The sequence below is a fragment of the Schistocerca gregaria genome, chromosome 5 (assembly GCF_023897955.1).
Source record: "Schistocerca gregaria isolate iqSchGreg1 chromosome 5, iqSchGreg1.2, whole genome shotgun sequence".
NCBI lineage: Eukaryota > Metazoa > Arthropoda > Insecta > Orthoptera > Acrididae > Schistocerca > Schistocerca gregaria.
The window spans coordinates 422,308,815-422,380,903 of record NC_064924.1 but is presented as its reverse complement, the minus strand read 5'-3'; positions in this window follow the sequence as shown (position 1 = coordinate 422,380,903).

Here is a 72,089-nt window from a genome sequence, read left to right as displayed (position 1 = left end):
CATTAATTGTATATAACCACAAGTGCGAATAGGTGTATTCGTTTATAACTGTGACGTGTTATAGATAATCTCTTAGCATTCGGTAGTAACAGCTGAAGTCTTAGACAAAAGTCAAACGAAACGTTAACTAGAAATGGATGTAAGCACCTGAGCTTGAAGACTTGATCCTCAAAACGCGTATTGCAATCCCATTAACTCCAAATTTGTTTCTCAATGCAGGTTTGTGTTGCTGTTTTTACATAAATAGAGTAACTGCCGAATTTTATGTCATTTTGGATTTAGTACGCCGAAACTTTGTTTAAACAGGCAATATGTTTCGGCAGCTGTATGAGATGTTTTTGCTGCGCTTCTACGACAGAGGAAACATTATGTCCGCTATCACCACTCGTCAATGTGACAGATAATTTTGAATCGAATACAAGCATTAATTGCAAGGCAAATAGTTTTAGCAGAACTTGCTTAAATAAGAACGAGGCTCTTGGAACAGCAGTTGCACGATAGCTTTCCACGAATAGCAGTAGTACACCTCAAATCTTTCCCAGTAAGTGTGTGTGTGTGTGTGTGTATTAGTCATGGTTACTTCTTCATGTATCTGATTGCTTGATAAGAAATGGCGTTACTAAGGTGGTGCTGTGTACGACAGTTATCTGGAAAGTTAACACTCAAGCCTTAAGATGATACAGGACGATATTTTTCAGGCTGTACAAACTCTAGGGATTAATTGATGAGAGGATACGGAACAAAAAATGTCAAATCAACTTACGTCCGGAAATGCAAGGTTTCCACGCTAGAGACTGTTCATTCAGTCACACATTGTTAGAGGCTGCGGTCTAACAAGCCCAGTACCATTCAGCCACAGTTACAGTCTGTGTGAAAATGCTTTTCATATGCCTCAACGCATGCGTGTACGCATCGTAGGTGTTCAGTCTCACACGGTCTCACCTGCCAGGCTGCATCCGAGCAGTGTCATAGGCAGCATGAAAATGCTGCTTCAGTGTCTTCATATCTGAATGAGCTCTGTATACACGATACTCTTGAGATAGCCCTATCACCAGAAATAGCACATGTTTGGAGCCGGTGAACGAGCAGGCCATGCAACTGGACACCCTCGTCCGATCCATCGACGAGGGAAGAGACGACTGAGATGCGTCCGGACGTTGTCAGCGAAGTGGACTGAAGTACCATCATATAGAAGCCACATAAACCTTCGAATCATCAGTGGTACTTCTTACAGCAGGGAAGGCAAAGTCACACGCAAGAAACTCGGATAGTTCCGGCCTGTTAGGCGACGTGGAGGGAAGACTGGTCCCAAAATTCGGTCGTCAATTATCCTGGCCTACAAATTTCGGCGGTACCGACGCTGATGATTCGCTGTCGCCATACGATGGGGCTTCTGCATACTATTCCACTCTGCTCAAAAGTGATCTCATCTGTAAACAGGATGGGTGATGCACATCCCGGAATCGTGGTTGCCTGGTGAAGAAATAGTGAGTGACCAAACTGCTCCCGATGTGGAAGGTCTGTCGCTTGTAAGCCCTGCACACGCTGTACGTAATATGGGTAGTAACAGTTATCCCGGAAAATGTTCAACACGGTCGTCTGGCTTACGGTGTACTGGTGAGCCAACTGTCTAGTACTGACACGGCCGTCGCCTTCCACAGTGTTAATCACACCTTGCTCCAAGTCTGGTGTCCGAACATTTCGGGTGCGTCAATCATGATTTCCTACTCCCTGAAACGACGCTGTTTCAGTCAAATGGGGAAACGTTGTTGCCGACTTAGATTGTTGTGGTTGTTGTCGACTGGGATAGGTCATGATACAACCTCGCTGCCAGCCCTCCGTTGCCGTTTGATTTTCCGTAAGTATAATCAACGAAAGGATAATGTTCTACGAGTCAGGGTGTGGAATGTCAGAAGCTTGAACGTGGTAGGGAAGCTATAAAATCTGAAAAGGGAAATGCAAAGGCTCAATCTCGATATAGTAGGGGTCAGTGAAGTGAAGTGGAAGGAAGACAAGGATTTCTGGTCAGATGAGTATCGGGTAATATCAACAGCAGCAGAAAATGGTATAACAGGTGTAGGATTCGTTATAAATAGGAAGGTAGGGCAGAGGGTGTGTTACTGTGAACAGTTCAGTGACCGGGTTGTTCTAATCAGAATCGACACCAGACCAACACCGACAACGATAGTTCAGGTATACATGCCGACGTCGCAAGCTGAAGATGAAGAGATAGAGGAAGTGTATGAGGATATTGAAAGGGTAATGCAGTATGTAAAGGGGGACGAAAATCTAATAGTCATGGGCGACTGGACTGCAGTTGTAGGGGAAGGAGTAGAACAAAAGGTTACAGGAGAAAATGGGCTTGGGACAAGGAATGAAAGAGGAGAAAGACTAATTGAGTTCTGTAACAAGTTTCAGCTAGTAATAGGGAATACCCTGTTGAAGAATCACAAGAGGAGGAGGTATACTTGGGAAAGGCCGGGAGATACGGGAAGATTTCAATTAGATTACACCATGGTCAGACAGAGATTCCGAAATCAGATATTTGGTTGTAAGGCGTACCCAGGAGCAGAGGAGAGAGCAGATAGGTGGAAAGAATACATTGAAAGCCTCTGAGGGTGAAGATTTGTCTGATGTGATAGAAGAAGAAACAGGAGTCGATTTAGAAGAGGTAGGGGATCCAGTATTAGAATCGGAATTTAAGAGCTTTGGAGGACTTACGATCAAATAAGGCAGAAGGGATAGATAACACTTCATCAGAATTTCTAAAATCATTAGGGTAAGTGGCAACAAATGACTCTTCACGTTGGTGTGTAGAATATATGAGTCTGGCGACATACCATCTGACTTTCGGAAAAGCATCATCCACACAATACCGAAGACGGCAAGAGGTGACAAGTGCGAGAATTATCGCACAATCAGGTTAACAGCTCATGCATCGAAGCTGCTTACAAGAATAATATACAGAAGAATGGAAAAGAAAATTGAGAATGCGCTAGGTGACGCTCAGTTTGGCTTTAGGAAAAGTAAAGGCACGAGAGAGGCAATTCTGACGTTACGGCTAATAATGGAAGCAAGGCTAAAGAAAAATCAAGACACGTTCATAGGATTTGTCGACCTGGAAAAAGCGTTCGACAATATAAAATGGTGCAAGCTGTTCGAGATACTAAAAAAATTGGGGTAAGCTATAGGGAGAGACGGGTCATATACAATATGTACAACAACCAAGAGGGAATAAGAGTGGACGATCAAGAACGAAGTTCTCGTATTAAGAAGGGTGTAAGAGAAGGCTGTAGCCTTTCGCCCCTACTCTTTAATCTGTACATCGAGGAAGCAATGATGGAAATAAAAGAAAGGTTCAGGTGTGGAATTAAAATACAAGGTGAAGTGATATCAATGATACGATTCGCTGATGACACTGCTATCCTGAGTGAAAGTGAAGAATTATATGATCTGCTGAACGGAATTAACAGTCTAATGAGTACACAGTATGGTTTGAGAGTAAATCGGAGAAAGACGAAGGTAATGAGATGAAGAGGTTAGCACAGGAAAGGAATTCGTGGAGGGCCGCATCAAACCAGTCAGTAGACTGATTTCACACCAAAAAAAAGTGTAAACACAAGGTCGAATACGGAACCGTTGAGTATGATGATGCACCATATCCACTACATGGTGAGTCAGCAAGAGAAGTTAATCGGACACAACATGTGAAACAGACGCATTACCAATTACTATAGGACGACAGGGAGCTATGGCATGAAATTTGAGGAACACTAACACCCTCTACGAGGAAACCAAGCATACTGTAACTGTGGCTGCACGGTACAGCGCGTATTAGTTCCCAGTCTCTGTACCGAAGTATGATTGAATAAATGATGTCTAACATGGAAACCATGCATTCCGGACATAAGTTCATTAGACCTCTTGTTCCGCGTCCTCTCATCGATCAATCCCTAGAGCTTATTATTTTAAAAACTTTATTTATTCATAAGAATGTTGATTATACATCAATAACCCACTACCTAAGTTATCAGGGTGTCCTACGGATTTACAATAGTATTAACATGCAGCTAATCTATGGTAATATTTTAGTTAATTCTAAATGGGAAAACTGTTATTTATTCCACCGTGAACCACAAACTTAACAACTATCCAACTACACTGCACTACACTACACCACACTACCTGACGCGTTATAGGTGTGCCAATAAACTATAATGCCAATAAACTATAAACCTACTAGTTTGGCCTACCGAGCTAACCCCATTGGGCGTTCCCCCACTTGGCTGGTCCTAAGAACTTGACTATCGCTGCAGGATACTACCTGCTGGTTTCAGAATCTATTTCAACTAAACTACTGTTACTACCTCAGAAACTAGTGCGATTTCCTACGTCGGTGAGAGACGCACTTACTTTCTAGTCTGTGACTGGCCGATTCAAATCGTATCGGTGAGCCTCCAGTACATACATCGGCGGTGCAGGGCAAGTGTGTAGTTAGTTCTTTTGGCAGTTCTTTACCCTCATTGATTGTTGTTGTTGTGGCCTTCAGTCCTGAGACTGGTTTGATGCAGCTCTCCATGCTACTCTACCCCGTGTAAGTTTCTTCATCTCCCAGTACCTACTGCAGCCTACATCCTTCTGAATCTGCTTAATGTATTCATCTCTTGGTCTCCCTCTACGATTTTTACCCTCCACGCTGCCCTCCAATGCTAAATTTGTAATCTCTTGATGCCTCAGAACATGTCCTACCAACCGGTCCTTTCTTCTCGTCAAGTTGTGCCACAAACTCCTCTTCTGCCCAGTTCTATTCAATACCTCTTTATTAGTTATGTGATCTACCCATCTAATCTTCAGCATTCTTCTAAAGCACCACATTTCGAAAGCATCAATTCTCTTCCTGTCCAAACTATTTATCGTCCATGTTTCAATTCCATACATGGCTACACTCCATACAAATACTTTCAGAAACGACATCCTGACGAATCTATACTCAATGTTGACAAATTTCTCTTCAGAAACGCTTTCCTTGCCATTGCCAGTCTACATTTTATATCTTCTCTACTTCGACCAGTCCTCTTGAGTAGTCCCCGCCCGGAGATCCGAATGGGGGACTATTTTACCTACGGAATATTTTACCCAAAAGGACGCCATCGTCATTTAACCTCACAGTAAAGCTGCATGCCCTCGGGAAAAAGTACGGCTGTAGTTTCCCCCTTGCTTTCAGCCGTTCGTAGTACCGGCACAGCAAGGCCGTTTTGGTTAGTGTTACAAGGCCAGATCAGTCAATCATCCAGACTGTTGCCCTTGCAACTACTGAAAAGGCTGCTGCCTCTCTTCAGGAACCATACGTTTGTCTGGCCTGTCAACAGATACCCCTCCGTTGTGGTTGCACCTACTGTACGGCCATCTGTATCGCTGAGGCACGCAAGCCTCCCCACCAACGGCAAGGTCCATGGTTCATGGGGGGAAGCTTCATTGATTATCCATCGAATATTCCCTTAAGAATTTAGTAGATAACTCGTTAGCATAGCAGTTGAGGATCTCTAAGGTATTCTGATGTCTTAGTGGATGATAAGTGTCGTGATTTGGTAGTTGTCGTTTCAAGTCGCCTACCACATCATCGTCTATGGGGCAACATTCACACAATGGCGTTGTCCGCTTTCCAAACCGGCATAGGTATGTCGGATAGGGTCCATGTCCCGTGACAAAGTGCAACAGACCTCTGCCAAGTTGAAAATATTTACGTTTCATCCGTTCCGTTATGCTTGGCAAAAATTGATATCTCCTGCGCCCAGTCTCGTCCGTCCTCCAGGTTTCTTTCCACAGTCGCCCCCCAACCCCCACCCCCCCCCTTCACCCCCACCTCCCCACTCGTAACGTGTGGTCGAAATTTTGTTCCCTACTTGAAACCCCACGATCTCAGCTGTCTTCTCAATTTTTCCCCTCTTCACCCATTACCAGGCTGCCTGCTGCCGTACTTAATGTCAAGTGGGCAAAGCCCCATTAAGAGTAGCAAGGCACGTCCTGGACTTCGTCTACATGCCCCGATGGACCGTGGCAGCATATTCCGTTGTACTCTTCACACAGCCGTGGCAGGCATGACCCTTGTGTGCCTGTGTGCCCAAACTCCGGAGCTGCAATCCACGATCGAAGTAAGGATACTACGACGACTGGCCTGGAAGTGGCATTTTTTATCCCAGTTCTGAGACTGTTGAGTACTTCCAGCGATCTCTGGGTCATGGTCTAGAGTTATTACATGGTGGAAAAAATCGCTCTGTAGAATAGTTATTCGTTCTAACATATTTTGCACTATCGAGACATTCCACCAGGCAATTGCTATTGAGAAGTGAAAGTGTATTGTGACGATTACAAATTAAAGTGAGTTTGATGGGATGGGACAAGCAGCTAGTTCGTACTTACCCATGAAGAATAAAAATCTCACCTGACTCTGACAATAACCAACAAAGTGTTAGTGGCGCACACACATTTAAAATCAAAGAAAAACATTTGGAACTTTCATTTCACCAGAAAACTCACGCTAATTTTTGCTCAGCTTTAACAGCGATCTTAGATATCCAGAATGAGATTTTCACTCTGCAGCGGAGTGTGCGCTGATATGAAACTTCCTGGCAGATTAAAACTGTGTGCCCGACCGAGACTCGAACTCGGGACCTTTGCCTTTCGCGGGCAAGTGCTCTACCAACTGAGCTACCGAAGCACGATCTTAGATACCCTTTCATCATAAACCCTTTCCTTCAACTGGATAGTTCATCCAGAACCCTCGCCTGTTTGTGTGGCTTAATGCTGAGAGACGTAGTAGGGATACAGTGTTAGAGAACACAGCAAATGGTCACGGAAGCTCAACATCAGTGAGACGGAATACTTAACCACGGGAACGCAGTCAGCACATCTTGAAATACCAGTCAGTGTAAGCGTCAGTAATTGTGAAAGATACAAATACCTAGGGACTATAATTAAAGATGGAACGTTTGAAGAAAGCGCGAATTCGGATAGGAACCATGAAAATAAATGCCTTTCTCTTTGAAACAAAATCTGTTCACGAACTTTCAATCACCAACATTCTCTTCCCAACGCGAAAAATTTTTTGGCACCCAACTATATGGAGAGAAATGATCATTGCAATAAAATAAGAGAAATCGCATTTCAAACGGGAAGATGTAATTGTTCATGTTTCCTGTGTGTTTTTCCATTGTGGAACAGTAGAGAAATAGCTTCAAGGTGGTTCACTTAATTGTGAAATGCAGAGCATTCACGTAGATGTAGATGACTTGAGAAACAGAGGAGGTCAGGAGGAAGAGCAATATCGAAACTCAACTCCCTTTTACGGCCCCCAAAAGTCGCAATGAAGACAAAACTTAATCTATGTAGAGCGATTACTCAGTCGGTTACCATTTGCGATCCAGTGCTGGATGATCTCGGAGAGGAACAGCAAGGAGATCGGAGGTGTAGGAAAGTGTGTTTCTAACACGAGTTTCAGTGATCGTGCGTTTGAAATAGAGAAAAAATGAGACTGTCAGAAATAAAATACAAGAAAGATATCGTAATGGATGAAAGAGAACGCAGGTAACTGTTCTGGCGCCGGCCAGAGTGGCCGAGCGGTTCTAGGCGCTACAGTCTGGAACCGCGCGACCGCTACGGCCGCAGGTTCGAATCCTGCCTCGGGCATAGATGTATGTGATGTCCTTAAGTTAGTTAGGGTTAAGTAGTCAGAAGTTAAGTCCCATAGTGCTTAGAGCCATTTGAACAATTTTTAACTGTTCTGGTTTGGTCACTTAATGAGGGTGGGACAAGCAAAAATATTCAAGAATATATCTAAATGTGCAGGGTGGTCACAAACACTCTGGAAAGCTTGTAAGGGTGTTTCAGGGTAGCTTGTGTTGACAAATAATTGTTGCGGCGTGCCGTTACCGACTTAATTAGCTTTGAAGTTAGCCAATGAGGCCACTGTGCATTCAAATTCAAGGAACCCTGCAGAGGTGATATCGTCAAAGATATTCTTTATTTGGTTTCCTAAAACAGAACAAGAGAGCGGTATAAAAATTGGACGTGGAAAGATAGTACGTGGTATCGAACTTGAGCTAAAGGGTGCGTAGTCTCGTACCTATTACCTACAAAACGAGAACAACTGACCGTAATTGTATGTGGCGGCACGCTTGAATTTGTATGTGTTAAATGCTAATTACCTCGTAAATGGCGCACCATGTCGAGATTCTTTACTTAACTATCTCCCAGCGCATCCTACCCTGCAACACTCACAAGCTTTTGAGACAGTTCCTGACAACCATGCAGATGGACAAACAGAAGGTGCGGAGGAAGACCACTTCTGGATTCAAGGGATAGAAGTAGTATGACCAATAGTAACTTGAAATGAAGGAGTAATATCTTTGATTCGTAATCAGAACGTTCTCGGGCTCAGAATCGAACCTCGCACTGATTAAAATTTGAATAAAAATCATCATCAATGGCGGCTGAAGATTTCCGAAGAGACATCCTCATTCCGCCAACGGCGTTGTCAAAGCGGCCTCGGATCAATTGTTAGGCGTTAAGGTCCAGACCACGAACATCGTCATGGAAATGATGAAGGAATTCAGGGAGGCCCAGAAGCAGAACACTCAGATCCTCGTTGCCGTTCAAGCAACAGTCCATCAGTCGCTCCCCTCTTCGACTTTCTCAGTAGTCACAAACCCCATCATGGATAGACCACCAAACATCCAAGGCCTGACAATGTGCGTCTTTAATGCAGACGGCATTGGTAATTAAGAGGTCGAGTTCAGAGGACTCGTGAAGGACAACATTTTAAAAATTCCGATGGAATGTTATCAATTCCTTTTGCCTTATTTGATTTTAAGTCCTCAAAACCTCTTTTAAATCCTGATTCTAATACTGAATCCCCTGTCTCTTTCCTATCGACTACTGTTTCTTATTTTGTAAAGTAGTCAGGTAAGTTTAAATGGTTCAAATGGCTCTGAGCACTATGGGATTCAACTTCTAAGGTCATCAGTCCTCTCGAACTTACAACTACTTAAACCTAACTAACCTCAGGACGTTACACACATCCATGCCCGAGGTCGGATTCGAACCTGCGACCGTAGCGGTCGCGCGATTCCACAATGAAGCGCCGAGAACCGCTCGGCCACAGCGGCCGGCGCAGAAATACAAGTAATATATGCAAATAAATATGGTGTGTAGGGAATCTAATGAGAAATTGCTATACGACAAATTGAATAAATAGAGAAAGTGAAGGTCAGCTGGCCGTTGTGGGCTAGCGGTGCTAGGCGCTTCAGTTTGGAACCGCGCGACCGCTACGGTCGCAGGCTACAATCCTGCCTCGGTCATGGGTGTGAGTGATGTCCTAATCTTAGTTGGGTTTAAATAGTTCTATGATCTAGGGGACTGATGACCTTAGAAGTTGAGTCCCTTAGCGCTCAAAGCCATTTTAACCATTTGAAGTTATCCTGACTACGTAACAAAAGAAGAAACAGTAGTCGATAGGAACGAGACAGGGCATTCAGTATAAGAATCAGAATTTAAAAAAGGTTTGGAGAACTTAAAATCAAATAAGGCAAAAGGGATTGATAACATTCCATCGGAATATTTAAAATGTTGGGAGAAGTGAAAAAACGTTGGTGTGTAGAATGTATGAGACTGATAATATGCACTACTGGACATTAAAATTGCTACACCACGAGGATGGCGTGCCACAGACGCGAAATTTAACCGTCAGGAAAAAGATGCTGTGATATGCAAATGATTAGATTCTCAGAGCATTAACACAAGGTTGGCGCCGGTAGCGACACCTACAACGTGCTGACATCAGGAAAGTTTCCAACCGATTTCTCATATACAAACAGCAGTTGACCGGCGTTGCCTGGTGAAACGTTCTTGTGATGCCTGGTGTAAGGAGGAGAAATGCGTACCATCACGTTTTTATGACTTTGATAAAGATCGGATTGTAGCCTATCGCGATTGCGGTTTATCGTATTGCGACATTGCTGCTCGCGTTGGTCGAGATCCAATGATTGTTAGCAGAATATGGAATCGGTGGCTTTAGGAGGGTAATACAGAACGCCGTGCTGGATCCCAACGGCCTGGTATCACTGGCAGTCGTGATGACAGGCATCTTTTCCGCATGGCTGTAACGGATCGTGCAGCCACGTCTCGATCCCTGAGTCAACAGATGGGGAGGTTAGCAAGACAACAACCATCTGCACGAACAATTAAACGACGGTTTCAGCAGTATGGACTATCAGCTTGGAGACCGTGGCTGCGGTTACCCTTGACGCTGCATCACATACAGGAGCGATTGCGATGGGGTACTCAACGACGAACCTGGGTGCAAGAATGGCAAAACGTCATTTTTTCGGATGAATCCAGATTCTGTTTACATCATCATGATGGTCGCATCCGTGTTTGGCGACATCGCGGTGAACGCACATTGGAAGTGTGTATTCGTCATCGCCATACTGGCGTATCACTCGGCGTGATGGTATGGGGTGCCATTGGTTACACGTCTTGGTCACCTCTTGTTCTCATGGACGGAACTTTGAACAGTGGACATCAGATGTGTTACGACCTGTGGCTGTACCGTTCATTCGATCCCTGCGAAACATTACATTTCAGCAGGATAATGCACGACCATATGTTGCAGGTCCTGTACCGGCCTTTCTGGATACAGAAAATGTTGGACTGCTGCCCTTGCCTGCACATTCTCCAGATCTCTCACCAATTGAAATGTCTGGACAACGGTGACCGAGTAAATGGCTTGTCACAATACCCCAGTCACTACTCTTGATGAACTGTGGTATCGTGTTGAAGCTGCACGGGCAGCTGTACCTTTACACACCATCCAAGCTCTGTTTGACAATGCGTTTCAAGGCCGTCATTACGGCCATAGGTGGTTGTTTTGGGTTCTCATTTCTCAGGATCTATGCACCCAAATGTAAACACATGTCAGTTCTAGTACAATACATTTGTCCAATGGATACCCGTTTATCATCTGCATTTCTTCATGGTGTAGCAATTTTGATGACCAGTAGTGTACCATCACACTTCCGAAAAAACAACATCCACGTAATTCCCACGATTGCAAGATCCAACAACTGCAAGAATTATCGCACAATCAGTCTATAAACTCATCCATCCAAGTTCCTAACATGAATTTATTTATAAAAGAAAGAAAAAGTTTAGGATCTAGTTGAAGACGATAAATTTGTCTCTATGAAAGGGAAAGACAACAGGGAGGCGCTTCTGACGTTGCGGTTGATAATGGAAGCAAGACTAAGGAAAGATCAAAACACCGTCATAGGATTTGTTGACCTGGAAAGAGCATTCTAAAATTAAAATGGTGCTACGTGTTCTGAATTCCGAGAAAAATAGGGATTGGCTTTAGGGAAAGACAGGTTGTATACAATTGGACAAGAACCAAGATTGAGTAGTAATGGTTAGATACTAAGTACGTATTACGCGGATCAAAAAAGGGTCTAGAAGGGGAACGTTGCCTTTCCCGCTCCTATTCAGTGTATACGTCGAACAACGATGACGGAAATAAAAGAAAGGTTCAAGAGAGGGATCGAAATTCAAGGTTGAAGGATATCAGTGTTAGACCCGCTGTTGACATTGCTGTCCACAGTTAAAGTAGAGAATTACGGCATCTGCTGAATGGAATGAATAGTGTAAAGAGTACAGAATACGGGTTAAGAGTAAATCGAAGGAAGACAAAAGTAATGAGAAGTAGCAGAAATGAGAACAGCGCTAAACTGAATATCATAATCGGTGATCACAAAGTAGATGAAGTTAAGAAAATGTGTTACCTAGGCAGCAAAGTAGCCCATGACGGACGGAGTAAGGAGGACATACAAAGCAGACTAGCACTGGCAAAGGAGCATTCAATGGTAAGAGAAGCCTACAAGTATCAAACATAGGTCTCAATTTGAAGATGAAATTTATGAACTGAACGTTTTCAATACAGCACTGTATTTCAGTGAGATATGAACTGTGCGAAAACTGGAAGCATTTGGGATGTGGTGCTACACAAGAATATTGAAAATTAGGTAGACTGCTACGGAATGAGGTGGTTTTCCGCAGAACAGGAGAAGCCAGGAACGTATTGTAAACACGGAAAGACGAAGGAACAGGATGATAGAAAACATGTTGAGATATCAGGGAATAAATTGTAGAGGCTGTCTAGAGTAACAAATTGGGGTTTGCAACCCGTCCGTATCCAGAAATGCCATCCAACGACGCTACAGAGTGTCAAAGTTACAGGCACCGGCGCCTGCCACTAGGTCATCCCTTCGGCAGCAATCGTGGCTTTGTGAACCAACGGACCATAGGTGGAATATCTCGCAATGACTGTTATTCATTGCTGGCGACTGATGGCACTATCGCCAATACAATAACCCTGAGTTCGGTGTGGGGCGGCGGAGGGGTGAAGTGGACTGCGGTAGTCGTCGTGGGGTTGTGGACCACTGCGGATGCGGCGGGGACATAGCCTCTCCATCGTTTCTAGGTCCCCGGTTACTATACAACATACATTGCCAGTACAGAAGATGTGGCTAGCTACGGCTTAGACAGGCTTGTTTCGTATGAATGCGATGCCTTGTTGCCTTAGTGGATGACCGTTTCGAACATGGGTTTCCATTTGCAGTTTTCTTCCTGTGTACCAAAAAGCATTGGAGATTTTAGAGGGCTCTAGGAAAAAAAATACTGTGGATGGAAACCCTTGTTTTGAAACATCTACCATCGCAACAAACCATTGTATTCATAGGAGTAATATTTTCTACGCAGTAGCTAGTTTCACATTCTCTACCGGCGATTGAGGCAATCCGTCTCGATGTGTGAACAATACAAAATATTGCGACATTCTCCGCCTATGGTCCGTCAACGTCAAAGACATGTTGTTGAAGGCGTGACCTAGTGGCAGGCGCTGGCGCCTATAGAATCGACCCTCTGTAGCGTCGTTGTATAACGTTTCTGGACACAGTTTCTTATACCCAATTTGTTCCTCTAGATCCCCTCTACAACCATTAGATGTTTGTCACAGCATTTCTGGGACACAGTGTGTGTGTATTCTTTCCACCCGAATTTTAATCCAATTCCTGAAATTTTATTTCCGCTTGTTGCTGTACGGACAAAATACCAAGACGCTAATGAATTCTGAGACAAAGTGATTGGCTTAGGAGCACGGCTGGCAACACAGTCGACCTACAAGCTGCAACCCTCCTTCCCCCTTCTCCACCAACCTACAGCAGCCTGTGGCAAGACTCCAATAACGACTCGTCGACGCAGTATTGCGCCAATCGGCAGTGCGTGCCAACGCTGTTACACAGCAAAACAACAAGGTGTGAGAACGCAACATACTCTTGTGTCCGATACCCTGCTGACGGATGATTTCGGCGTTGCGATTTGAGAAGAGTTGGGACCTGTGTGTATGGCCAAGCAGTTTTCTGCAGCCAGGTGGTCGCAACGCTCCTTGGGATCCAATGTTTGACCCCGCCGTACTGGCCATGGAAACCAGTGAAGCCTTCAACTAGCCACAGCCAGCAGTGCTAAGCGCAAGCCCTCCGGCCTGCAACCATGCTGCGCTATCCCCAGTTCGCCGCCGCCGGCGCAACACATTGCTGTATCCCTCGGCATGCCTGACCTTCACGGACTACCGCCACCGCTACGCCGATACAAAGACTCCGTGGATCGACGCCAGTCTGCGGACACCGAACAAGGCAGTGCAACATCTCTGCTTCAGCTAGATTACAGTTACGTGTCCCATTGACCAATATCACGGTGGCTGTAATGATGTGGAACGTGTCAAGTGCAAAAGAAATGCACACATGACTCAAGTTAAAAAAAAAACCTCAAAATATTACCTACCCCATTCCTTCAATGGCACAAAATGCATGTATTATGCCTACAGATTTACTTATTGTGATTCAAGAATTCATCTGTGGTGTCGAAGGCGTTGTCATGTAGATATTATTTCGGTTTATTTCCGAAACTATTACTGCTATCTGTCAGTCATTTTATTGCATCTGGCAATTTATCGAAAAATCGTACAGTAGCATATTTTACCCCCTTCTGTGCCAAAGGTAGGTTAAGTAGAGGATAATGTAAGGCTTTCTTTTATTATTATAGTCATGAATGTCACAGCTGTTTTTAAATTAGTCCACGTTATTGACAACAAATTTCATTACTGAGTACTTCATTACTAAATTGTAATGTGCTTCTATACCACTTATCATGAAGGGTAATAATGATATTAACCATTCATTAAATAGCCAATGATAGCTTTTCCAAGTTAATATGTCTACAGTTCAGTCACACATGTAATCTTTGTAAGGTAATGTCTCGCAACATTCATGTCGCTTACCAGAAAAAGTATGTCAAAGACTTGATTTTGGGTATGGAACACATCATAATTCTGTGATTTGGTTTTTAATTTTTGTATACCGAAAGCCAACTGCGGTGGTTGGACTTAGACAGCATGGTTTCTCAGAGTCAGTGTATGCACAATACATATTAGTTCCTACAGAGGGTTCGTTCAGCCTAAAAAAGTCTTCTGTCTTCTGATATTACTTAATGTAACGGTGGAAAATTTCAGTCAGTACTGCATGGAGGAGGAGCAAATGGCGTAGTTCTCCTCCATACCAAACCTGTTTCAAATTTTGAAACTGCGAGATAAAATCTGCTGGATTTGTAATAACAAAGCGTCGGCCTTCCACACGGCTCCCTCTTGAAGAGACTCGGTGTGGTCTCGAGAGATTATCACAAAGCGCTGCGAGTAAAACTGCTAATTGCTACACGTCGTGAGTTGCAGCATAATCACATTGCGGTGTGGCGAACGTATTACCGTTAACGCTGTACGGTGTAGAAGCAGAGCAGATCGCTGAAAAGACAAGAGCTGAAAAAAAGAGCCCCACGTTAATCCTGCACTAATTGCTTCAGAATCCCTGTCGTTGCACACACACTGGGAGCTGGGAGATTTCGCCACTTTCCAGCGCACTACCCGGACCTGAATTCTAAATCGCGGCTATCGAGGGAGCTTTTGCGAAGGGTAATGCTACATCCCGGTCGATATCAGACCTGAGAATCACAAAGAATCCAACATCGACACACTCAGTGATAATGTTCAGAACAGATACACACAGCGCATTGAGGTTGGTGATGTGATGCCAAACACTGGGTAACCACTGAAAATTTTTGGGAACATTACCATTTCAGGTAAAATATTCTGAACTGTCTAGCTATGTAGTTTTCCATTTAAAAATAATATTTGATCTGTGTCTCCACGCGTATTTTTAATATTTTCCTCTAGACTACTCTAGTTAATATGATGGCATGAGACTCCATGAAATATATCGGTAAATAATTATCTCTGAGTGAGTACCACTTTATATCAATAACAAGGATAATAAACTTTTCAAATGCCCTCGAATGCTAAATGTGCAGGGTGTCCTATTACCTTGACCATCTTGACCATCCTAATTAACTGTTTGACCAAATGTAAATTACAAAATGTTTCAAACAAATATTCCTTAGCCGTCAGGGAAATCTGCATGATTTCTTTCGTTGTATATTTGATTTTTGAAAAGATATGAACAGCGGGATGAATTTTTTAAATGGCTCCCTGTATTTTTTGTTCCGTAATTCATTTCCTCTCCTAAAGACCTATTCAAAACTATATCGCAGTAAACCATTCACTGAAACCCAACGTTATTAGTTTCATAACACAACATTCACGTTGACGCTCCCAGCGCTTAGAGCAGGTACTCGGATAATGGAACACATTCACATACTGACGTTGACATAGGACAAGTGTAATCGTAAGTAAAATGCACACCCGCCATTACGTCAACCATCGTCAGTTGAAAAGTTGTGAGAGCATAATGTACACCAACGAAGAGAAGGTAGAAATGCTATTCATCTACGGGGAATTCAAGATAGTACAGCAGTAATTGCTATACTGTTTTCTTCTGAATGGGTACATTTAGTACAGTAATTTAGTCGTTTTAAATACTGTTGTGTCGAGTAGGCATACAGTAAAGGCTGTACTTCCTTCAATGTGCATCGAAATAACGTTTCTTTTATTGTTGTTGTTGTTGTTGTTGAAGGTAGGCGAAATACTACGCAGGCAGCAGAACTGTACAAAGAGAGATATAGTGACAAGAACCCACCTTCCGGACGGATGTTTTCTCGTCTTGTTGCGACGCTCAGTAAATGGAAAGTTTCAACCCACTACAATGTAATAGTCGTAGCACGCGCACAGACGGAGCTCCTGAAGTTACTGTTTTCGCTTCCGTTGCTATGATTCCACATGCGAGCACACGACAGCTTGAACACGAGATTGGCATTCCTAAAACCAGTGTACATCGCATTCTTACTCGTCACCGGTTCCATCCTTACCATGTACACCTACATCAGGAATTGCACCGGAATGATTCCTAGAATCGTGTACAGTCCTCTCGGTGGGCACAGCAGCAAATCCTCGCCAACCCGAACTTCTACTCCAATGTTCTATTTACCAATGAATGCTCCGTCTTAAACAAAGGACGTGTAAATACAAGGAACAAGTATTATTGGTTCAGCGACAACCCACGATGGCTTAGACAGGTGGAACATCAGCGTCAATGGAAAGGTCTGGTGTGGGATGCTTGGTACTACAATTATTGGCCCTTCTTTCATCAATGGTAGTCTAAATGACACAGCGTATGCCACCTTCCTCAGACGAATTGTTCCTCTTCTGTATGAAGTACCGCTAAGAATCAGAATGCTTAAGTTGTATCAACACGATCGATGTCCAGCACATAATGCCTTGCGTGCACGTCGTGTTCTGAACGGTAGGTATTCTTCCAGATGCGTTGGTCGAGGAGGAACAGTTCCTTGGCCTGATAGGTCTTCTTATTTAAATCCTCTGGACTTTTTTCTGTGGGGATGCATTAAAGATGTTGTCTTTCGCGATATTCCAACAACTCCAGATGACATGCAGGAACGTATAGTGCTTGCTTGTAATTCTTTTCAGCTGGCAACAATGGAAGTTGTAAATAATTTTTCATTCAATGAATGCACTAGTGTATCGGAGTCCAGGGTCATCACTATGTGCACCTTTGAATGTTTTACTCCTGGACAGTGGTACAGGAGAGTCAAAAGCCCATTTTGTGTTATGTTTTTACTTGGTTTTCGTTTGTTTTCTGACAACTCCAACAAGTGGACGAGTTTGTGATGCCGGGCTCAGTGTTGTGTTGCGTAGTTTATAACGTTGTGCTTCATCGAATGGTACACTGTGATACATTTTTGAATAGGTCTTCAAAAAAATGGTTCAAATGGCTCTGAGCACTATGGGACTTAACATCTATGGTCATCAGTCCCCTAGAACTTAGAACTACTTAAACCTAACTAACCTAAGGACATGGCACAACACCCAGCTATCACGAGGCAGAAAAATCCCTGACCCCGCCGGGAATCGATCCCGGGAACTCGGGCGTGGGAAGCGAGAAGGTCTTCAGGAGAGAAAATGAATTACCGAAATAAATACAGGGTGCCATTTAAAAAAGTGATACCGCTGTTCGTATCTTCGTATAAAAGAAAGCTACAACGAAGGCAATCATGCTGATTGATGTCTCCCTGACGGCTAAAGAATATTTACTTGAAACATTTTGTAATTCGCATCTGGACAAACAGTTAATTAACGTGGTCAAGATAAATGGGACACCCTTAATAGTCATAATGTTACTAAAAGAAGTTGTCTGCAGGCAAGAAGAATCGAGTTTAACTTCCTGACGCCGACACGGTCATTAGAGACGGAACACAGGCCCGAGTTACTGAAAGATACCAGCTGTGGACTTTCAGAGATGTCATCCCTGGTAATAGCCTTACATAAATTATGAAAATCACAGAAATCTTTTATCTGGTTTGCCGTACGGGTATCTGGATCGCTGTGTCTCCCGAATTCGAGTCCAATATGTTATCAATGCACCACGTTGCTCGATAAAATAAAAATATGTATGTATCAGAAGTAAAAGAAACTCAGAGCTCTCAGAATGGTTGTTACACTCTGCAGTCATTCAGACCGATGACCTTTATGATCAGCACACCCATACAACAATAAAAGATTATCCTAGCCGACATAGTTTTAAGTATTTGAGGTACGTTTTAAGTGCAGTCGTACTTAGGAAGAGAAGGGCAGTGAGTACGCTTATACAGTTTTCCTGAAACGATGTGAAAAGAGAAAAAGCGAAGCTATTGAATTTTATGACTGAATATTCCATTCATCATCGGTAACCGCTCCCAAATTACAGGAGGATTAACTTCATCTGAAGACTGGGAAACTAATTATCGTTTTATGTCGCTAATTACGACCGCATTTAATCTGTGTGTTTAGACACGGAAATAGATGGCGTTAATTCATGACAGGTAGTTAAATCAGCGCATTACGTTGATTAACACAACTCATTATAACTAATCTAATCACGTTTCCAGCCATGCAGGGATATAAGCCACTTTCGTTTGGAATACATTTATGAAGACAAAGGAAACGTTTTGTTACAGAACCGGGTATTTTCCAAGCTTCGGTGTAGCTTTTATGTGGCGTATTCCTTTCCGTCTTACCAAGGTTACGTTTCTGGTAGTTTAGTACAGCAATCGACTAGAGGCGGATATTTAACGCGTAAACAATTGCATGAATGAATGTACTGAAGATAAATTAGCATTAGTGGACATTACAATAAACGCCAGAAGAATCTCAACGAAGAAAAAGGAAATTGCAGACATAAGGAATAAAGAAATGAAAAAAAATTGTATGGTTGCAGTTTTAAGAGTGATCAGTATTTGACACTTCGACTATTGAATAGACTAGTACTGTCCAGGAAAGGTAACTTCAGCAGACACATGTAGTTTAACATTACTAGTATCACTCAAGATCTGTGTGCTATCTTGTCCTTTTATTTTTCTGTCGTCAATCTTTCGATGAAGTCGAACAAATTTTATTTCCTGGAGTCCTTCATTTAGAATGGTACGTCGAATACACTGTTACGTGAGAGTTACATAAATTTTGTTCTTGGTATGTACAGCTCCACTATGGGCATCTCGTACTTCCAAGGAAGACATGCCAGAATTCCCCAAATGAATCTCTGAAACCGGCTGACATCCACATCTAGTGTAGGTGATCCACAAGTAACAAATCTAGTAGCCCGCCTCGGAATTGCTTCCATGTCTTCCTTCATCCGACTTGGTACGGATCCCAAGCACTTCAGCATCATTCAAGAACAGTTCGAACCAGTCTCCTATATGCGGTCTCCTTTACAGGTGACCTACTCTTTCCTAAAATTCTCCCAATAAACTGAAGCCGACCATTTCTTCCCTACGCCAGTTCTCACAAGCTCTTTCCATCCCAGCTCGTTCCAGCTCATACCGGTTTGTAACCTTATGCCCGAATGTTTAAACAATTTCACTGTCAAGCAGGACGCTAGTAATATTGTTTCCGAACGTTACATGGTTGATCCTCATCCGCATTAACTTACATTTCCATACTTAGGGCTAGCTGCCATTCACCACAAGAACTGGAAATTTCGTTTCAGTCGTCTTGTATTTTCCTACAGTCTCTCAATTTCGAGTCCTTAGCGTACATCATGGCATGATTAGCAAACAATCGAAATTGCTGCCTACCCCGTCTACCAAATGATTTATCTGTGTAGAGAACAACACTGGTTCTGTCGCATTCCCTGGGGCAATAGCTTGTTAAGCTGAAGTTTTGCAATGACGCTATTGAATTGACTGTGTCTTTGGACAACCCAATGTCACTTTTCACGTTACTTCGTAATCATTACCGATTGCATTACCAACTTCTCTAGTATGGGGTCATGTATTGTGATTATAAATTAGTTTGGTTATACCGACACTCGAAAGGAACTATTTGGAATCGTGTCCATTAGAGTTTGCCTTCTGATAACAAAAGCATTGTTAAATCTGGTAGGTGATGTCAGTGAGGTGTGTCTAGGAATACGTTTTACTGTTAATTAACTGACTTCAGTTAAGCTAATTATTAATGGGCTCAATTTACCTATGTTCTAGGTGCAAAGTGGTGTGAATTTTACTGTCAACAATGGAACCTCTACAAAAACACAGTTCTACATTCTTGAATTGGACGAGGGGGCCTTAATATTATCGTGATTAATTTAGTTAAGTGTTCCATTTGATAGTAATATATGATAAGGCAATCATAAATGCTGCAGCAGTAGATACGCCAAATTTGTTTCAGTCTGCAATTAACTGGAGTAAACAGTAATTGAGTCATCAGCCTTATTAGGCGTAAGCATCCCACGGTTCAGAATAGTGGGAAAGGGTCACCTCGTTACTGTGTATCTTATGTTAATGGGTTTAGATATGAGCAATGTTTAAACTGCTTTGTACATTCCAAAATAATCACTTCCATAGAAGGAAGATAGGTGTCAATGTCGACAGCGGGATCAGCAGACAGATCAAAAGTGAATGGGGAACTATCAGCAGTTACAGTTTTATGCAACTATGTATGTTCGTTGGTATCTTTAGATTTTGTGGTACCATAGGTGTACTGGGAAAATTTACATGAGAGTTTATTGCACCGTGTTTTTCTGTACTGAAATTATAAAGTTCAATGGTAATACTTGTGACATGTCTACATAAATCTACGTGAACGAAAGTGAAGGCTACTAAAATGTTCAAATTGAAACGTCCCCTTAGAAAAATTGTACACGACTGGTCTATGTGAAACACCATTATTTGCAACCCGCTCCATTTCCTTACACACAATTACCAAATTACTACTTTGAACATTAGTTAATTCATTACATGGTGGCGCTAACACACTGCTTTCGTCTTCACTGTCATTTCTCAGTTTACTTTGGAGCCTAGTATTACGTTTTTCACACGCCATTATTGTCACAATTTTTCACACAACAACACAGAGAAACACAATTTGAAGAACAAAAATAAGAGAACACATTAACATAGCACTGAAAATAATATCTAGTTAATTGCAAGCGCAGCTGCGAAATACTTCGTGCAAAACTACATGCATGCCACAACTATTTTACTGTACAACAATGAAAGACTGCAACTACAAAGGAAATTCTCTCTGATTACGCGCTAGCAATAAACAAAAGCTACACTAATTACACAAACTACAAGGAAAAAATCAGAAGATTCCAGTGAGGTATCCTCGGCTAAGGGTCGACATATGAAACGTCCCCTTAGAAAAATTGTACACGACTGGTCTATGTGAAACGTCCTCTTTGAACAATTATACACGAATGTGTTTAAACTGACACACAATATTTTTGGCGCAACGCAATCTGACTTTCAGTAATCCCCACAAGAGAATGGCCCTGACTAACATTAACCTATACATTTCACAAATCACTTACCTCACAAAAATCTTCGTTACTCGAACTACTGCAATACAGCGAGCGCCACTACTGCCAGCTAACTAAAAGATTCAAACTACGGAAGTCACTAACTACTGATAGGCATAGTTAGCAAATGAAAGATTTTAATAGAGAACAAACAATGTATTTACCTCACTAGTCATAATATATATAGCAGTTCATGACACCAATTCTTACAAATTTCAAAACTCCGCCATATCTGTCCCCACGTCCACCACTGCTGGCGGCTCACCTCCAACTGCCCAACGCTACGCGCTATTAGCATCTAGGTGCCGCTGCCCAACACTACAATGGCAGACAACAATGCAAACTAAACACAGACTGCGCACAGCACAGCCAGTGATTTTTCATACCGAGCGCTAAGCGGCGTTACCAATAAGAAAACCTAAACAGCCTACTTACAAAACGTGTGTGAATTCCTAAGGGTCCAAACTTCTGAGGTCATTGGTCCCTAGAATTACACACTACTTAGACTAACTTATGCTAAGAACAACACACACACACTAATGCCCGAGAGCATTTACCTACTGGGCAAGGAAGGAGGCCATTAGAAACGGCATTCTCTTAGTGTCGTTTAAGATTCTTCTCCTGCATATGCAGTTTGTTGACTCTAGAAAACTTGTGTACATTAAGTATGAAAGAATGTTGTTCCTAGAACCTAGAACTCACGTTTCCTAGTCAGTATTTCAAGGCAGTGGTTGATTTTAGAATGACAAAGGAATGCATACCAGACACCCACAAAAGCATTTTCCTTCACTTTCTGCTGGTTTTGTTCTAGTGCAAAACAGAGGCGCACAGCCGCGTATAAATAGGCACCAGTTCACTAACAAGGCATTAAAATGTGACAGCTCTCCTGGACGGTGGGGCGTGTTACACTACCGGCTACTCGTAGCAGCAGACGGGGCGCCAGCGTTCCAGACCACGGCGCGTCACTGCTTCGACCCTCTGAGACCAACGCGGGGTCTGTAGCCAGCCAGCGGCGGGCACGCCATGGCTCGCTACTGCAGGCAGTCTTGTTGGCTCCCAACAATCGCCAGGGCATCTCAAGGCGAGAGCCACAAATTAGGACACCGGATCTTGGGCGCTTGTTGTCGCCACGATCTTAGCCGTCCCGGCGAGGAAGCACGCCACAACCGTTCCCGCGAGCGGCGCTGAGAAAAACAGGGGCGGTGATCTCTGAGTAGACTGCAGAGGCATCCTGACGCCGCCACAACTCCGAGGCCAAATAAGGCCGACACACCACAGGGCGTTGCACGGGTCGATGAGGCAGTCATTCCGCTACAAGCCGTTTCGCGGACAGTAAAGTGGTGTCCTCAGCATTTCGGGACCCAGTGACGCACACCAAAAGGAATGGGGGCACTGCAGCTGGAAATAATAAATCACTTCGGGAAACTCGGCAGAGTTTTAATACGGTGCATCCTGACAGTTTCCATCCTCGTCCAACATGCCCTCTACAATATGTAAGCGCTACACATCATATTAAAGCTATTTAGGGTATTCTGTTAATTCGTCAGTTATAGCTTTATGGAAGGTGAAATTCAATATATTTATAAAGCTACTTGTATAATGTGTACCTTGAAATGGAAGGTCGTCTTCCACTGTTTCTATAATGTCTTAACCATTTGTCCTGCATTGAAAATGGAAATTTGAGTTGTTGCCAATAGCTTTTGTTTCGAAGTACTTGACCTCGCAATGGGTTATTGATAGTAATACTTCCTAATTTGGTTTCACTTGCTAGTAATTAGCGTGTGAAACACAGGTTGCTGACATGATTTACTCGACTGCAAGACTTTTAAATCAGAACAGAATATTTGTGCCTAGATACGTGACCACATTGTAACTTGCGACAGTTTTTCACATTTGGAACTGCCTTACCTTTCTGGAATAATTTTTCTAATTGCTGTCCGCAGCTCGTGGTCGTGCGTTAACGTTCTCGCTTCCCGGGTTCCCGGGTTATATTCCCGGCGGGGTCAGGGGTTTTCTCTGCCTCGTGATGACTGGGTGTTGTGTGATGTCCTTAGGTTAATTAGGTTTAAGCAGTTCTAAGTTCTAGGGGGCTGATGACCATAGATGTTAAGTCCCATAGTGATCAGAGCCATTTGAACCATCTTTTCTAATTGCAGAAAAAACAGCAGCGCACATAAACTGAATGCTATCACTTCAAAATGAAACCAGGAAATATATTAAACTTCTGTTACAGGGGTGGCTAGAGGCGAAAGCCTACACAGTGTCACAGGGAAAAACCCACTCCACTTGTTATGTGAAGAAGCATGGCAGTTTAATTTACACACCTGTTCAACGAAGACAATGGGAGTGAGTTTCTTTCAAGCAGATAACTTCGAACAGAGCGACAGCAAAACATCTTTCTTTTTTAATAATTTTTTGCCAAGGCCTGTATTGAGTCTGTTCTTACATTTTTAGCATTTGACTACTGTGGGCTACATTCAGTGGCAGCCGTATCGTTCTAGAAAATGATCGATATAGAGAAAGTACCAAATGCGTCAGCTACAGACGAAAACATGGAGAAACTGCTCTGTATAGTATTTGATGAATGGAGATTAAAGTAGAATGAACTTCTACATGGAATCATGACACAAGAAATGCTGAGTACAAATTAACAACAAAGAAGAATTATGTAGAAGCTTTGAGGCAGATAAAGACTGTATTTACTGTATGTTTATCAGAATAATTTTTTGAGTAATGAGTCTTCTGTTTTTTTAGAGAAATTCGATACGTCAATATCTCAACGTTCGAGCCAGTAACAAAAAATGTGATTTTCTGTGTCAGTTTAACTTCACACAGCAAAAAAAAAAAAAAAAAAAAAAAAAACAATGAAGACTGCATCACTATAAACGTAAAATATATTACGCAGGCAGCTGAGTTACTTGTGGCGAGTGTTGTCTTTGCGAAAGTGATTCATTTTTACTCAGTTCTTTGCAAAGGATAAAGGAATATCTGGTTAGTACTATATGGTTATTCCGAAAATGTACTTTGTGATTGGAAAATACGCAGCCAGGTCCAGTTCAAAACAACCATCCTCGTATTGGCGTTAAGCGTTTTGTATAAACTAAGAAAAACGTTACTCCGGGCGGGCAGACGGGTATTTGACCCGACTTCCTCCTGAGATAGTCAATTGTCTTTACCGATTCAACACTACCCTTCGAATCGAAATTATAGTATGTGATTTTTCAACTATTAAAACAAAAAGCCAATTACGGGTTGGGGGGGGGGGGGTAGTCTTGAAGTTTTAATTAGCACGTCGAAAGCAAGGGTTACTTGTCTGTTGTTAGGAGGTACGTTAAAATCGCCGCGGCATAGTACCGCAGCACGCCAGGAGGCAAAACAAAATGGCACACACGACTTATGGAGAGAAAAATCGTGCGATATTTCATTTTTAGCATTTGAAGGATCACCATTTTAAACAAATCCATGCTGAGTAACTTAAAAGACAACCGAATCAATGAATAATGATATGACACAATGGTTAAATGGTCACTCGACTCTGAAAGACGAAGAACTAAGTGGCATAAAATTATACTGTAAAGAAACTGTGATCACAAGAGAAGGGGAGGCCCTGGATCTCGCTGATAGGCGTAGCATAATGAAATAAGTGCAAACTGTCGACAGAACGCTATAAAGGGGAAGCATTGTAGGAAGCTGTCAAAGACGTTTTTGCTCCACTACGACGTCCGAGCTGATTATGCACTGGACATACTGTTGTTATTTGGGCTACGAAGTACAACCTCGCCTTCCGCATTCCCCTGGCATGACATCAACTTCTTTCCTCAGATCCAAAATTTACTGAATGACGACGACGTATTTTGCGACTCGGAATATGTCCTGATCAGAAAAAAGCTGAGCTCTCGCTCAGGTCATCTACATAAATAATCCGTAAGGAACCTTATATTGCATGGAGTAAAGTACATTATGCATTGGTAATCATTCATTCATTTCAGCTTGCAAATCAAGCTAGGAAAAACAACGATTTATATGCATCAGTAAGAGAACTGATTTCTCTTGTGTCCATGGTTTTTGCAAAGGATGTATGTTGGTGGCAGTAGCCTCATTCTGCAGTCTGTTGCAAACTATTCTCTGAACTATTTCAATATTATTTCACTAAAAGAACGTCTTCCCTCCAGGGTTCCCATTTGAGTTCATGGAGTATACTCGCATGCTGGTCGAACTAATTGGTAGTAATTCTATCGAGTCGTCTTTGAATTCTCTCGACGTACTCATGTAATCCGACCTGGTGGAGACGCCAAATACCTGTGTTTGTACACTATTGCATAATGCTTTACACAAATGTTCGCATGTCATATCTTCTACACTAAAGCGACAAAGAAACTATTATAGGCACGCGTATTTAAATACAGATGTAAACAGGCAGAATGCGACGCTGCGGTCGGCAACGCCTACATAAGACAAGAAGTGTCTGGCGCAATTGTTATATCGGTTACTGCTGCTACAATGCAGGTTTTCAAGATTTAAGTTAGTTTCAACGTGGTGTTGTAATCGGCGCACGAGCGATGGGACACAGCATCATCGAGGTTGCGATGAATTGGAGATTTTCTAGTAGAACCATTCCACGAGTGTACCGTGAATATCAGGAATCCGGTAAAACATCAGATATCCCACATCGTTGAAGACGAACGACAACTGCAGAGAATCGTAAATGTGACACAAGTGCAATCGTTCCGAAAATTGCTGCATATGTCAATGCTCGGCCATCAACAAGTGTCAGCGTAGGAATCATTCAACGAAACGTCATCGATATGGGCTTTCAGAGCCGAAGGCCCACTCGCGTACCATTGATGACTGCACGACGCAAAGCTTTACCCCTCTCCTGGGCCCTCCAACATTGACAATGGATTGTTGTTGACTGGAAACATGTTTTCTGTCGGACGAGTCTCGTTTCAAATTGTATCCTCATTAATCCATGGACCCTGCATGTCAGCTGTGGACTGTTCAAGCTGGTGGAGACTCTAATAGTATGTGGCGTGTCCAGTTGGAATGATACAGGACCCTTGATACGTCTAGATACGACTGTGACAGGTGACATGCACGTAATGATCCTGTCTGATCACCTGCACCCATTCGTGTCCATTGTGCATTCCGAAGGACTTGAGCAATTCAAGCAGGACAATACGACATCCCACACGTCCAGAATTGCTACAGAGTGCCTCCAAGAGCCCTCTTCTGAGTTAAAACGTTTCTGCTGGGCACCAGACTCCCCAGACATGATCGTTATTTAGCATATATGGGATGCCTTGCAACGTGATGTTCAGAAGAGACCTTCACCCCTTCTTACTCTCACGGATTCATGATGTCAGTCACCTCCGGCACTACTTCAGTCATTAGTCGAGTCCAAGCCACGTTGTGTTGCGGCAGTTCTGCGTTCTCGCGGGGACCCACACGATATTAGGCAGGTGTACCAGTTTCTTTGGCTCTTCGGTTTATATAAGAGCTACACATTCCCGAGATTCTCCAAAATAACAGAAGTTGACCATTAGCATTCTCTAAAGTCGACCTTACATGGTCGTTCCCTTCCTAGTAGCTTAGAAACGCCACTTCCGAATATTACACGAGACTGTGTATTCGAACATACTTTGCTACACGATTTAACTTAGGTTTCCTCACATTCAGGGCGAGCTGCAGTTACAGACCGAACATAAATTGTTTCGGAGTCATCCTTTATCGTCCTAAATTCCCTCAAAGACTTGCCTGTACACTACAATGTCATCTGTGCGGAGTCACAGATCGCTGCTCTTCTTACCCGTTAGTTTTTATGTTCACTATCAAACGTCTCTTCACTAAAAACGTATCTAGACACGTATTATTGGACATAAATATGTGGTATGTCCACATTTCCCCTTTATGACGGCTTGAACTCTGTAGGAGCCACTTTCTATGAGGCATCTGAATGTCTGTGGAGTGCCTTTGCTCCCCAGGAGCTGAAAACGTAGCAAGTATCCATATTGAACGCTGACGTATGGAGCGACGTCAACATTCTACTTCATCCCAGTGGTGTGCCATCGTTTTCAGTAGTGGATTCTGGCAAGGGTAGTCTTTCAGGAATGACAGTGTCCGTAATGTATTGCCTCGTTGATGCTGCTGTATGACATAGGGGATTATCATGCTGATACAGTTACCGAATCCGAACTGTTCCTTTACTGTATGGAGTACGCAATGCTGTAAAATACACTCATCTTCCACATATAGCGTTTCATTAAAAGCAAAGAGTGAACCACACCCTAACAATAAAACCTACCATCACATCGTAACAAAACAATCTTCTCCATACTTCACTGTTGGCCTTGCGCGGGATGCCAGGCAGAGGTTTTCCAAGCATTCGCCATACCCAAACACTTCCATCGGATAAGCACAGCGTACAGAGCGACGAATCGCTCTCCACAACTCAATTTTAGTCATCTACTGTCCACCACCTCAAGCTTCGCTTAGTACTGACTACAGAAATACCTGCCTTATGACAAGTTTATTGCTATTTAATCCACACATACAGCCATTGTGCTAGTTGGACTACTGGTAACACTCTGGAAGTCACAAGTGATTCCTCCCTTTGATTTCGTGTGATTTCTTGCAATCACCTTCCGCAGTGCTCGGCGCTCGCTGTCCGTTGTTCATCATCAGGTCTGTCTCGTCTTATTTAGCTGTGGTCGTTCCTTCGCTTTTCCGCTTCATTCACATCACCAGCAGTCAAGTTGAGCAGCTCTAGAAGGGTTTGTTACTCTGCTGTTACCAAATGACAAGTCCAGGTCCGAAGTCACTGAGCACTCCATTCTGCTGCTGGTTTTCTCCTAGAAATAATTCCAAGCAAAGATCACTTGAACACTGTTTATTGGATGACCGGTTTCAACACACTAAATGTGCCATCATCGGATCTGTGAAGATAAAACATAAGAGGTTTGAGGGAGGTTTTACATGAGTTACACTATATACATAGTTATTAGTACAGTACCACATACCTGAATGTAGCTTAACATGTATAAATCATTTGGATATAACGAATCATACATGTTAAGCAACATGAAGGTATGTGGTAGTGTACTAATAGTAATGTATATGGTGTAACTCATGTAATCCTCCCTCAAACCTCTCATGTTATATCTTCACAGATCCGATGATGGCACCTTTAGTGTGCTGAAACTGGTCATCTAGTAAACAGTGTTTAAGCGATCTTGGCTTTTGACTAATTCCTACAACATAGTGATCGCCCCCACAACACACTGTGAGTTCACTACTGCTTTTCTCCTGACGACACAGTTCTTCAAGACTTCTTTTATACACTACAAGTCATTAAAATTGCTACACCAACACGAATTGCAGATGATAAACGGGTATACATTGGACAAACATATTATACTAAAACTGACATGATTACATTTTCACGCAATTTGAGTGCATAGATCCTGAGAAACCAGTACTCTGAACAACAACCTCTGGCCGTAATAACGGTCACCGTTGTCCAGACATTTCAATTGGTGAGAGATCTGGAGAATGTGCTGGCTAAAGCAGCAGTCACACATTTTCTGTATCCAGAAAGGCCCGTACAGGACCTGCAACATATGGTCGTGCGTTATCCTGCTGAAATGTAATGTTTCGCAGCGATCGAATGAAGGGTACAGCCACGGGTCGTAACACATCTGAAATGTGGCGCCCACTGTTCAAAGTGCCGTCCATGAGAACAAGAGGTGACCGAGACGTGTAACCAATAGCACCCCATACCATCACGCCCGGTGATATGCCAGTATGGCGATGACGAATACACGCTTCCAATGTGAGTTCACCGCGTCGTCGCAAACACGGATGCGACGATCATGAGGCTGTAAACAGAAACTGGATTCATCCGAAGATATGACGCTTTGCCATTCGTGCAGCCAGGTTCGTCGTTGAGTACACCATCGCAGGCGCTCCTGTCTGTGATGCAACAACAAGGGTAACCATATCCATGGTCTCAGAGCTGATAGTCCACGCGGCTGCAAACGTCGTCGAACTGTTCGTGCAGATCGTTGTTGTCTTGCAAACGGCCCCATCCGTTCACTCAGGGTTCGAGGCTAGGCTAAACGATCCGTTATAGCCATGCGGATAAGATGCCTGTCATCTCGACTGCTAGTGAGACGAGGCCGTTAGGATCCAGCACGGCGTTCCGTATTACCCTCCTGAACCCACCGATTCCATATTCTGCTAACAGTCATTGGAGCTCGATCAACGCGATCAGCAATGTCGCGATACGATAAACCGCAATCACGATAGGCTACAATCCGACCTTTATCAACGTCGGAAACGTTATGGTACGCATTTCTCCTCCTTACACGAGGCATCACAACAACGTTTCACCAGGCAACGCCCGTCAATTGCTGTATGTATATGAGAAATCGGTTGGAAACTTTCCTGATGTCAGCACGTTGTAGGTGTCGCCACCGGCGCCAACCTTGTGTTAATGCCCTGAGAATCTAATCATTTGCATATCACAGCATCTTCTTCCTGTAGCTTAAATTTCGCGTCTGTAGCACATCACCTTCGTGGTGCAGCAATTTTAATGGGCAGTAGTGTACTAACGGGTCAGCCTCTCATGTCATCAAATGCTTAGAGCTGTCCGGATACTTTTGATCAGGTAGTATATAGCGACCATGTGCGATCCTGGCACATGTCCCTGGAGCACTGCTGACGGAACCTTTTTCTCCGATGACCAACCCATCGATGGATCCACTGGTATGTGAATATACGGAGGAGGGGGAGTCACATCACCTATTTTCATAGTCGTAACTAAATTTTCTGTAGGTGCTAAGGAAAATCTTGACTACCTTTTACTGTGTGCATTTGTACCTGATAACAGAAATGTGTGAGGGGTGGTCAAAAGATTTCCTTTCGAAGGCCACGCTTACTCCTTGCCGACAAGTCGGTATTTAAAGGTTGATAATTATTGACCTATATGAAATAAAATCGTCATATCTTCTGAACGGTTGGGGTTAGGACGTTCAAACCGCAAGGTTTGCCGTTGGGCATGATGGGAAGTAGTATGTGCATGCGCATCGTTTGGTTTCGCGACGAGCACACTTTCATTTTGGTGGGTCCGTCAACAAGCAAAATTGGCCCATTTGAGGGACTGACAATCCGGCCTCTTCACCCTCAGCGAGTGACCATGGGGTGTACAGTGTCCAGCCACGGAATAATCGGTGCGATATTCCTTGATAGTGCGGTGACTACCGAACGGTACGTGAAGGTTTTGGAAGATAATTTCGTTCCCATTATCCAAAGTGAGCCTGGTTTCGGCACGATATGGTTCACGCTAGTCGGAGCTCGATTCCATCGAAGTAAAAGAATGTTTGATGTTCTGGAGGAGCACTCTGGGGACCGCATTCTGGCTCTGGAGCATCCAGAGGTATGGACCTTGGTTGGCCAGTGTATTCTCCGGATCTGAACACATGCTTCTCTTTCCTACGGGCTGTATTAAAGATAAGGTGTACAACAATATCCCAAAAACCATTGCTGAGCTGAAAACAGCCGTTAAGGAGGTCATAGACAGCATAGATATTCTGACACTTCAGCGGGTCATGCAGAATTGCGCTATTCCTCTGCGTCACATCATCGCAAATAATGACATTCGTATCGAACATGTCATAACCTAAATCCCAATATTTATAGTGTCGTTCACATCTCATGTGTGTGCACGCCGTAATTTGTAACTAATTTACGTTTCTTTCCATATACTTAATTGATTATAACTTTATATGCCCGTATCGGCGTCACACTTGGTTGCATATACGTTGCATCAAAGTACATCTACACCTACATACATACTCCGCAATCCACCATACGGTGCGTGGCGAAGGGTACCTCGTACCACAACTAGCATCATCTCTCCCTGTTCCACTCCCAAACATAACGAGGGGAAAATGACTGCCTATATGCATCTGTACGAGCCTTAATCTCTCTTATCTTTGTGGTCTTTCGGCGAAATATAAGCTGGCGGCAGTAAAGTTGTACTGCAGTCAGCCTCAAGTGCTGGTTAACTAAATTTCCTCAGTAGCGATTCACAAAAAGAACGCCTCCTTTCCTCGAGAGACTCCCACCCGAGTTCCTGAAGCATTTGCGTAACACTCGCATGATGATAAAACCTACCAGCAACAAATCTAGCAGCCCGCCTCTGAATTGCTTCTATGTCCTCCCTCAATCCGTCCTGACAGGCAATCCAAACGGTCGAGCAGTACTCAAGAACAGCTACCCGTGGTCTAGGGGTAGCGTCTTCGATTCATAATCAAAAACGTCTTCGGTCCCGGGTTCGATCCCCGCCAGTGCCTAAATTTTGATAATTAGCATTGGCGACCGAAGAATTCCGGCATAAGAAGCCAGCCTCATTCTGCCAACGGACTTGTCAAATAGGGCGGAGGAGCGGATAGAGGTTCAGGGCACTCTCTTGTCCTAGGGGTTGGAAATTGCCCCTAAAGGCGGAAGAATCAGCAATCAACGACATGAGGATGCAGAAGACAATGGAAACCACTGCATTAAAGACACGTAACGTGTATCCAGAGGACATGTAGCCTGTAGTTGAAAAAGTGTCATGATGATCTCTCCATTGGCAAAAGATTCCGGAACAGTCCCCCATTCGGATCTCCGGAAGGGGACTGCCAAGGGGGAGGATACCATGCGAAAAAGATTGAATAATCAACGAAAGGATAATGTTCTACGAGTCGGGGCGTGGAATGTCAGAAGCTTGGCCGTGGTAGGGAAACTAGAATATCTGAAAAGGGTAATTTTGAGGATCCGTCCTTCTACCCTTCGTATATATTGGCGTCACATGCCCTTTTTTCCAGTCGCTCGGGACTTCACGTTGGGCAAGAGATTCGCGATAAATGCGAGCTAAATAAGGAGCCAATGCAGTAGATACAACAAAAGGTTTTTAATCGCTCCTAATAGTAGCAGGAAATTTTACGCTCGTGTCGTACAGAAGCTTGAACTGCAACCCGCTCGCGACGATGTGTGCTTTTATGTAGGTGAGCTTATCTTTTCCATCTATTGAAGTCACTGCGGGGATATACAGTTGCAACGGAGTCATACCATCCCCTCTATTACTCTTGCACTAGGCGCAACAAAGTAGGGGTGCCACGTGTATCGAACGTGTCGCACGCCGCCGCTTCTCGCGGGTCGTATCGTTACGTGCGGTTACGGGAACGTTAGCACGTGCGAGGTCCGGGGCGCCCGTAGTGGGGAGCCTGCCGAGGCGAGGCGAGGCCGAGCAGGCGCGGCCCGCCGTTATATTAAAGTGCTGCCGCGGGCTGCGAGAGCGGGCCGCCGCCTGCGCCACCTCCACCGCCACCTCCGCCTTCACTGAATTTTCATTACGTGTCGACAGGCTGAACCGCGGGGCGGCTGGCTGGGGCGGCGCTACACACACACACACACACACACACACACACACACACACCACTGGTCATGTTACGGCCGCGCGTCCGTGCGCGAACAGCAACTCGTCTTTACGCTGTTTACATTAAAGCTGAACACCTTTGGAATTATGGCTGCCACGCTGTGAGCCTTTATTGCGGAAAAGGGTGGGCTGATGTACTCTCCCTAGACTATCGAAGATGGCGTCTACCAGAAACGATCCAAACCAACTTTCGGTAATTGCATCTGATAACAGAAAGTGGTAGCAGTTATGCGCACTTAAGCAAAAATTGTTTGGCCACATTAATACTATGTAAGCTGAAACCAATTTAAATAAAGCTATATGGTTCCTGCGTCTTTTTCAAGTTTCAAACATCTGTGATGTAAATATTCAGACATATATGACGAATGAAAATGTGTACCAAGGCTAAGATCCGAACCCGGGTCTCCTGCTCACTGGCTCACCGATATGGGTACAAATTTTCATTTGTTCCTGTCTGAATATGTACAACGTAGATAGAATTGGAAGGATATTCAGCATTGGTCGTATTTTTGTTTTTGTTTTATTATCCGCAAAATCGATTTTCGGTCACTTAGTGACCATCCTCAGTGCTGTAATATACAATTAAAATTGGTAGGCACCGGTATCAACAAGCTTAGAGCGATGACATAAGCTTGTTGATACCAGTGCCTACCAATTTTAATTGTATATTACAGCACTGAGGATGGTCACCAAGTGACTGAAAATCGATTTTGCGGATAATAAAACAAAAACAAAAATACGACCAATGCTGAATATCCTTACACTTCTATCCACTATTTCGTCGTGGTGCACAGAACACTCCATGGACTCACCAATCAATACGTCGTAAATGTTTTACACGTAACCAGGTCTCTTGATTGAAGTACCTATGCCCGAGTTTGAGGTCGGATCTCACATTTCGACCGATGCTGAGGTGCCATTCCAGTACAGTTGGAGAGCCTGTGCAATGCTGTTAGAGTTTAGTATGAATACAAGGTGGACTGAGGTACCTGGACTCAGGTAGGCGCGCCGGCCCCTGATCGAATCCACCCGGTGGATTAACGACGACGGCCGGTGTGCCGGCCAGCCTGGATGTGGTTTTTAGATGATTTCCCACATCCTTCTGGGTGAATACAGGCATGGTCCCCAAGATCCGCCTCACTTACACGACTCGCAGACATTTGAAACACATTCACACTATTTCAAGATTTACGCTAGATGCAGACAGCTGGGGCACACTAAAAATGCCTATGAGCACTATGGGACCTAACATCTATGGTCATTAGTCCCCTAGAACTTAGAACTACTTAAACCTAACTAACCTAAGAACGTGACACAACACCCAGTCATCATGAGGCAGAGAAAATCCCTGACCCCACTGGGAATCGAACACGGGCGTAGGAAGCGAGAACGCTACCGCACGACCACGAGCTGCGGACCTGGGGTACACTGTGTCCCGGGGGAGGGGGGGTGGGGGGGGGGGGGATTAATGGGGTGGCGGAAGGAAGGGCATCCGGCCACCCCTTAACTTAACTATGCCAAATCCGTACTTTACCCTGCCGACCCTGCGCTCAATGCAAATTTGGAAATTTGTGGTACAGTCTTATGGGACCAAACTGCTGAGGTCATCGGTCCCTAAGCATACACATTGCCACTATTCGCAAGGCTCCCCCATCAGAGTTTCGAGTACTAACTCGGGCATGGGTCTGTGTGTTGTCGTTAGTTTAACTTAGATTAAGTAGTGTGTAAGCCTAAGGACCGTTGACCTCAGCAGTTTGTTCCTACAGGAATTTACTTAAAATTTCCAATTTCTTCTTTTTATTTTGCTTGCACCTTGTCCCACGCCTTTCGCAGTGTCGGTGTGGTTATAATCGGATTTGGCATGGTTAGTTTGAAGGGGTGGCCGGATACCCTTCCTGCCGCCACCCCGTACCTCCGCAGGACAGAATCAGTGTACCCCAGCTGCCTGCGTCTAGTGCAAACCAGGAGAGTGCAAACGTGTTTCAGATGTCTGTGAGTTGTGTAACTGAGACTGGACGTGGGAACCAGCCAAGTGTACACCTAGTGCGATGTGGAAAACCACCTAAAAACCACATCCAGATTTGCTGGCACACCATCCCTCGTGGATTCGATCTGGGGCCGACGCGCCTACCGGAGTCCAGGAAACAGTGCATTAGCGCTCTCGGCTATTCTGGCGGGTCAACAAATTTCCAATGTCCGTACATTAAATACAGGGTTATTCATGCACAGTCCAGGCACGTTAATGGGATCATCGCCTATGTTCGAAGCCAACGTGCAGTAACTACTGACAGTCGCAGGTGGCAGCACTAGCAGTGGAGAACGTATAAAGCGTGTCACGTGGAGGCGGATGACAGTGAAGTTGTTGTAATGCCGGAACAGTACGATTTATCTAACGTCCAAAAGGTAATGACTATTGGCCTTCTGATAAGTTTGCAGTATGTAAGCAACGCCTTGATTAGATTATACCGTGCATGACAAAATAGCGCTATCGAAAACCAGCGCTGAAACAACTGTGGCGTGTCACGGACCATACGTGGGGATAAACGACAGCTGCGAAGATGTGTCTGGGCGAATAGACATGCAACTGTTGAGCATCTGATGGCCCAAACGAATGAAGCAGTCATAAAGAGTGTCTCCTCAACGACCGTTAAGCGAACGTTGTTCCGCATGGGCCTCTGAAATAGGCTCCTTGTTTTTGTACCCTTGCTGACTGCTGTTCATTGGCGACGAAGGCCACAAATTGCACACAAATACCACAACTAAGGTCTTGACCGGAAGGAAGAGCTCTATGGCCTGTGAGATGCTTTTGTGGCATTCGCTGGGTGGTCTCGTCATACGGGAAGGCACAATGGATCAACAGAAGACTACCTGTTTCTCTGGAGAGCATGACACCGCTACATGAATTTTGTTTCTTCTTCGGCATGATGGCATCTACTAGTAGAACAGTGCAACATGTTACAAAGATAGCAGTGCATACGCGTGTTTTGAAGAGCATCTGGATGAGTTTACCGTACTCCGCTTGCTACCAGACTCACCGGATTGAAACGCAATCAAGAATGGATCCTCAACCGAGAAACCTAGTGCACTGGAGTCAACCTGGTCCCACACCCCCCTCGGAACCTTCCAGAACCTCGCTGACTATTTCTGCACGTCTTGCTGCAGTCCGTGCTGCAAAAAGTGGTTATTCAGGCTTTTGGCAGGTGGACTGTATAAGTACCTCCAAGGCGTTGTAAGACGACTTCATGAAAACCACCAGACATTCAGAAAATACATATACAACAGTGGACAGAGCGGCTCTCCACGTTTACGTTACAGCTTCTTGATATGAGCACCTTCGATATGCGAGTGCAAAACTCGTTAAAGTCGTTGCTGTTGCTGTCTGGGAGGTACACTAATATCGGCCTGCTTCTGAAATTAATTCTTTGGGTTGCCTTACTGGAGGCACAAACTAATTCAGTGACACAGTACCTAAAAGATATAGACAAATCATAAACTGACAGATCTGCCGCTAGTGGCCCACTGTGCAAGCACGCCACGGTGGCTACTGCGAATAGATTCTAGGGTTCCATGTTTCAATCAGTCAAAACGGAACCTTTATAGGATCACTTTGTTGTGGGTCTGTCCATCTGTCTGTCTCTCTCTCTCTGTCTGACTGTTAAGAAACCGTTTTCTAAGGGAGGGGAAGACGAATCAAATTTATAACACATCTTAAGGTCCATAGTCTCTTGGAAGTGAACTAATATTACGCTTCTAAGTCACTGAAATCAAAAGACATTGCCATTTATGTCGCACGTTTTGATAAACTGTCTGATCAAAACTATACGGAAACCCTCGAAAACATTCGTTTTTCTTATAAGATGAATTGTGCTGCCATCTACTACCAGGCACTCCATATAGGCGACCTCAGTAGCCGTGAGACATCGTTAGAGAGCAGAATGGGACGCTCCGCGGAAAACGCGGACATCGAACGTGGTCAGGTGATTGGGTGTCACTTATGTCATACGTCGGTACGCCAGATTTCCACTCTCCTAAACATCCTTAGGTCCACTGTTTCCGATCTGATAGTGAAGTGGAAACGTGAAGGGACGCGCACAGCACAAAAGCGTACAGGCCGACTTCCTCTGTAGACTGACAGAGACCGCAGACAGTTGAAGAGGGTGGTAATGTGTCATAGGCAAACATCTATCCAGACCGTCACACAGGAATTCCAAACTGTTTCAGTATCCGCTGCAAGTACTAAGACAGTTAGGCGGGAAGTGAGAAAACTTGGATTTAATGGTCGAGCGGCCACACATCACGCCGGTAAATGCCAAACGACGTCTTGCTTGGTGTAAGGAGTTTAAACACTGGATGATTGAACAGTGGAAAAACGTTGTGAGGAGTGACGGATCACGGTACACAATGTGGCGATCCGATGGCAGGGTCTGGGTATGGCAAATGACTGGTGAACGTCATCTGCTATTGTAACCTCCCCACAAAATAAAATAATATGAATAATATTCTCATTTAGTGTAACCTCAAAACACAAAATTCCTAAACCTCTCAACAGTAAAAAAATATTATGTCGTTCACATTCAGTATAACCTACCAACAGGAAAATTGCGTAACGTATGAATAATAAAATGTGACTAATCTCTCAATAAAAAAAAATGTGGGTCACTTATAACCTTTCAATAATTGACAGTCAATTCAACCTGGTAAATTTTGGACGTCATGAATGCTGCGTCTAGGCCCTGATACATCATTCTGAATAAACTGAAAAATCTTACCTTAATTAGATCGCCGGATAACGCGTATATATCTACTCCTATAAGAAATTTTTCTGGCGCAGCTAAGTGCAATGCTGGCCGATAGATTTGTCTTATATAAAAGGAATGAACTGATTTTTCTTTTCAATAATCGGGATGGCCAAGGATTGGAGAAATTAGTGAATTCTTTAAACTGAGATTAATGTCAAAAGTTACTTTTTGTGAGAAAGGTTATTATTAATATATTTTTTAAACATTTACATGGGACTTGAGGTAACAATACTACATATGCGCGAGGCTGCTTTTACCTTACCCTATAACGCTCAGGCTCCGCCATCGCTGCACACGACCGGCCCAGCCAACACGATACACCAGACACGACTGCTCGCTAGCCACAACTTACTCCTACTGCTACACAAGTTCCTACTGCAGTCAACACTGCTGTTTGGTCTCAGATTCTCTTCTAGCTTACATATCGCAGGCAGCGCGTGAGCAATACATCGAAATTACATCAGCTCGAGTGCGCTAGCAACAAATTCTTTAATTATGGACCTCTTACACTATCGTCTGTACTACCAACAGTAAAATTCGGAGGCGGTGGTGTTATGGTGTAGTCATGTTTTTCACGGAGGGGGCCTGCTCCCCTTGTTTGGGGTGGCACTATCGCAGCTCAGGCCTACATTGTCGTTTACACGTCTTGCTTCCCACTGTTGAAGAGCAATTCGGGGATGGGAACTGCATCTTTCAACACGATCGAGCACCTGTTAATAATGCACGGCCTGTTGGGGAGTGGTTACACGACAATAACATCCCTGTAGACTAATGGACTGGACTGCACAGATTCCTGACCTGAATCCTACAGAAAACCTTTGGGATGTTTTGGTATGCCGACTTCGTGCCATGCCTCACTGATAGACATCTATACCTCTCCTCAGCACTCCCTGAAGATTGGACTGCCATTCCTCACGAAACCTTGCAACACCTGCTCGAACGCATGCCTGCGAGAGTGCAAGCTGTCATCAAGGCTAATGGTGGGCCAACATCATATTGAATTCCAATTTTACCGATGGAGGACGCCACAGTCTTGTAAGTCATTTTCAGCTAAGTGTCCTGATACTTTTGATCACATAGCGTAGTCGAAAACACTATCATCTAAACTATAAAGTACTCCCGGTCGTCCTATAAACACAATTTTTGGAAACAGGAAAGCTTTCACAGTACAAATAATGGAAAACATTCGAACGTAGTTAACTTGTAACTATAAAAACCGGAAAGGTTTTTGTCTTTTTTATCCATCTGTCTGTCTGGCCGTCTTTTAAGACCCATTTTTCTCTCAATCAGGTCGGTGTATCACATGCAAGTTTATGTAACGTGCTTGCTCAGGCGGGATGAGGTGGCCCTCACACGTCTTCGGATCGGGCACTGTCCTCTCACACATAGCTTTTTATTACGGCGGGAGGATCCTCCGTTTTGTGATGCTTGTTGTGTGCACATCTCTTTCCGGCACATTTTAACAGACTGCATTTTATACCGTGATGCACGGGCAGAAGCACAAGTTGATGGGGACCTGCCTTCTGTTTTAGCTAATGATGAGACGTGTGCGTTTAGGGTTTTTAAGTTTTGTGATGTGTCTGAACTCTGGCCTACACTTTTAGGCTGGAGGTTTTAGTGTATTGCAGAGTGGCTGACTCCTCCCCTTTTTTCCTTGCGGTCAGCCAGCCACTACCATCTGCTACATTGTTTTAGCTCCCTCTATCATTTTCTTCCTGTGTTGTCCATGTTTTACTGCTGACGCTGTGCTTCATCCCACGCTTTGGTGTAAGTGAGCACATGTTTTCCAACGATTGTCACCCATGTTTTCTGTTTCCTTTTATATTCCTGTTCTGGGATTTTTCTTGACACTCGCCTCACTATGTTACTGAACGGGCGATGAAGACCTTGATGTCGTGCGCCCAAAACCCCTCTACTACTACTACTACTAGAACACTGGACTCGCATTCGGGAGGACGACGGTTCAATCCCGTCTCCAGCCATCCTGATTTAGGTTTTCCGTGATTTCCCTAAATCGTTTCAGGCAAATGCTGGGATGGTTCCTTTGAAAGGGCACGGCCGATTTCCTTCCCCATCCTTCCCTAACCCGAGCTTGCGCTCCGTCTCTAATGACCTCGTTGTCGACGGGACGTTAAACAACACTAACCTAACAACTAACCTACTACTACTACTACTACTACTACTACTAAGGTTCATGGTCCCATGACGCTGTACAACATTTAAGCCTCTAGGTCAATACACTCGAAGGACAAGGGCGTTTATGTCACATACAGTATTTTGATATTAAAATCCCACTCTTCAAAACCTGGCGTCATTTTGTAAGAAGCAAGATTTCACAAAAGAAAATTGTTAATTTTCAATTAGGTAACACGAGAAAATACACTCCTGGAAATTGAAATAAGAACACCGTGAATTCATTGTCCCAGGAAGGGGAAACTTTATTGACACATTCCTGGGGTCTGATACATCACATGATCACACTGACAGAAACACAGGCACATAGACACAGGCAACAGAGCATGCACATTGTCGGCACTAGTACAGTGTATATCCAACTTTCTCAGCAATGCAGGCTGCTATTGTCCCATGGAGACGATCGTAGAGATGCTGGATGTAGTCCTGTGGAACGGCTTGCTATGCCATTTCCACCTGGCGCCTCAGTTGGACCAGCGTTCGTGCTGGACGTGAAGACCGCGTGAGACGACGCTTCATCCAGTCCCAAACATGCTCAATGGGGGACAGATCCGGAGATCTTGCTGGCCAGGGTAGTTGACTTACACCTTCTAGAGCACGTTGGGTGGCACGGGATACATGCGGACGTGCATTGTCCTGTTGGAACAGCAAGTTCCCTTGCCGGTCTACGAATGGAAGAACGATGGGTTCGATGACGGTTTGGATGTACCGTGCACTATTCAGTGTCCCCTCGACGATCACCAGAGGTGTACGGCCAGTGTTGGAGATCGCTCCCCACACCATGATGCCGGGTGTTGGCCCTGTGTGCCTCGGTCGTATGCAGTCCTGATTGTGGCGCTCACCTGCACGGCGCCAGACACGCATACGACCATCATTGGCAGCAAGGCAGAAGCGACTCTCATCGCTGAAGACGACACGTCTCCATTCGTCCCTCCATTCACGCCTGTCGTAACACCACTGGAGGCGGGCTGCACGATGTTGGGGCGTGAGCGGAAGACGGCCTAACGGTGTGCGGGACCGTAGCCCAGCTTCATGGAGACGGTTGCGAATGGTCCTCGCCGATACCCCAGGAGCAACAGTGTCCCTAATTTACTGGGAAGTGGCGGTGCGGTCCCCTACGGCACTGCGTAGGATCCTGCGGTCTTGGCGTGCATCCGTGCGTTGCTGCGGTCCGGTCCCAGGTCGACGGGCACGTGCACCTTCCGCCGACCACTGGCGACAACATCGATGTACTGTGGAGACCTCACGCCCTACGTGTTGAGCAATTCGGCGGTACGTCCACCCGGCCTCCCGCATGCCCACTATACGCCCTCGCTTAAAGTTCGTCAACTGCACATACGGTTCACGTCGACGCTGTCGCGGCATGCTACCAGTGTTAGAGACTGCGATGGAGCTCCGTATGCCACGGCAAACTGGCCGACACTGACGGCGGCGGTGCACAAATGCTGCGCAGCTAGCGCCATTCGACGTGCCGTGCATGTGATCATTGCTTGTACAGCCCTCTCGCAGTGTCCGGAGCAAGTATGGTGGGTCTGACACACCGATGTCAATGTGTTTTTTTTCCATTTTCAGGAGTGTATTTTATCATTTTTCATCCCTCTGATTACTTGTCTGTTACGACACCTTTTTACCTTGACCATGTAGGGCTATCGCGTTCAAATACATGTCTTATTCTAAAGACTCTGATCTCATGGCGATGCAAAACTTTTAAGTTTCCAAATCAAAAGATTCGCTCACTTATGTCACATTTTTGGTACTCAAAACCTCCCTCCTCAAAACCCGTACGTTACTTCCGTCAACCTATAATCATGAAATTTGCTAAAACAGTTTCATACAGGTAAAGGAAGAGATCCCAAAATTTTTAAATTGTAATTACATCACATGAAAATATCATTATATTATTAGAATAAACATTGCATTCTTTATTCGTCACAAGCATTACTGCACGCAAACATAAAACGTAAGCTATAGTCACGTTTTAATAACTAAATAAAATATTTAATCAAATCTTTTATTTGAATTGTGGTCCATTGATCGTGACCAGGCCAAATATCTCACGAAATAAGTGTCAAACGAAAAAACTATAAAGAACGAAACTTGTCTAGCTTGAAAGGGGAAACCACATGGCGCTATGGTTGCCTGCTATATTGCGCTGGCATAGGCGAAAAGGATAACTGCGTTTTTTTTAAACATAGGAATCCCCATTTTCAATTACATATTCGTGTAGAACGTGAAGAAATATGAATGTTTTAGTTAAACCACTTTTTCGCTTTGTGATTGATGGCGCTGTTATAGTCACAGACATACGGCTCATAATTTTAGAAGAACGGATGGTAACACGTAGGTTTTTTATTTCGGTTGTTCCAGTGTGATATATGTACCTTCGTGAACTTACCATTTCTGAGAACGCATGCTGTTAAAGTGTGATTACCTATAAATACCAAATTAATGCAAAAATGACCAAAATGATGTCCGTCAACCTCAATGCATTTGGCAATACATGTAACGACGTTCATCTCAACAGCGAGTAGTTCGCCTTCCGTTATTTTCGCACATGCATTGACATCACGCTGACGCACGTGAATCACGATGACAGATATCCTTCAACTTTCCCCACAGAAAAAAATCCGGGGACGTCAGATCCGGTGAAAGTGCGGGCCATGGTATGGTGCCTCGACGACCAATACACCTGTTACGAAATATGCTATTCAATACCGCTTCAACCGCACGCGAGCTAAGTGCCGGACATCCATCATGTTGGAAGTACAACGCCATTTTGTCATGCAGTGAAACGTGTTGTATTAACATCGGTAGAACATTACGTAGGAAATTGGCATACATTGCACCATTTAAATTGCCATCGATAGAATTGGGTCCAATTATCCTTCCTCCCATAATGCCGCACCGTACATTAACCCGCCAAGGTCGCTGATGTTCCACTTGTCGCAACCATCTTGGATTTTCAGTTGGCCAATAGAGCATATTATGCCAGTTTACGTTACCGCTGTTAGTGAATGGCGCTTCGTCGCTAAATAGAAAGCGTGCAAAAAATGTCATCGACCCGCAACTTCCTGTGTGCCCAGTGTCAGAAGTGTACACGATTTCAAAGTCGTCGCCATGCAATTCCTGGTGCATCAAATGCTACATCAACATAGATTGCACAATCGATTTTGATGTAGCATTCTGAGCACCGACGTTTTTGAGGTTCCCGATTCTCGCGCAATTCGTCTGCTACTGATGTGCGGATTAGCTGCGACAGCAGTTAAAACACCTACTTGGCCATCATTTGTTGCAGGTCGTTTCACATGTGGCTGAACACTTCCTGTATCCTTACATAAAGCAAGTATCCGGGGAACGGTCCGAACACCTGGATGATGTCAAAGATACCGAGCAGCATACATAGCACACGCTCGTTAGGAATTTTGATCACAATAGCCATACATCAACACGATATCGACCTTTTACGCAATTGGTAAACGGTCCATTTCAACAAGGGTAATGTATCACGAAGCAAATACCGTTCGCACTGGTGCAATGTTTCGTGATACCACTTACTCATATGTTGGTGACTATTACAGCGTCATCAGTTACAAAGCGAAAAAAGTGGTCGAACTAAAACATTCATATTTCTTTACGTACTACAGAATATGTAATAAAAAAATAGCGGCTCCTATTTAAAAAAAACGCAGTTGATATCCGTTTGACACATGGCTGTGCTATCCAGCGGGCCAACCATAGCGCCGTCTGGTTTTCCCCCTTCAAGCTAGACGAGTTTGGTTCTTCGTAGTTTTTTCGTCTGGTGCTTATTTCGTGAGATATTTGGCCCGTTCACTATCAATGGACCACCCTGTATACATATGTAAAGTAAAGTCCCCCGCTGGCTTCTTTTTGTATGTCCGTGTTAATCAGAGGAACTACTGCAGAAATTTTGATATGATCCTGGAATTCCCTGTACTTACATTACTGGTATCTATATCGAAAAGAGTCAAAAATGATTCAGCTTCTAGAAACCCCCATAGGTACTTGTGAACAGCCCTGTATGTGTTAGTGAAAATAATTGTCACTTAAATGACTTGCCAATTTATATCGGGCAATTAAAATACTGAAATGCATTTAAACAGTTACATGAAATGGGCAATCGCATTCAATTTCACATTACAAACTTTCTCGTATAAGCAATCATCACAAACACAGTCTTTGGGTGACCTCTCCAATACATGCAACATGGTGCCGATTAAAACACCCATCACACCGACATCACAGCTCTTTATCTTGACCTATTTCTCCACAGATGTAGTATAACACATTACAGGGTACACTACATACATATATTGTGTTTATTGCTCCAGTTAACTGCTCATCGGACACACAATCGTAGATACCATTACAGACACTGGAAAGACTCGATACTTCAGACTTCTGATTTATTTTTCTCTTTTTATGGCTGCTTAGCAAAGTAGTCAGAGTAGCTTTCCTATCCTTGTACTTCAATCTTGCGTGTTGCTACTTTCCATTCCTTACTTTCATCTACATTTCAATTTCTTCCAGCTTCGTTTTCATGACACTGCGCACCGTTTGTGCCTCAGTGCCCCACACCCTTGCGTTCCACACTTCAAATCGCACCTTTCTACTTGTTCCTGTTTGTTACTTACAGGAATCAGAAGGTGGCAGCAAGAGTCCGAATTCATCGTTATTATCGCAAACTACAAACATTAAATAAGTTCGATTATCCGCCATGCACAGTCACCCATCTTTCCTTTACCACTTATCGTGCAAGTTTGCGCATTGTTCCGTGATTCCCCACAATCGCTCCAGGAAAATGCTGGGATGGTTTCTTTGCGAGGGCACGACTAGTTTCCCTCCCCTTCCTTTCCTAATCTGAGCTTGTGTTCCGTCTCCAATGACATTGTCGACTGGGTATTGAACGCTCATCTTCCGTCCTCATTTTACCCTAACCACATCCACAAAACCCATGTGGGTCTTGGTGCTGGAATAATACGCCCGGGATGTGCTCATTTCTATGATGCTATGGAACTACATTTATATTTTGTTTGATACACGTGATATTCAGTTAAATTGAATTATATGATACCTTACAAAAATGGCTCTGAGCAATACGGGACGTCTCGCTTTCCAAGCCCGGGTTCCTGGGTTCGATTCCCGGCGGAGTTTGGGATTTTCTCGGCCTCGTGATGACTGTTGTGTGCTGTCCTTAGGTTAGTTCTAGGGGACTGATGACCATAGATGTTAAATCCCATAGTGATCAGAGCCATTTGAACCACTACGGGACGTAACTTCTGAGATTATCAGTCCCCTACAACTTAGAACTACTTAAACATAACTAACGTAAGGACATCAGACTCCTCCATACCCGAGGCAGGATTCGAACCTGCGACTCTAGCGGTCGCGCGGTTTCAGACTATAGCGCCTAGAACCGCTCGGCCACCCCAGCCTGCTGATATCTCTCTGTTCAGCAATAATTGACATTGCTCATTTTAAATTAACGTATCACACACTAATATACAGAAGTAGTATTTTAACTTGATTTGGCATCTGCGTTAAACCACAAGCAGCAAGCAAAGTTAATATTTACGCGCTAAGAGAGAAGTTATTTTCAAAATCATGCAGTTGTTCCAGCGTAAAGTCAAGCGCCGGCGCGACGGGCAGGAACTTTAGAGTAGAGAGGGCTGTGAGACGACGTCAGCCAATAGCACGCTGACCGACCCCTCTGTAGACAACGATGCAGTAGCGGCCCAGTCGAAGTCCAGCCGATCTACGAGCTCTACAGCAGTGACTTACGAAATGTACTGTTTCACTTGCATTAGGAATTGTATATACTGGAGAGATAGCCTAGGTTTCATCTCAACCTTTCCTTGCGACATTTCATTGTAAAGACTCAAAGATAAGTATTGTCATTTATCTTACTATAGTAAAAATTTATTAATACGAAATTGAATTGTCTAGCGATCCGAGAAAGCAGCTTTCCTAGGTGTCCCGTGGTTTTACTTTCATAATCTTTTCTTAAAGAATTTACTTTATCAGCGATTCATCAAGAACATTAACACATTCAATCACACTATGTGAGCGTGGAAGTAGTTGCCAGTGAGTAACTGATGAAAATAAATTTCTTTCAAAAAATGGAAGTTTTATTCCTAAAACCCTTTCCTTTTTTAAAAAAAATAGATTTAAAAAATTAGAATCAGAAAGCACCCTCTAAATATCAAGTTGCAATTTATTCAGAGGCAGAAATAACATTTTTTTGACATTATGAGCTTTCGGGCTGAGGACTTTGCCGCTCCCTTTTAACACGGTCGTAGTCACAACCGCTCACAGCAACCTCTGATAGACTACACTGGTGCTAAACACACCAGATTACTTCAAACATAAATTTTAACAGCTCACACAAACACACAAATTATGAATCCCGTAGGAGGGATGGAAATGGTACAAAGCACTCACATAAAAAAATTACTTGTCCCAGACAGTGCTACTTGTTTTTAATAGAAAACTCTTTCGGTGGAAGGGTGGCAACTTTATATACGAAAATGACCATTTAAATAAAACCCATGAAATACAGTCTTACATAAAATGTACAAACATGCTCTACCTCACACATATGCCGCCTCTCAAGATGATAGGCAAGATGAGAACAGATTTCAGGAAATCGGCTGTTACACCTGAAGCAATAAATTCGTTAACACCGAATTCGACAAACATGACAGAGGCAGCTATTAACGTATGGCAGATTGACAGGGAAATTACTGAACAACCCGAACAGCAGATTGCTCTAACCCGCCCCTACTCCACAAGGGAAAAACGGACCACCCAATTAATAAAAAACTACCTTCCCGCGGGTGGGTAAATGGAGATGAATGATGGGACGACCCCCTCCCCCCCCCAAAAAAAAACGGCTGGTGATCTCAGCAAGAAAACAAGAAGAATTTAACAAGTAAATGAAACAACATACCTCCAATCACTTAACTTCTAATAAACTGCTATTTCTGGCGAAGACCTGGCGCAGCACCCCCAACGCTCTCTCGAACCGTCGGCTGCCAGCCGCTAAAACGGACGAGGAAGGCGCGCCGATCTCCCGTCTCAAGGCGTCGCAGCTCACACCGGCCAACCCGATGTCGTGGTCTGACTCCTGTTGCTCTCGTGTCGACCGCGAAGCCACTACCCCTTTCTATACGGTGCGGGCCACTGGACTCACGTTGGGATCTCATAGGCGCCGACGCTCTAGGCGGACAAGTCATCTTGTCTCTCACTGCGCGACCGCCCAACCGATTGATCCAACCGCTAATGACCATTGCCTGAACAAACTCGAGCAGACTGGCGGTCTAACATATACTAGCACTCGACAGACAGACAGACACTGACCGTCCCACACCTACCCGGCTGAACTTATAGCGCCACTTAAATGCACGTGAACAGGCAACATTTCCCCTTTCCCACCAGAGGGAGACACCAAAGCTGCGACAGCCACAGCGAAGCCACCGCCAGAAACGGAGGGTGACTGCTTCACACAACGCGCTGCGGCGCGCTCTTCAAAACAGCAATTTTTTTCCACGGCTCACTAGGCATACTATATTAGACGAGGTGGCTGGACTCAACACAGCGCAATACAGACGTCCAATAATCACTTCTATGCGCTGCTAGAAGTGCAGAAATATTGCAACAAATATAAAGAGACAAAAAATTAACTGTTGGATGCACGAGTTTTCTGACTGACGTTATACGTCACTGGGAGCTTTGAAGTCACATTTGACATTTATATAAAATATACTATTTTTCACCCTTGTTATGTTTATTATGAAAGCTTACTTTTGTGAATGAGTGAATACAGTCTCATAAAACATATCTGTAGTTAGTTTAAATTAGGAAAACAATAAAGAAAAGACATGTACATTAATTTATGTGGAATAAATTTCGATTTAACCTTTACTAATTTTATTATCTTGGCATGTAACAATTATATTAGTATTTATATAAACTCGGAATTGCACATTGGTAAGGTACAACGCAAATCAGTATGTATAAAGCATCCAACTACAAGACAGAAAGAAACAAAAAGGCTAAGTTGTACATTCCATACGCACAACAAAAATTAAGCTACATAGGATTTTATCAGAATAAAGATTAGACTGCTTGTCACAAAGGTCTACACATTACTGGAAACAGTTTTCACAAACACGTAAACTATGTTCATTGAATACAGTGTTAGAACATTTTGAACAACACAACAATTTTGCTTTCCAGTTCACGTCGACACAAAAATCATTTTCTTCTGCGTATTTTTCTTTGGCGGATAATATCAATTTCCTGGTCCCTTTTGGCACTACATCTATCCAATGCTAGTAGGACACTCCTTTCAAATTTGGAGTTTAGGCTCTGGACTCCATATGGGACGATTAAGTACTAGTACCAAATCTTTCAAAAAAATCCGCCTTTTATGTGATTTTCATTGCGATATTCAGGATGTTGAATTGTGTGTAAGAAGAAAACATCTATAACCTACTTCAAACTATAAAACGAATGGCGGTCTCCCTGTCTGTCTTTTGCATGGGTAATTTAGCACTTTCAAATTAAGAGAATGCGCCCCTGGTTTTGTTTCGAGTTCACCTTTTCTTTGAATGTCATCACCTTAAGTGAAGTGATACACGGAACTCTGTAGCACAACACTCTTATTCTTCATTGTGCCAATTTACGGCTGCGAGTGTTAAGGTCGATTTTTGGCCTCGCCAGAAATACTGGGGCACCGAGTTGGCGGCGAGTGGACCTCTGGCGACCAGTAGTGGAGGTTTGACAGTACCGATCGAGTAGGACAGAACGGCAGAGTGCCAAAATGATTAAATTCACAATTTGGACCATCCGGACCCCAACACTCTGCCGTTCTGTTCTTCTCTCTTGGTACTGTCCAATCCTCCACTCCTTGTCGCCAGAGTGCCACTCGCCGCCAACACAGCATAGAAGATAAAGATAACCTGTTAACAAGCAACCAATGCCAGTATCAGATCAGTTAAGAAATCATGCAACAGACCTGTAGGTATCAAGCTGAAGCTTTTTTGATTCTAAAGGATAGCGAAACTGCCTTCAACTCTTTCATCAGTGAGACACGTCTCAGAGTGGTGTTGGCCAGGCTGCGCACGAAGACGGCACTCGAAGTCAGCCACGGATTCACATCGGCTCAGAAATACGCCCAGAAACCGCTCTCCGGATTCCGTGCCGAAAAAGCTTGCGCTGGTGCTCTCCTTAATCGCCAGGCAGACCTCTCACAGCGTCTTCGTTGTTACCACTCCTCAACCCACCATGCAACAACGCGCCCCTTCCCCATCAACAATCTAGAGCAAAGATCTTAGTGGCCTCGAACCAGAAGGTCATGACACGAAAAATCGAGGTAGTGGCGCCAGGAATTCGAAAGGCGAAACCAGCAGCCCCCATAAACCAATGGACCCTGGTCCAGCCTGCAGAAGAAAAGGGGTGATTGAAGTGAACCTTTAGGACCTTACCAGTGACTAAATGCTTGACAAGTAAGTTAATCAAACCAGAATTTTGATAGTAGAGCGTGGGCCTATGAAATGGAAGTGTACTTCACGAGCTTGGCACCACTCATCGTCTGAGCCACAGTTCTCCACGAAAACCGCCTCTCCTACCTTGCGCTGAAACTGGCGTCTATCCCTAGTATATCGCCGTGTCTGGCGGCGGTGGGCTAACCCAATGTTATTTCTGCCCCGATCTCAATTTTCCATAAGACCTTCAGGAGTAACGGACTAAGGCAGGAGGTCGCTGATGTCCCACGTTGAATAGAGGTGAACTGATGATATACGTAAACAAGAGAACGGCAGGAATTGCCTAGGATGCTTCGTAGTGTTAAATGCAAAATTGAGCCAAGGCAAAGTAGTATCCCACTTTCTTGGAGAGTTATGATGGTAAATGACCAAAGCTGACTTAAGGTTGCGATCCATTCTCTCGGCAAACGATGCCTAGGGATAAATGGCGTTGTTATTACGTGCTTAATAACGTTAAAAAAAATCCAAACTGCTTAAACTGTAGGAAACGAACGCCAGAGTCTTATCGCTAACAAGAGCCTTAGGAGATCCAAATCAGCTGAAGATGTTGGTCGGATGTGCAAAGGTAATGGCCGCTGTGACTCGACGAGTAGGGATTAGCCATACAAATGGGTAAAGCGCGTCGGCACCCACCTAAATATATCTGTTCTCCTCATTGGAACGAAGAAGCGGCCCTACTTAATCGATAAATGGCTTGTCCATAGGTCTTCCTCGAACTCGGGTTGCAACTCTTTCGGAGGACTTTTACTGGGTTCCGTCTTACAGGCTTCACTGTCACCCACTAATCCCCTAATATCCTTACATAAGGTGGGCCAATTGAAGTGAGCCATAACCTTTTTCAGGGTTTTGTAGGGAACCTTAAGGCATGTCCTCCAAATAGAGAATTATAAAAATAATAGAAAACGTGAGGCACTAGCTCCTGAGACAAAGAAATTTAAAAGTTCCCGGCTTCGTTAACGCTTTTAAATAGCATGCTATTCCTGATGGAGTACTCGCTAATCTCACTACTGGATTAGAGTTGCTTTCTTAATGAAGCCCACAACCCGATCTTGATCCTGTATTGTTTTAAGGTCCACAAACTACTGAGACTCACTAACGGCCTTATTCTCGACAGCCCCCTCCTGAAACATGCGACTGAGGGCGTCGGCGACTTGGATGTCAGATTCTTTCATGTGTCGGACCTTGATATGAAATTCGGAGATGCCCACCTGGCAATCCTATCAATTTTCCTGGGTTGAGCCAGCACCAACTGAGGACCTGATCGTCCGTCTCGAGATCAAACTCTCTATGCTTAAGATGGAACTGGAACTTTTCTAAGGCGTAAAGTGCAGTCAAATTCTTGCACCCATAAACGGAATAATTCATCTCGGGATCAGACAAACTTCTAGACGCAAAAACTAATGGACATTGTATACCGTGATGAGACATCATTAAGTTACTTGGAACGCAAGAAAACTTAAGGTCGTCCAGGAGTTAATCATCAAACGAGACAAAAACCGCCTCCGCAATGGAGAAACCGAAAGGCACACGGTTGAACTCGTAAAGGTTCCAATCAGTGCAGAATGCGGTGACATGTTTAGACTCCTCGGTAAGAGGAATCCGATAATAAGCTTGGTTGAGATCAAGCACCGTGAACCACTTAGCCCCGAATATCAGGTAAAGCAATTGTGAAGATTCGGCAGGGGACAAATACTAAGATAATGGTGCAAGAAAAAGGATGTTGTTAGACCTCATAAATTCATATGATCTGAAGCAGACTGTGTGTTTTCCAACTGAGGTGCAGGAGAACAGTAGCATAGCCATAGACCGTTTTTTAATTCATTCTTTATTACTAGATGGATATTCTCTTAGTAAGAGGGTGAATGGCCTTTCAGACCATGATACACAAATTTTAACTCTAAAAGGCTTTTGTACTCAAACAAATGTCACATATAATTACAAACTATGTAGGAAAGATAATCCAACAGCAATAGAGTTTCTTAAACCTTGTCAAGAAACAAGAGTGACAGGATGTTTATAGTGTCGATAACATAGACAACAAATACACTCCTGGAAATGGAAAAAAGAACACATTGACACCGGTGTGTCAGACCCACCATACTTGCTCCGGACACTGTGAGAGGGCTGTACAAGCAATGATCACACGCACGGCACAGCGGACACACCAGGAACCGCGGTGTTGGCCGTCGAATGGCGCTAGCTGCGCAGCATTTGTGCGCCGCCGCCGTCAGTGTCAGCCAGTTTGCCGTGGCATACGGAGCTCCATCGCAGTCTTTAATACTGGTAGCATGCCGCGACAGCGAGGACGTGAACCGTATGTGCAGTTGACGGACTTTGAGCGAGGACGTATAGTGGGTATGCGGGAGGCCGGGTGGACGTACCGCCGAATTGCTCAACACGTGGGGCGTGGGGTCTCCACAGTACATCGATGATGTCGCCAGTGGTCGGCGGAAGGTGCACGTGCCCGTCGACCTGGGACCGGACCGCAGCGACGCACGGATGCACGCCAAGACCGTAGGATCCTACGCAGTGCCGTAGGGGACCGCACCGCCACTTCCCAGCAAATTAGGGACACTGTTGCCCCTGGGGTATCGGCGAGGACCATTCGAAACCGTCTCCATGAAGCTGAACTACGGTCCCGCACACCGTTAGGCAGTCTTCCGCTCACGCCCCAACATCGTGCAGCCCGCCTCCAGTGGTGTCGCGACAGGCGTGAATGGAGGGACGAATGGAGACGTGTCGTCTTCAGCGATGAGAGTCGCTTCTGCCTTGCTGCCAATGATGGTCGTATGCGTGTCTGGCGCCGTGCAGGTGAGCGCCACAATCAGGACTGCATACGACCGAGGCACACAGGGCCAACACCCGGCATCATGGTGTGGGGAGCGATCTCCTACACTGGCCGTACACCTCTGGTGATCGTCGAGGGGACACTGAATAGTGCACGGTACATCCAAACCGTCATCGAACCCATCGTTCTACCATTCCTAGACCGGCAAGGGAACTTGCTGTTCCAACAGGACAATGCACGTCCGCATGTATCCCGTGCCACCCAACGTGCTCTAGAAGGTGTAAGTCAACTACCCTGGCCAGCAAGATCTCCGGATCTGTCCCCCATTGAGCATGTTAGGGACTGGATGAAGCGTCGTCTCACGCGGTCTGCACGTCCAGCACGAACGCTGGTCCGACTGAGGCGTCAGGTGGAAATGGCATGGCAAGCCGTTCCACAGGACTACATCCAGCATCTCTACGATCGTCTCCATGGGACAATAGCAGCCTGCATTGCTGCGAAAGGTGGATATACACTGTACTAGTGCTGACATTGTGCATGCTCTGTTGCCTGTGTCTATGTGCCTGTGGTTCTGTCAGTGTGATCATGTGATGTATCTGGCCCCAGGATTGTGTCAATAAAGTTTCCCCTTCCTGGGACAATGAATTCACTGTGTTCTTATTTCAATTTCCAGGAGTGTATAATGCTTTCCTAAACACATTTCTCATGCCTTTTCAGAGTTGCTTTCCATTAGAACATTCTAAACGGGGTACTAGCAGTAATAGGCAGCCCGGGTGGCTGACTAGTAGGTTAAGGATATCACGTAGGACAAAGCAGGAATTACATCAAAATGTTAGTAGTCACAATCAAGCTACAGTTGGCCATGCCAAACAATACTGTAAGGTGCTTTGAAATGTTACTAGGAAGGCAAAGAGTATGAGGTATGCCAATAAAATAGCTAATTCACAGCGTAAAATTTAAAACACGTGGTCAGTTGTGAAGGAAGTGTCTAGTCAGCAGCACGAGGTAGAACATATTAAGTCAGTTTGTAGTAAAAATATTTCTGTTACTGACAAATCAGATATATGTACACTATTTGTCATTTTTATGAGCGATGCTTGTGAATTAAATAAAGATTTAGTTTCTACAGGGAATCATATAACTTTCTTGGCACATTCCCTTCCGCGATTGACATCTGATATACTCCTCTATGATACATACGAGGGGAATATTGAGTCAATAATTAGATAACTGAAGACTAAGGACTCTCATGGATATGATGGAGCGCCTAGCAGAATATTAAAGTACTGTGCTGTACATGTTTCCTCTGTATTTAGCTATATTTGTAACTTTTCTTTAGTGATTGTCAGTTCCCTGAACGATTAAAGTACTCGATAGAAAAGCCCCTTTATAAAAGGAGAGAAAGGGATAATGTAGACAATTTTAGATCTTTTTATGTACCATCATTGTTTGCCAAATTATGGAAAAGACTGTATATATGATAATTGATCGTTTTATATCACACTATTTGTTCTCAAATGTACAGTTCAGAAGTCGTTTAACAACTGAAAATGCTAACTCTAAAATATTTCTGTTTATCTGATGACACTAGCTTGGTAGTAAAGGATGTTGTGTACAACATGGGCCCAGTTTCAAGTAGTGCAGTTCATGACCTAAGTTCACGACTTTTAGAAAATAAACTAACGCTCAGAGTATGACTCAGCTTTTACAGTTTCTAACACACAATTAAACAAAACTTGTTGTTTTACTTACACAAAATGGGCATTTGATTAGTGAAACTGAACAGTTCAAATTTCTAGGTGTACAAATAGATAATAAACTGTTGTGGAAAGCCCACGTTCAGGATCTTGTTCATAGACATAATGCTGCCATTTTTACTACTAGAACGGTATCTGAAGTGAGTGATCGTTGGACACGAAAATTAGTTTATTTTGCTTATATTCATTCGCTTACGTCGTATGGTATTATATTTTGTGGTACCTCTTCCCATTCTAAAATGATATCTTTGGCTCAGAACGGGCGGTTCAGGCAATAAGTGATGTAAGTTCACGAACCTCTTGTCGATCCCTGTTCATGAGTCTGGGTATTTTGACATTGACCTCTCAGTGTATATGTATTCCTTACTGTCATTTCTTGTTAACAGTATTAGCTTATTCCCAAGAATATGCAACTTTCACTCAGTTAATACTCAGCAGAAATCAAACCTGCATTTGGATCAGACTTCCTTAACTCTTGAGCAGAAAGGTGTACAATATGCTGCTGCATCCATTTTCAATAAGCTACCGCTCGAATTCAAATATCTTAGCAGTAACCCACGCACTTTCAAATCGGAACTGAAAAGTTTTCTCATTGCTCACTCCTTCCATTCTGTCGAGGAGTACTCTCAAAAATTAAGTTGATTGCGTTATGGACTGACTTTTTTGGTTCATAAATATTTTATTTTTATCTGTTATTACTTTTATGTTGTAATTTAATGTACTGACATTTCCATGACCTTGGAGATTTTCTTCTCAATTTGGTCCTAGGGAACTCGACGAATAAATAAATAAATAAACAAAAACCTTTTTATTAAGAAGTCTATAATCAAACCAGACATTTAGTCCTGGGTATGAGGTTTAGAAAAGAGAGAAATTGATGACGCATAGGGACATGAAGGAGGCCTAAAGACCCCCTCCTTCAACATTCTCGCCAATTTTTGTCCGTTTTCATTTAGGATGGCGAGAGGCGATAAGGAGACGGTTGCTCCAGAATATCGCCACTGTATGATGTTAGTGACCCCAGAGTATTAGGCAAACCCTCGGGAAACTCCCCTACTGAATTCAAGAACTGCCTTGCTTGACCTGGCTCAAGATGAGTCACATAAGGTTCACTGTAGTTACAATTTACCGAATCCCCCACACTCGCTTAACGGCAAGACAAAAGGCTATCTTGTCACTAGGCGAAAACCTGAAAGATCAGGTGCGGCTTTCAAAGCCTAGAAATAATCCAGCTTTCTGAATAAATCACGCCCGAGCACCAAATTAAGATCCAGATCTACAACAATCAAGAGATTAACGGGCCATGAGAAATTTCAAATGGAGCAACTACCGCACACCTTGCCTTTAGTAATCACAATTTTAGTTAATTACAAAACACATTGAATACGATATCAGATCTCAATAACAGTGCCATAAAAACAGATAGGCCTTGAGTATTAAGAGTTTCAGTTAACTCGGGTTATGAAATATCTCTTAATTTAATTAAAAGGAAATAGTCAGGCCTCCAGTATGCTTCAGTCAAGTAAAACAACCAAATAGAAAACATGCAGGACTTCATAGTAATAGCTCCAGTTAAGAAAAACGGGCAGTACTATTTTAACAGCAGCTTCAGTTAAGTAGGACTACCAAATGGAAAACAGATATGACTTCATGATTAACACCTTCTTGTAACCAAGAGTTTGAATTGTCTCCTCACAAGGGGTGCACCAAAAGACTAATATGCAAGGAGCACAAGACTACATCAAATAGGATTGCCAAGAAGTGTTACAAGGAGATGACCGGCCTTCGAAGGCCTTATGTGTTGGGTACAGCCCAGCAAACGTTTGCGGAGCAGCAATTGAGAGACTTGTAGACTGACGTGGTTTCCCACTGTCTGACCTGCAAGATCACTACACGTAACGTTTTTAGATTTCTTTTTGTGGGGCTATCATTTAAAAGAAAGGTAACAGATGGTAGTATCACATGGGGAATGTAGCGAAACTTACGACGTACATATTGAAGTTTATTCTCTTATTTGTCACAAACCACAAATTTGTAATATATATATTGATATTTGTGCGAAGACTTTACGCCCACGCTGTATTTCAGGACCTGCTCAGAATGGGTGAAAGTGGCATGAGGAAAAAAGAAAAGAACCCAACATTTTCAGCTGAGTTGCGTTAACATTAACACTTTTTTGACCCCCTCACCCACGTCGTGGTGTGTGTGTGTGTGTGTGTGTGTGTGTGTGTGTGTGTGTGTGTGTGTGTGTGTGTGTGTCCATCTAACCTACTGACAAGTATGAACTGTGGCTAGTATGTCCTTGATTAGGACATACACTCGCCGCCAACACCTGATCCACACAGTCGGTGAAACTCCCCTCCTCTTACAACAGCAGTGCAATGAGCCAGAGAAAAAAATCATTCAACATAAGCTGTAAAAGTAACCTGGCTGCTGTGACAGAAGAACCATCAATGTATACTGTCAAAATAACTGGTTAAATAACGTACTCCAGTGAGATATTACACCATTCTTGTTCTAGTTCACGCTGAAAAAATTCTGCTAGTGGGGAGAAAGACGGTGATCATGAACACATGACTTGCAGTCCGGTGGCCGATATTCAGCGGATGGGGCCTCGCAGTCATCAGTGCCATACGATCATTTCATTTCATTTCATCTCGTTGATAATGTTTGTCTGCGTGTAACATGTAGTGGATCAAGCGTGGCCTTCAGACGTTAGCTCAGCGAGGGCTCAATGACAGAGCATGCACCTATGGTATTTCCTACAAGTTCAAAGACCAACCGAACAATGTGTGCTAGAACGATGTATCTTTGGCCCATACATTCCACCCACGGCTAAGGCGCACAGCAGGTGATATACATCATGTGTCGACTAATTTACATTGAAGGTTTTTGACTTACGTTTATTGCACATTAACGCTAAAAAATAATATACGGTTCATCATGACACAATCTTCACTGATTAAACACACACTGGATTACCACAGGAGTCGAAAAAAAATGTTATAAACAACTTACTTTTCGTAGATTGTAGTTTTACGTTAGCTGCTACGACGCATAGAAAAATAAAAGCTGTGTCCAGTAGAGACTCATATTACAACATATGATGTTTATAAGATTGAGTTAAAGAATAGCCGTTTATGGCATGATGAAAAAGTTGCCTTCCTCCTTTCAGTCTCAGTATTAGCATGGAAATAATCTATGAATGTTACCTAACTAAAAACAAGAGCTGTCTCTATAACGTCACACAACAATACTTAAATGCGCTGTGTGGAATTATTTGGTGCTGCAGACAGCGGTTCTGTAGAACGATACACAGTTGGTGTCATTATTCTGTGCTGTGTCACAGGCAGCAACCCTACAAACCCATCAAAGTTCTGTAACTCATCATACAGTGTCAGTGATGGTACTGCAGTACTTGTTTAGCGTTTATAGCAATGGAACATGGTCGTACAATGATGTGCTTACAGAGAATGATCTAACCTCATTAACGTGTATAAGGAATAACGTGAAAAAGCAATGCGATGTGTTCGTACAATAGCTGCTTTTGACCAGGTAGTGTATGAATGTTACAACTGTACTACAGGACCACCAGAAGCTGACAGTGTGTATCAACTACCAGTTCACAAATAATATTCTTCGTTATGTGTTATATAAATATTATCACAGCTCTGCCAGCCCGAAAAGTGGTTGACATTAACGAGTTATGAAAAATTGCCAGACCAAGCCTGGGTTTGTAACAGTGGTTGTAGTGATAAAAATTCGGGGTATTTGTTATAAGTTAACATGTGCATATAGCGCATCAGAGGCATGCGGCAACCTCTATTACTCAGGGTTCATCTATTTAGCCGTTTTCATCGCAGGAGTGCCCCAATGACATACACCGTTTAATCCCGAAAGTGTCACATCACCATAAGATAACAAAATATAGTGCAAATACACCCATACACCGAAAACAGAATTTAAAAATGATTATTTTATGCTGTGTCGCAGGAATCAAGTTCTCTTGGTGTTATGTGGTTGTCGCATACCTTTTTCTTCTGTTCATGGTGTTGGAGGAAAATGTTTCATTATCTGTGCATGGCGGCGGATACTTTATACCATCTGCAAATGATGTGAGGGCAAAATAACTGCGTACAAGCTTTCATTTTCTTTACCTTACAATGGTCTTTAACATAAAAAATTCTGGCTTCCCCTCTCCATAATTCTTGCGTGTTGGCCGATTTCTCTGTAATTCTGGCAGATGGGCTCTATCCTTTATTGCACTCTCTTCCTAATAAATCGAAGCGCTCATTCCAGTTCATACTGCTTTTCCAATGTACCTGACCAATTCAATATTCGGATTGCTTTTAATCTACATTATACAGTCACTTGGAAGTCTATAGAGAATAAAATTAGCTTTCTTGATAAAAAGATGAAAGCTAAGTAAAGGATTTGAAGTAATTCTCAGAATTATGTTGAAGGCTACTACCTCAACCATCCTACTCGGTTTAGCATTACTTTAGCAACTTAATGCTCGTAGCCAATCTCTTGTTTTTTTTACTCGGTCAGAGAGGCCCAACAGTTCGTTCAACTAGTTTGTATTCCAAGCATTGCTGATGTTCATAAAATGTTCTACTTAACCTCTTGCAGGTCTAAACACGTTAGTGCTGGGCTGGGACGTGGGCGTTATTATATAACTGGAATATTTGGAACAGCGACGTTATATTCAATTAAGCAGTGTGAGTGGCACTGGTTATGCGAGAATCACGCATATTTTGAAGGCCAGTTTACGAGTGAATACAATCCATGTTAGGTGAAGATCAATGTGTTTTCTCCATGCTGTGTCATCAGTAGCAGCAGCAGCAAAAAGAGGACAAGTGTCCGTGTAAGTTATATCATTATTTGGCGGCACAGTTTTCAAGCAACATGGCTGTAGTACTACACAGAGCATCCGTCATCGAAAAACCAAAAGTGTCTAATGCGCTAAGTGTGTGTGACACAGTATACGACGCAACTGACAGTTTGCGTCAACTGACCAACAGCCTTAGGACTGACGCACTGACGCATTCGGGAAAACTTACATACGTGAAGAGTTGAAAGTGACTAAAAGGTAATTATAGAAGCACTATTGTGTTGCAAGTGAATGAGATGATCGTCGAAACTGTATTTATTTATTATGTGAAAAGAACTTAATAATATTCCTGAAAATATTAATAGTACTTCTAACTGATTAATGTATGATTATGAAGATGCGATAAATTAGTACGTTATGCTGTAATACGAGTTTATTATTATTTTTATTACTACCCTGAAAAAAAAGGTAGTGCCTTATTTTTATTTTGTCGCTATACATTTAGTAATGGTAATTGAATTAGATGTGGTTTCACCTAAAACGTAGTATGCTACATTAGTGGCACTCTGATCATCTATGTACCTGTCACTGGTTGTCAGGCAGTATGTATTAAGAAAGCCATTTAGCAAAAAACGAAGTTCTCATCCAATGGTTTCATATTCTCTATTTATATCACTAGTTCCTCATCTGATTCTCCACCACCTGTAATCGTATGACCACCCACAGGACTCGGTACGTTAGCTGCAACATCCCCAAACTTTCTTACCCATCTCGTTTCCAAATCTAGTTACTTATTACCTTCTGGAGTCCTGAGGTGCTATGTGATTATTAGTACTACATATGTGTCGGCAATTTCTCAGCGTATTTAGATCTGTCGAAGAAACTGATAGAGGATGGTAGAAATGTATTCTGTTTGTCGTTCAACATGTGTGTATTGTAGACTTATTGCCAAGAATGTCCTTTGAGACTGCCTTTGAGATTAAGTGCGACAATTCGTTTCAGTAATACAATTTATAGACCAAGAACCGATAAAAAAATTTTCACATATAACCAATGAACTAGAGGACAATCTATGAAGATATTGCCTATGATGGTGGTTCTGTTTCTCTGAATCTTAGTCAGAACATTCTTGGTCTGTAGCAGAGTGGAAGATTCAAGTAAACCATTTAACTTTTCAGCTCTGGAGGATCATCCAGGAAGATTATATTGACTTCGTACTTTTCTTTAGGAGCAAGCCTAACTTTGTGTCAAGTCTCTACTGTAGCCTGAACCGAAAGACCTATTTAGGTGTATAATTAATTCTATATGTGGTGTCTGCTTCTTCAGATATGCCTAGAAGTACAGACACCACACATTAAGGTGAGGACAACTGCATTGCAGAAGCACACCACGCTTGAACTTTTATGGGAATCGGTGAAATGCCCCGAGTAATGTGCATGACGGCCAAGCGACATACATCTGCAGGATGTAGATAGGTTGAGAATTTGGTTATGACAGGTTTGCTACGACAGTCCATGGAGCTACAAAGGCCACTGTATACAGATGTCGCAGAGATCAGCACAACTTCATAGTAAGCTGGAGACCTGGGTTTTAATCCCAACCCAGCACAAATTTTCAACTTTCATCATTGATTTAAATAAATGCCCAGTAGCAACTAATGTCACTCCCTTCATTGTTTATAATTGTTTTCCTTGAAAAAATAAAAAATCTCACGCACACAAAGTCTTCAAATGTTTTTCCTTTCACATTATTGTGGAATGTACAATGATTGCAGCATTTTGTTTGACATAAGTTGCCACGTCTGTATTAAGAAAAAGCAAATGCTGTGAGAGGACATTAAAAAAAAAACCATAATTAGAAGGAAGAACAAAATTTTTTTGTCCTCTTGGGTCGGATATGTCTTGAACACACGCAACCCTTCGTTTGGATGACACTGAGAGATTATATATATAAGGGAGCAATGTAAATCGAATAAACTGGTTTGGTCGCAAAACTTAAAGCAAATTCATCCATCCAACGAACTCGTCTTATTGTTTGTAACTTCTGGAGAAACACTATAGGTGCTTTTTGTACAATGGCTGAACATACATGGAGAAAATAAACTATATTTCATAACCACCACATGATACATGATTTGAGAGCCCTCAGCTATGTCACACATGGATAGGAAATTGATATATATATAATAGCTGGCACATAGTTACACCAGCAGCAATTGCTTGCACCGCAACTTAATACACATCCATTTAGTCTAATCATATGTGTATACACTTACATCAATGTCTGAGACCCTCTTCAGAGCCATCATCAGTAAAGATACTACCAACATATCCCTCATTTTCATGCGTCTCTGCCCCAAATCCATTCTGTTATATGGTAAATCCTCTATTTATATAAGATAACATGCAACATTTTGAAATTCTAATTAGATAATGCACAGGAATCTGCACATACATGCTGACATGAACACACAAACGCACATGTGTACACACAAACGCACATGTGTACACACAAATGCACATGTGTACACGGAAACGCACATGTGTACACGGAAACGCACATGTGTACACGGAAACGCACATGTGTACACGGAAACGCACATGTGTACACGGAAACGCACATGTGTACACGGAAACGCACATGTGTACACGGAAACGCACATGTGTACACGGAAACGCACATGTGTACACGGAAACGCACATGTGTACACGGAAACGCGCACGCACGCACGCACGTACGCACACCTGCACGCGCAGAGACATTCATAAATGATATGAAGCATTGGATAATCTTTGTACAACTTGACAGGAGGAGAAATTTATCAACAATATTCAGCCTCTTTTTATGATGGAGGAGCGCTGGTATCGTCTCCATCATCATCGATTGTTATAACTGTGGCGTAAATAATAAGATACTTAAAAAAACATTCACAATGAGAAAATCACAATCCTGAGGGGGGGGGGGGACAGCTATTACTTATTAGGAATCATTTTGTCCCCATTAACGTCTACTGATTCCCATACCTTCTTAGGTAGTGCATTTGTGGATGCTTCCACAAATGGTATTTGATAAAGTTCCTAACCATCCATACGAAAATCGACAGTGAAGAACGTGAGATGGTGTATGTATATAAATGACTTCCAATAGGTGAGATACCTGTGTCATAGAGAAAACAAACACAGTTAACTGGTGACGATGACATTTTGCAGTATCGTGACACACCATGCTAGTTTATGTAAAAGGATTTTCACTTCGAGTGGCTGACCGACATATACCTTCAACTCTATTTTTCTCCGTGGACATTCGCACTCAACGTTTTTAGCATGTGACACCATATCTTTCCTTGTGGAGGAGTGGTGATTCTGAAATACGACATGTACCAGAGGTGCCGATAAGAGTTTTGATACTGTAAAGGAGAAGACACCTTAGATGCCTACCAACGATGACAATGAGATGCAGTCGCCTCCGACTTCACTTAATAAAAAATTATAACCGTGTGTGATAATAAATACTCCAACAATTTCTTTTCTTAGAGCACCAGATCACTTCAACGCACTGAAGGATGACGACGGTTTTCGAGCAGTCAAAGCTGGGGAGTGTCTAGGATTCAGTTCAATCATTTCACTAACCTCTTTCCTCTGATTCTTTTCCACCTTAAAATTCTGCGCTAGAAATGCATTATTCTCATAAATTTCTTCTGCTTTTTTCTGATTTAATTTCAAACCACATTCTGCATCGAATCTTATCATTGATACCCTTCAAGTGTTATCCAGTATCAAAAAATTCATCGTTCCTTTCTCTTTAAGTATGTGAAGATTCCAACACAAGACCGTTTCTTGGTTGGGGTGCAAGTGATGAGATTCAACGCCTACACCGTCAATTGATTTACTTTGACTTAGGCTCTCAGTTGTTGGACTGTTTATTGCTTAATTTGTGGTGTGTGCAGTTTACTCTAGAGGTGATTTTTTTTCTTACAAGTGGAGAAGCTTAAAGGATGTGTGAGCAGCGGTAATTTATAAATATTCGTAACCAACACCCCCTGCCCACTCTCACGCACATACACACTCACAAAGCTCCAGGAAAAGAAGAGGGATGTTTTCTGATGCTGTATTTACCTTCAGTGATAGTAAATCAATAAATTTCTGAGAGACTTAAAAATACTTGTGGGCCAAATATTGAGAGAAAGGTTTGGAGAATGACCCAGCATGGAAACATCAAATAGTACACTATACACTTATACCGCTTTAGCTCACAGATGTATTTCTCCTACATTGTCTGACGCATTTTTTTCCTAGAGCGATAAAAGCCTATGAGTGCATTTGATTTTTCTTCGATCATCAAGCCCAAAATGATACTCTTTTTTCTGTATATATTATTTGTACACCGTTTCCTGTCAGACCTGCTTTTGAATACTATCTTCTACGTTCGATGATCTGCATTTCCTATTATTTCATTAAATACACTAAAACTTACTTGCATGTATATGTCAATACATATTGGACAGTATCAGTGATACTCATGCATACTACCTTCATCAGAGTCAATGTGATGTGGAAGTTAATATAGGAAAATATGGAGGACTTGATGGAAATGACTGGGGAGTGTGAAGTTGATTACCTCGTGCAATATATTTGTGATGATGACGTTGCTGTGGAATTCCTTGAGATTGAGATAAATGGCTTACTGATTGAAACTTAGAAGAAAGTGGTGGTGGAGGAAGAGGAGGAGGACGAAGACGAAAAGTAGAGATGTGTATACACATTTATCACGCAATTTGCAACTTTCTGCCTTGAGTTATTTCTTGGTATGTTTTTAAAAACCCCTTGTTCATTAATTTGTAATATTACAGGCATCTATCCATCCATTAGCAAGAGACACATTATTATTGTTCCCATTATTACTATTATGCTGTAGACAGAAAGAAAAAATTAAGCACTGTTTTTTAAATACATTTCTTTTTTTTTCAGTGTAGAACAATGTATACAGCCTGCTTCAGACGATACCATAATACATCAAATCTACCGTTATACTTCACATGTAGGATGTAAAGGACATATGGAAAATAGAACCACCGTTTTCGAGTATATATCATATACAAGTAGTATTTTTACTCATTTACGTAATCACTTCACATGACAGTGGTAACATTATACATAAGTGGCGATTTCGGCTTGAGTGTTAAAACCAAATAAGATACTGGTTTCTTTATTCTGGGGAGTGGAGGGGGAATCTATTGAGCTACAAGAGTCAATTGTTCATTTAGCCCCGTAAGCATATCATTGTATGTGGTAAATGTGGATCTCCGCTTTACTCGTGTTCTGCGTGTCTATGTGGTAATGTCCTCTACTTTATTGTACATATGCTGAAAAAAATAGATGTGTTTACAGGGAAACATAATAACAAACACTTATACGCCAGAATGGCAATTTTTTTTCCTCCATCGAAACCACCCACCATACAGCGTGTTTTATAATATCTCGTCCAATGTCATTGAATACATGCTTTCTGTTGTTGTTTTAATAATACGCTATATATCTTCATATGATCCAATAGTATTAAATTCTGAAGAAAGTATTGATGTCGATCGCATCTGGAACCGTCCTACAACGTAACAAGACCTTAAACCATTATTAGGTTAAATGCTGATATTGACACACTGAGAATTGCGGTCGGTCAAACACGAAATGCTAGTGAGCAACATTGCACTAATGACTAGGTAGATTTATATGTACGCACGTAGGATCGTTCTTCTTAAATTTTATCTGTATGTGAATCAAAATTTAAAAAAAAAATGTAAGACGTAACTACTAGTTATTAAGTGTGTGAAACGTATCGTTACACATATGCTCTCATTTGCTTAAAATGAGTGGGTGTTCTCTCTCTCTCTCTCTCTCTCTCTCTCTCTCTCTCTCTCTCTCTCTCTCTCTCTCTCTCTCTCTCTCTGTGTGTGTGTGTGTGTGTGTGTGTGTGTGTGTGTGTGTGTGTGTGTGTGTGTGTGTGTGTGTCCCTCCCACACTAGTTCAATGTTCGAAAGCCTCAAGCGATGCTTTTTGTTGTAAAATAACTTCTGCTGTTTGATAGGAGAGAAAATGTTTTTTCCCTGTATGCATCGCTGTGGAAACAACTGGTATGCATGTGTGTGTATGTAAATATGATGGAATATGATGAACAATTACGATAGTGTATTTTTATTTAACAAAAAATATGACTGTATCCTGATGCTGTACGCTATTTAATCAGGTACCTTGACAGTTTACACAGGAATTTTTTTTCCAGTCATGCCGGTGAACAGTACTGAAACTGGCGGAAGAGAGAAGGCTGCTGATACACACGATTCGCGTGTATCAGTGGAAGCCGCAACACATGATAAAGCCAACGCAGGCGCAATGGATATCTAATATGCAGGTCAAACACCCAATCGTTCACATGACGTCGCTAGAGAGGTGGTACAGTGGCCTTTCCTTTAATATTCTGTATTAATGATACCGGTATATACGCTGAAGAGCCAAAGAAACGGGTACATCTGCCTGATATCGTCTCGGACCCCGCTAGCATGCAGGCGTGCTGCTGGAGGGACCTGACACTATGAATCCTGCAGGTCTGTCCGTATATCCGTAAGAATAGGAAGGAGTCAGATGTCTCCCGAACAGAACGTTGCAAGGCATCCCAGATATGCTAAACAATGTTCATGTCTGGGTAGTTTGGTGGCCAGCAGAAGTGTTTAAACTCGGAAGAGTGTTCCTGGAGCCACTCTCTAGTAATTCTGGACGTGTGGAGTGTCACATTGACCAGCTGGAATTGCCCAAGTCCGTCTGAATGCACAATGCACAATGGACATGAATGGACGCAGGTGATCAGGCAGAATGCTTACCTAAGTGTCACCTGTCAGAGTCGTATTCAGAGTCGTATCTAGATGTGTCAGGGGTCATATATCATTCCAACTGCACACGCCCCATACAACTACTGAGCCTCCACCAGCTTGAACAGCCCCTGCTGACGTGCAAGGCCCATGTATTCCTGAGGTTATCTCCATAGCTGTACACGTCCATCCGCTCGATTCAATTTGAAACGAGACTCGTCAGACCAGAAAACATGTTTCCGGTCATGTCGATGCTGACGAGCCCAGGTGAGACGTGAAGCCTTGTGCAGTTGTCAAGGGTACACGAAAGGATCTTGGGCTCCGAAAGCCCTCATCGATGATGTTTCGTTGAATGGTTCGCACGCTGACACTTGTAGATGCCCAACACTGAAATCTGCAGCAGTTTGCGGAAGGGTTTCCCTCCTGTCACGCTGAACGATTCTCGTTGGTCCCGTTCTTGCAGTATCTTTCTCCGGCCGCAGCGATGACGGAGATTAGATGTTTTACCGGATTCCTGATATTCACTGTACACTCGTGAAATTGTCGTACGGGAAAATCCCTACTTGATCGCTACCTCAGAGATGCTGTGTCCCATCGCTCGTGCTCCAACTATAAACATACGTTCAAACGCACTTAAATCTTGACAACAGTAACCGATCTAACAACTGCACCAGACACTTGTCTTATATAGGCGTTGCCGACCACAGTGCCGTATTCTGCCTGTTTATATATCTCTCTTTTATTTATTTACACGTCAAGTTCCGTAGGACCAAACTAAGGAGCAAATCTCCAAGGTAGTGGAACGTGTCAGTACATGAAATTAAAATGCAAAATTAATTATAGATTAAAATAAATGTTTATGAACCTGAAAACGTCAGTTCATAAGTTAAGTAAACGCTATCAGCAATACAATAAATATCAGCTTAATTTTTCAAGGAACTCCTCGACAGAATAGGAGGAGTGACCCATGAGCAAACTCTTAAGTTTCGATTTGAAAGCTCGTGGATTAATGCAAAGATTTTTGAATTAGAGCGACAGTTTATTGGAAATGGATGCACACCCTTCCTCACAAGCGTATTTGTATTTGGATACGCCTGCCGATACTAGTATCTTTGGCGTTTCAGTGCTTATGACTATAAAACTGACAATCCGAAGGCTCTGATGATTTTACTTCAAGGCAGCTATGTATGATGTCTTAATGTCACTAGCATACAAAATCAGTTATAGCAACAACGAAGCAGTGATTTTCCATTCATTTCCTCTCTGCCTCACAAAGGTATTATATTCTATTGAACGATATTCCTAGGACCCAATTAAATTCTCATGTCTTGCTGTAACTGGAATACGCGCTCAATAAATATTGGAGGTGCATGAATATTTACTGAAAGGTACCGTAAGTCATGCTCTTGGAGAGCTTAAACAGAGTTTTCCCATTTTTTATCTGTTCTACCATTTTTATAGCCGTGAGGCATGGGCAAGATAGCTCGGCACCTGTGCAGAAAGGCACTCTCATTCTGAGCGCTAGGCTATTCCTAATGGGAGCTGTCTGCTTCACCCGTTACAAACTACCGTCTCTTCTTTACGCACTATTTTGTTATTCAGTACTCTAGTCGCAGACAACGCACTGGTCAAATTATTGGTCGCACTGACAAAACTTGTTAATAGTTTCGTTTGCAAACTCGCTAGCCGTAGCTTACCATTTCTCTTTGCGAGTAGCTTTAACAGTACACCTCCCCTACCGCATGGTACCTGCATATAAGGGACCAAAGCACACGAAACAATCATTAACTGTACAATGGCATTAAGAGAGTAAAATTTGTGCCGAACCCTAACATCCCTTTTTACGCAAGTGGTCGCCTTAACTGTCTTGCCTATCTGTATACACGGCCCGATATGTAAGTCCGAAGGAACACTATATCCTGCTTCTTAACACCACAGGCACTGAGATATCGTATTTATAGGTCGATACCAGGCAGCGGCTTTCAGTTACATTACTGTACATTTACCCGTACTTAACTCGATGTAAATTGCATATAAAATTTACATATCGTGGTGAACGAGACGACTGTTACTACACTCGATGCTGAAAATTTCTTTACAATTGTCATTTGTTCAAGCAAAAAATGTGAAATTTCAATTAACACGTTCTATGGACGATTAACTTTTTGCTGGAAATTTTACCTTCTTGATTAAGTGTTAAGGGATCCGATTGAAGTAACTGAATGTTTAGAAATGCCAGAATTTGGCTTAAGCAAAACAGGGGGATTAGAATAACCACAAACGATGTGATTACAGTTCTTATAAGACTTTCTGCAGGAGCGCAATATAATGAACAATGAAACCAAAAATTTGAAGCCCTTAGTACTACAGTTTAAACTCTTTCTTAGGATATTACATTCTTTCATTCAGCATGTTGTACTAAGATGAAATTCTCGTCACAATAATCTGTCACGTGTATTTTAAATGCGAAGGATTGTCACTATGTTGTTACGTACCACCTTGATATGTGATTAGTTTCAAATCTTGGAGTTAGGAATCTGTCGTGTGTGCGCGAACAGTTCCTCTTCCCAGTAGAAACAGCTTAAAAAATCTCTGTGAATAAAAGTTTCTTATTCGCTGTGTTCAAGAATGTACAAATTCCTATACCTTCGATTGTAGAGCGCCTCCAACAGATCTGAATATTGGGTGATGAAATAAAGATTATAATAATGAGATACGGTCTTTCATTTTTGCATAGAACTTGTGTTCTTTTTGATAGTTTCAAATTGATATTGCAGATGTGTTTATACTACAGTGATTCTACAGTTTCCCTGTTCTGATTTTTCAATGAATGAGTACTTATAGCTCAGATAGACCCACGGATTCGAGGAAAGTAAATCTAAAATAAAATAGCTCTGTAGGGCATACCTAGGTTGTACCTTGAAACACAACAAAACCGGACACACAGAGTTGCTTTAGAGATAGTTTGTGACAAAACTACAAAATTTCCTATTTGTGTACTTTCATCTATTTCCTACTACATTTTAACTGTTAGTTATCGTAGCAAATTTACTTAATGTTAACTCTAAAGAGGTACGAATATATTAATATAAAATGAACTCCATAACGAACTTGAGAAATGGGTGATTGGAATATTATGGTTATCTCTGTCTACTAACAAGTACCCAGGCAAATGACATACCTCACACAGTATTCTTTGTGTACATTCAGTTCTGCCGTGAGAGTTTGATTCACAGCAGTTAAAATGCTTGCGTAGATTATTTGCTTTCGCTTGTTTGTTGCCTTCTCTATAATCAGCGTTCTGTCTGTATTCACGCTGTAGCTGTTGATCGTATCGCTACATGATACTGAATTTGGGAAGACGTTGCTATTACAGTCTCCTGCCGTAACTTGTGAGCATTTTCGCTCCTAATGTCACTTACAGGCACAGTAAATTCTTTTCCCTTTTTGCTCTGATAGCAAGTTGAAAGCGGAACCTTGATTTTTTTAAATGTGTGTGAGTTTTGTGCCCCTGTGTTCCTGGGTACCCACTAGTCCACTGGCCTCCATGCACTTACTGTACGTACATATCACCTTTCAACCAGAAACGAGGCAATTTGTTTCGTGGATATCGTTATTTGTGTGACATTAACACCACCTGTGTGAAACTGAGAAAACGCGCCAGGACCCCTCTTATCATGCTCCTATAGAATGTGCATACGTTTAACAAAATGAGGGTTCAGAATTCTCATACTTGAGGCTAAAGTAACCTGGTCTGTCAAACGTTCATTCACTTAATCGGACCACATGGTTATGATTAATGGCCCGCGGTGTGGGCTTGTTTGTTATGCAAAACTTATTTTTGTGAACAACCAGCAGCAGGCGATGCTGTGCTTCCACCCCCGTTTAGCTACGCCATTCCCTAAAAAATGTTTAGTACCTTCGGCAGCGCACCTGGCTTTTATTACTACCTGATTTTCAGCAGTAAAATATAAGTCCTCCAGCAGTAACGCCGGTGGAAACAAGCAGCAGCATATATGTGCACTCTGTTCACATTGTCTCTTACCAAATAATGAGGTACGTATTTCCATTTGAAGCTCAGGAATATTGTTCTCTATGCGAGCATAAGAAATGCTCATAGCTTTCGCTAACTATAAAAAACAGTATACACCTGTGCATGGGACAGAAGATTTCTATAATGAAGACCCCACTTAAACTACGGGTTCTTGGTAATATTTATTATAAGGAAATTTTGTACTTACAATTAGTCTTGAAATTAATTATTTCAGGTGATGCTTGGTAACTTGTGGTCCGTTGTAATTTATATTGTAAAGGTTAACTGTTGTCATATATCTTCAAACAAATTGAACTGAATTATGCTAAGTACATGCTAAAGTCGTTTAATAACATGTGCATTTACAAGCCTGCTGGGTCTGTATGATTCACTTCACACTCACAGATGATAGCTGTACTGTAACTGAAAACTAGGTCTGCAATAAACCACAGACTGCATCACAACTGACTGCCGACTTCTGTCCCATTTGAATTTACTTTAAAACTCACTCACAAGTAAACTAGAAAAGGTAGTAAGATCCACGACCGTGTGTCTAGTACCAATCCCGATTCTTTGATTCGATAATAATACATTTGATTATTTCCAATGCATGTCAGAAGTACATGACGTACATTACATAATTGTAAATAACGGGACTTGAAGTGTATCACTGTTTACTAGATGCCAGACTATACTTTAACAAGGTTCTGCCTCAACTCAAACATCTAATAATTTTTAAGTAAGGATTTTCACTTTAAAAATTTACCCTTGAAAATTACTGACGATTAAATGTAACATCGCCTCCGACAATTAATCTGCCTAATCATTCATACTCAGTTGCTTATCGTATCACATCAAACTAGAACACAATTTTCTTAAAAACAACTTATTGAAATTTTTTTCTCTGAAATTGCTAATATTCTTCCTCATCTTCTAACGACCTTCGTATCTCTGTTAGACGTGTATTTAATATATGCCTTAGATTATCAAGTTAGGGGACCATCTAGGTAATGTAGAAACAGAAGTACAATTTCAAACTGCTAACACTGTTTTTGTACAACATATATTTTGATGTCAAGTTTGAGCCAACAACGTTGACATTATCAGGATCTTCAGCAAATAAATTTCCCTGAATCTGTTGATGACAAAGTAATTTACTTAAAATGATCATCACAAGAAATGCTGTGCAATAGCGATCGTGGCTGTTTTAAATTGTAATTCTGTTTCTACATCTATTTCACTCGTAAAAGAGCCTGATGTTCAACATACCACTGTGCGTGCCTTCTTCACTTGCGAGGTGTTGCAGCGACTCACTTGACTCACACTTCATTTGAAACGCCTGCACATTCAAAACACAAAATTCACATTGTGAGCTATGTAATGCTCAACGAATGTTGGGCTGCCAATGAACTTGGCCCTCAACAGATATGGTACACATACAGAATTCGACCTGTCCCCCAGATCTGGCAGTGTGTGTCCTCTTCCTACTCTGTAAAATTAAGGAAGTCATAAATGAAGCGTTTTTATGTCTTAGTCGTAGGGGAGGTGAAAGAAATTTCTTGGGCACCTACAAATTTTGCGAAAATAGGGTGTCACTCAGACCTACTTAAGGAACCTCCTGGAGTGACGTTGGTAAACAGGTTCAAATCAGTGTATGTTACGAATACCCCTCCAGTACCATTCCTCTACTAGGAGGAATGAAATGCTTTTTTTGGATGCTCTATACTGCTTAATGGGAATAACCGCAGAACAACAAGTATTTCGAATCTTAGCCTACTATGTTTACTTACATCGTGATAAACGCCTTGATATGTTACAATTTTCTCAACCTAAGACAAGCATTAGCCCATTATAAGTAGGCAACTGCACTTGATGTTACTGAGAGAACCCTGGGCGCTTGTAAACTCTTAATTCGATAAGTAAACCTTCTTTCTGACTGCAATTATTAGTGTCTTCACAGTGAAGTACAGTTGTGGGGACACGAGTTCCAGAATGACACACCGAGCGAGGTGGCGCAGTGGTTAGACACTGGACTCGCATTCGGGAGGACGACGGTTCAATCCCGCGTCCGGCCATCCTGATTTAGGTTTTCCGTGATTTCCCTGAATCACTCCAGGCAAATGCCGGGATGGTTCCTCTGAAAGGGCACGGCCGACTTCCTTCCCCATCCTTCCCTAATCCGATGAGACCGATGACCACGCTGTCTGGTCTCCTTCCCCAAACCAACCAACCAACCAGAATGACACACAGTTTTATATTGTCAATTCTAATCGTAATGTAGTTCAATAAATTGCAGGTGCGGCATCTGAAAATTAATTACACAGTATCATTGCGCTTCTTATATTGGGTATTCATATATTTCTTCCCAAAGCTACCAGAGAACATT